Genomic DNA, 72,089 nt, shown 5'->3' on the forward strand with positions numbered 1-72,089 from the left:
GAAAGTACCACGTGTTAATAATGTGTACCCTAAATAGGGATTTATTTTTGGCTCGATCATAGGATCATCTCATTGAAAGAGATGATCCTAATGGGTCACTTGCCTTGAGATCCACTCATCTTAATCTATTTAAAATAAATGAAGAGGAGGGGGATAATAGAAGAGGGAGGAGGAGAAGGTAGAGAGAGAGAGGGGGGATTGCCTTGAACCCACCTTGAAGCTTCAAAATTTTCTTTTCTTTTCTTTTCTTTTTATCATTCTCCTTCTTTGAGTCTTCTTGAGTTCTTAGTAGAATATGAGAGTATAAGAATGGGAAGAGGTGATTATAGAGAGTAGAGATTTTTTTTTTTTTTTTTAGTGAGACTTGTGGAGGATTAGTGAGAGAGAGTTGATAAATTTGGTGAGAATTGGTGATGGTTGTTAGTAGTGAGAGTTGGGGGGAGAATTTTTGTAGTGAAAAAGTTGGGGCAATTTTTGGGAAGAGGATGAGGGTATTTATAGATGTTGAGGACTTATTTTAGGGATATAATGGGGTGAAGTGAAGAAAAAAGATAGAATGGTTATGAGTTTGAGAGAGAAGTGGGTGTAATTTAGAGGAGATTGGAGGGTATTTAGGGAAGGGGGGTTAAATGGGTGAGTTTTGACCCAAATGGTTTGGATCCTACCCAACCCATTTGGGTGGAGTGTTTGGTGAGGTGAGTTTAAGATGGTGGTTGTGATTAAATGGTATTTGATTTAAGAGAATAGAGGATTTAAAGAGATGGTTGATGATATTTTGGGAGGGTGAGGGAGATGATGCCATGTGTCAAAGTGGGTGGAAATGAAGGGTTGAGATAGGTTGATGGGAGAGGTTGAGTGTTTGACTTGAGAGGATGGTGTAGTTTTAGGTTGTAGATGTGGGTTTTGTAGGAAATGATGAGGGTAGATTAGGGGAGGTATAGGTTAGGGGTGTGGGTAGATGTGTTTGATTTGAGAGAAAATGTGATGGGTTGATGTGTGGGTAGATGAGATTTAAATAAAATTAATGGGGTAGGTAGTTGGGTGAGGGAGGTGAGATGGGGTGATGACATGTGTCACCTTTTGATGATAAAAATAGTGATTGGTTGATGTGGGTTGTGGTTTATGGGTTTGGGTTGTGGGTTGGATAATAAATTGGATATGGTTAATGATTTGTGGGCTTTCTAGTGTTGGGCTTAGGTTTTAGAAATGGTTTTGGGTTTTAGGGATTGGTTGAGGGTTATTTTGTAATAGATTTTGAGGGTATAGGTTGGTTTTAGATTTTAGGTGATGTAAGATTGATTTTAGGCTAGGGGTAAGGTGAGAAATTGATTTAGGAAAGTGTTGAGGGCTTTGTGGGCCTATGGTTTTTGCGGATTCGGAGGCGGAGCAGTGGTAGTAGAGAAGGGGTAGGCATCCCAAGTCTAGTTTTTTAATTTTATTTATTTTTTTTTATGATTTTTGAAATCATTGGTTTGATCAAAGATGCTACGTGTTGGCAAATCGAGCTTTTTAGGCCCATGGGAGAATTTTATCGAGCATTTGGGTAGTCTTGGATACAAAGGGGGAGCGGTGAGGGTTGGAAAAGTGGATGATAGGTCAAACCCCTTTGGTGGGTCCTTTGGACCATTGAAAGGTCTCGGGGCCTCGGTTCGATTAAGACATCACTTTTTAGCGATTTAGGCTTTTGAAGCCCGTTGGCCAATTTTGTCGAAAAATCGATGTTTTGAGTGGAGCGGGGTAGATGGGAGTATGCCGAGTCCTTTTGGTGGGCTCCCTAGACCCTTAGGGGGTCTTAAGGGCTTTGATTCGATCAAAATGTCATATTTCCATTGATTTGGGCTTTTGAGGTCTGTTGGCAATTTTTATTGAAAAATCTGTATTTTTGGGCCTTTTCGAGTATTGGCCCGTTCAAATTGGGGTGTCTACACTCCTAAAATCTGATCTTGTCACCCGTGTCCGCTTTGAATCTAATCATTTTCTTGAACTCTTCGCTCACTTTTAAAATCCCCTTCTAAACACTACACCCATATGAGCATTTAGCCTCGTCACTATATCAGCATAGCCTATTTTCCTTGTACTTGGCCATAATAACCCTCCTCCACTGACTATCCCTTTCTTCATCAAGCATCCAAAGTCATTCCCCTAAAAATGCTCTATTAACTAGTCTAAGACTTTTAATCCCCAACCCCCTGTTCTTCTTAGGCATGCATATTACATTCCATTTGACCAGGTGATACTTCCTACCATTCTTGTCATTCCACAAAAAAATTCTCATAAGTCTTTCCAATCTAATTTCAACAGACCAAGGAAACGTGAATATGAAGAGAAAGTAAATCAGGATACTCGTTAAAGTATTTTTTATCAAGGTTACTTTCCCTCATTTAGACATATAATTGACTTTTCACGTGCTCAACCTTTTCTCCAATTTCTCAATCATCCCTTCCCAAATTTTGATATTATTGTAAGGTGCTCCCAACAGTAAGCTTAAATAAGACATGGGTAAAATATCATGCCTACAGCCCAAAGTAACAACCATCAAATGAATATCACTCACATCTCCTACCCTAAAAAGCTTACTCTTCTGCAAATTGACATGTAAACCAGAAATAGCCTCAAAACAACACAATAAAACCTGCAGCATCCTTACCTGGTCCCTCAAATGATCCAAGAAAATCAGTACATCGTCCATAATTTATAAGTGAGAAATCAAAAGACCATCATTCACCCTAAATCCCGAAAGCTTTTTTAATTCGACCGTTCTTCTAAAGAATCTACTCGGAACTTCTGCAACAATAAGGAATAAAAAAAATAGATAGTGGGTCCCCTTACCTCAACCCTCTCAATTCCCTAAAAAGTCAGTCGGACTTCAGTTAACAAGAATCGAATAGGAAACCGTTGTAACACATTTCATGATTCAACTGATCCATTTTACTCCAAAACTCATTCTCCTCATCATATATTCTAAAAAGTCTCAATGCAAGTCTATTTTCCCAATCATCTCCCATTTTTTATCCTTAATCCTTACGTCAAGACATTCATTAACCATAAAAACTCTATCAAGAATTTGTCTTCCCCTAATGAAGGCCCCTTGCTCGTCTTCGATAAGCTTAGGGAGAACTACTTTCAAATGCGAAGCTAGCACTTTGGATATAATTTTGTACATCGAGCTCACTAAGCTAATGGGTCTGAAGTCGCCTAACTTATCTGCCCTGATTCTCTTGGGGATGAATGCCACAAATGTGCTATTAAGGCTACAATCCAGGCACTTCTTATCTTGCAACTCTATGATGACTTTCATGAAGGTAATTGAGACGATTTCCCAATAATATTTGAAGAACTCCATAGTAAATCCATCTGGCCCTGATGCCTTATCCCCAGTCATTGAGAAAAGAATCGATCTAACCTCCTCCTCCCCAATTTGTCTTTCCAACCACACCCTATTTTTTCGACTTAATGAAGTAAACTCTAGATTATCCGATCGAGGTCTTAATGGTTCTTTTTCCTTGTACAGATCTTTAAAGTAGCCTACCACACCTTCCTTAATCTCTTCTTCTCCTACCACTATGATATCCTTGATGGAAAGTTTATCAAGCTGATTACTTCTTCTATGGAAGTTAACAACTTTGTGGAAGAATTTTGTGTTATTATCCCCTTCTTTTATCCATTTGACCATCGATTTTTATTTCCAATTAATCTCCTTCATAAGCGTCATTATTTGGAATTCCAGTTTCAACTCCATTCTTTTACCTCTTTCTTTAACATTTAAATTCCCTTCTCCCTCCTTTTTGTCTAAGATATTGATATGTATCATGACCTCCTTTTTTCACATCAATTCTCCCCAAGACCTCGTTGTTCCACACCTTCAACTTTTCTTTCAAGAACCTAAGCTTATTCTTAAACACACAGCCTAGATTTCTTATTGCAGGGCACTCATTTCACCAATTCCTGACAAGGTCTAAGAAGTTCGGCTGAACTAGTCACATATTTTCAAATTTGAACGGAATGCGGTGTTTTCTAGGGTATCATGCTTCTAGAAAGATATAAATGTGGTCAGAGACTAAGCTAAGGTTGACCGTATGAATAACATTATGAAATTTTATTCCCACACGTTATCAACCAGAAACATGTCTAATCCGAACATCTTTGTGTTAACTTGGTTATTGGACTGCGTGAATCGTCTGCCCAAGAAAGGGAAGTCTATCAGGCAATGTCTATCAATAAAATCATTGAAATTTCTCATGCCCTTAGAGGTATTCGAATCATATTCTTCTTATTGGTAAACCTGGTAACATTGAAATGCCTACCCAACACCCAAAGTTTCTCCCTATAACCCGCTATATCTTCAAACTCCTCCCAAAATTGTGTTCTTTCTCTGTTGATGGTTAGTCCATAAATCCCGGAGAAGACCCACTGAAAATTATCGTTCCTATTCTTACAAAAAATAGAAATAGAGAAGGCCCCTACTAAATTATCTGTCACTTGGATCCAGTCTTTGTTCTACATCATCAGAATCCCACAGCTAATCCTATACCAAGGAGGGCTATCCAATCAATGTTTCTCCCCCAAATTTTCTTAATGATCTTATCACACAATGGCTAGCTTAGATTCTTGCAACGTAACTATGAGAAGATTTTTACTTCTAATAAAAGCTTTCACTACTGTCATTTTTCTCCTATCACCCAACCTTCTCACATTCCAAAATAAAACTTTTAGCGTCATTGGAAATCAAACGAAGATCCAAAACAGCCAAGGGCAACCTACCTCTTCTCCAACGTAACCAATTCCTTATCCACTCGTGGTCTTTGTAAACTCCTAGTCATCTCCCAGGGATGACCACTACCAATTCATTATTCACTCCATCCCTATAACTTCGAATTTCCTGAATATTCTTGGAGTCTAAGTGTTCATTATTCTCCTCAATTCCATACCTTTTATTGATGCGATTAAGTTCCTCCTCTAGAATAGTTCTATCTCTCGAATCCCCAACAACCACTCTCAAAATCAAGGAGAACTCACTATCTTCTATCTTTGAAACTAAACCAAAATCTTCTACCAAATTAAGGGCTTCACTGACTAGCCACTCCACCATTTTCAATTTTGTCCTAACTATCCTTTCCTCACGCATTTCCGTTAGCGACTCACCCATGTCTCTGATGACCTAATTGTTGGGCTTTGTGGAGCCTAGTTATATTTTGATCCGGTTGACGACCCGACCCGACCCGAATAATGTTTGCGTGGTATTTTGATGGGATATTTTCTGAGACTTAATCCATGGAGTGGAGGCTTTGGGGCCTGTTTTGTAACCCATTGTGTATCTTGTGCGCAGTATATAAAAGCTGTGGACACGGGATTTTCAATGTTTTGAAAACATCCCTCCACTTTGGGGTGTTTTGGAGTCGCCACCATTCATTTTCGGAAATGGGTGTGAATGGTCACCCGAATTTGTATTTTTGAAAAAACATGTCATTTTGACATTTTTTGTTGACTCTCGTAGGATAGGGTATATGGTCCAACATTGATTCAAGGTAAGGGGGTCCATTTATGGAGTAGGGAAGGTGTTAGGCACCCTACTCCATCCACATAATGTGGTAACCTCGGATTCGATTTTTTTGAAATAGAGAAAATGAAAATAAAAAAAAAACATTTGATATGTGCCCTCAAGTGTGAGGGGCTTTCGATATAGGTTCAAATCATTGAGGGCACCCTTATGAAGAAGGGGCCCTTTGGTGATTTAGACCATAGTGGTGTGTGCAAAAATGTGGGAAAAGGGGAGAGTAGAGGAGGGGAGTTGAGGGGGATGTTCTTGGTCTAAACCCACCTTGTTCCTTCCTTAACTTCCTTTGACTTTCTTTGATTTCTTTTTCCTTGCTTGACTTGTTTGAGAGAAGGTTGAGAGTTAAGAGTTGAGAGTTGTGAGATGAGTTGAGGGTTAAGAGAGAAAGATTGAGAGAGTGGTTTCTTTTTTATCTTTTGGAAGGTTAGATATGAGATTTTTCATTAGGGCTTGAGAGTTGAGAGTGATGGGGTTTTTATAGAGGTTGTGGGTTATTTTGAGGGGTAGAGTTGGGTGAAAGATTGAGAAGTGATAGAATGGTATAGGGTTTAAGAGAAGGGTGGGTGTAATTTGATGGAGGTTGGAGGGTATTTAGGGAAGGGGGGTTAAATGGGTTGTTTACAACCCAAATGGGTTGGATCCAACCCAACCCATTTAGGTTGAGTGTTTGGTGAGGGGAATTGATGAGAGTGGTTGAGAGGATGAGATTGTTTAAAGGGGGTAATTAATTGGTGGTTGTAATTAAGTGGTGTTTGATTTAAGAGAATGGAGGATTTAAGAGGGTGGTTGATGATATTTTGGGAGGGTGAGGGAGATGATGACATGTGTCAAAGTGGGTGGAAATGAAGGGTGGAGATGAGTTGATGGGAAAGGATGAGTGTTTGATTTGAGAAGATGGGTGTAGGTGTAGGTTGTAGGGATGAGTTTTGTAGGAAATGATGGGAGTAGATTAGGGGAGGGTGATAGGTTATAAGTGTTTGATTTGAGATAATGGATAGGATAGGTTGGGTAGAGTTATGGGTTGAATTAATTTTTGGAGGGAAGTAATGGAGTTGGTTGGTTGGATGAGGGAGGTGGAAGGGGGTGATGACATGTGTCATATTGGGTGATTGGTTGTGATGTGGGCTTAGGTAGAGAATTGGGCTTGGGTAATGTGTTGGGTTGAGTTGAATGGGCTTGGGTAGTGGGTAGGATAAGGATGGGTTTAGGTTGAATGGGTTGAATTGAATGGGCTTGGGTAGTGGGTAGGATAAGGATGGGTTTAGACTTGCATTGGGTTGGATTGATGAATGGGAGGGTGATGAGAGTGTTGGGCCCATGGGCCACGTGAAAGGCCTTGGGCGTTTATTAAAATAAAATGACAAAATTTATTGGATTTTTGGTAGGTTTGGGCTTCGGAGCCCATTCCGATTTTTGCTATTTTTGGGGCACTTTGCGTCAAGGGCCCGCTCAAATTTGGGTGTCTACAAAAGCCATTTTTGGTGATTAGGGTTTTTTAAGGTTTTGGTTGTCGTCTTTGAGACTGGAGCCGCACTTTTGTAATTCTTCTCGAAATAGTGAAATCTCTACAACTCCGTGGACGTAGGCAAATTGTCGAACCACGTAAATACTGTCTTGTGCGTGTGATTGTTTTCTTTTTCGACGTGTGTGTTTTTCTTCTATTTCTTGTTTCTCACAGGTTTGGAATTTCGGGTTGAATTCCTTACAACTGGTATCAGAGCCTAGGGTTAGGTTTGAGTGGGAGCAATGGTAAGGAAGCAGGAAAGGCGTCTGGAATAGAAAAGTTCGATGGCACAGACTTTGCGTATTGGAGGATGCAGATTGAAGATTATCTTTATGGGAAGAAATTGCATCTACCTCTTTTGGGAGAAAAACCTGAGACTATGAAGGCTGATGAATGGGCTCTTCTTGACAGACAGGTACTAGGAGTTATTAGGTTAACTCTGTCTAGGTCTGTTGCACACAATGTTGTAAAGGAGAAAACCACAGCAGATTTGATGAAGGCTTTGTCTGGTATGTATGAAAAGCCGTCAGCAAACAACAAGGTGCATCTGATGAAGAAACTGTTCAATCTGAAGATGGCAGAGAATGCATCAGTAGCACAACATCTGAATGAATTTAACACTATCACAAATCAATTGTCGTCTGTAGAAATTGATTTTGATGATGAGATCCGTGCACTGATCGTTTTGGCTTCTTTACCAAACAGTTGGGAGGCAATGAGGATGGCAGTGAGCAATTCTACAGGAAAAGAAAAGTTGAAGTACAATGACATACGAGATTTAATTTTGGCTGAAGAGATTCGCAGAAGAGATGCAGGCGAAACCTCAGGATCTGGTTCTGCCCTAAACCTTGAGACAAGAGGCAGAGGAAATGATAGAAATTCAAATCGGGGCAGATCAAAATCCAGAAATTTTAATCGGAACCGAAGTAAATCTAGATCAGGCCAACAAGTACAATGCTGGAATTGTGGGAAAACAGGTCACTTTAAGAGGCAATGCAAAAGTCCTAAGAAGAAGAATGAAGATGATTCTGCTAATGCTGTAACAGAAGAGGTACAGGATGCATTACTTCTTGCAGTAGACAGTCCACTTGATGATTGGGTTTTGGACTCAGGAGCTTCGTTTCATACCACTCCACACCGAGAAATCATACAAAATTATGTTGCAGGTGATTTTGGTAAGGTGTATTTGGCTGATGGTTCAGCCTTGGATGTTGTGGGTATGGGAGACGTCCGAATACTGTTGCCCAATGGGTCTGTTTGGCTACTGGAGAAGGTTCGACATATTCCTGACTTAAGGAGGAATCTGATCTCTGTTGGACAACTTGATGATGAAGGGCATGCAATACTATTTGTTGGTGGTACTTGGAAGGTTACAAAGGGAGCTAGAGTATTAGCTCGTGGAAAGAAGACTGGCACTCTATATATGACCTCAAGTCCAAGAGATACAGTTGCAATTGCTGAAGCAAGTACTGACACAAACCTGTGGCATCGCAGGCTTGGGCACATGAGTGAGAAAGGGATGAAGATGCTGTTGTCAAGAGGAAAGCTACCAGAATTAAAGTCCATTGACTTTGACATGTGTGAAAGCTGCATTTTAGGAAAGCAGAAAAGGGTGAGTTTTTTGAAAACTAGCAGAACACCGAAGGCTGAAAAATTGGAGTTAGTACACACTGATTTGTGGGGGCCTTCTCCGGTCGCATCCCTTGGAGGTTCAAGGTACTACATCACCTTCATTGATGACTCAAGCAGAAAGGTATGGGTTTATTTTCTGAAAAATAAATCTGATGTATTTGAAATTTTTAAGAAGTGGAAGGCCATGGTTGAGACAGAAACAGGCTTGAAACTAAAATGTTTGAGATCAGATAATGGAGGAGAGTACATAGATGGAGGATTCAGTGAGTACTGTGCTGCACAGGGAATTAGGATGGAAAAGACCATTCCTGGGACACCACAACAGAATGGTGTGGCTGAGCGCATGAACAGAACTCTCAATGAGCGTGCTAGGAGTATGAGGTTGCATGCTGGACTACCAAAAACTTTCTGGGCTGATGCTGTTAGCACTGCAGCTTATCTGATAAACCGAGGACCATCAGTTCCCATGGAATTCAAACTTCCTGAGGAGGTTTGGAGCGGAAAAGAGGTGAAATTTTCCCATTTAAAAGTTTTTGGTTGTGTTTCTTATGTTCATATTGATTCTGATGCTCGTAGTAAACTTGATGCAAAATCAAAAATATGTTTTTTCATTGGCTATGGTGATGAGAAATTTGGCTATAGGTTTTGGGATGAACAAAACAGGAAAATCATCAGAAGTAGAAATGTGATATTTAATGAACAGGTTATGTATAAGGACAGGTCAAATGTAGTGCCAGATGTTACAGAGATAGATCATAATAAATCTGAGTTTGTCAACTTAGATGAATTGACTGAAAGTACTATTCGAAAAATGGGTGGAGAAGATAAGGAGAATGTAGATTCACAGGTAGATCAGAGTACACCTGTAGTTGAAGTTCGCAGATCTTCCAGGACCACTAGACCTCCACAACGTTATTCACCCGCTCTAAATTATCTCTTGCTGACTGATGGTGGTGAGCCAGAATGTTATGATGAAGCCTTGCAAGATGAGAATTCAAGCAAATGGGAGTTAGCCATGAAGGATGAGATGGATTCCTTGTTGGAGAATCAGACATGGGAACTGACAAAATTGCCAGTAGGAAAGAAGGCTTTGCACAACAAGTGGGTATACAGAATAAAGAATGAGCATGATGGTAGCAAACGTTACAAGGCCAGATTAGTTGTTAAAGGGTTCCAGCAGAAAGAGGGCATTGACTACACAGAAATATTTTCTCCAGTTGTGAAGATGTCAACAATTAGATTGGTGCTGGGAATGGTGGCTGCAGAAAACTTACATCTTGAGCAGTTAGATGTGAAGACGGCATTCCTTCATGGTGACTTGGAGGAAGACATTTATATGATTCAGCCAGAAGGGTTTACTGTTCAGGGACAAGAGAATCTAGTCTGCAAATTGAGAAAGAGCTTGTATGGCCTAAAACAAGCTCCTAGACAGTGGTACAAGAAATTTGACAGCTTCATGCATAGAATTGGGTTCAAGAGATGTGAAGCTGATCACTGTTGCTATGTTAAGTCTTTTGACAATTCTTACATCATTTTACTGTTGTATGTGGATGATATGCTTATTGCAGGGTCTAGCATTAAAGAGATTAATAATCTGAAAAAGGAATTGTCAAAACAATTTGCAATGAAGGATTTGGGAGCTGCAAAGCAAATCCTTGGTATGAGAATCATTAGAGACAAGGCTAATGGTACATTGAAGCTTTCACAGTCAGAGTATGTGAAGAAAATTCTTAGCAGATTTAACATGAATGAAGCTAAACCAGTGAGCACACCTTTGGGCAGTCATTTCAAGCTAAGCAAAGAACAATCACCGAAGACAGAAGAAGAAAGGGGTCAAATGAGCAAGGTGCCTTATGCCTCAGCTATTGGCAGCTTGATGTATGCTATGGTGTGTACAAGACCAGACATCGCACATGCAGTGGGAGTTGTGAGCAGATTCATGAGTAGACCTGGAAAACAGCATTGGGAGGCAGTCAAGTGGATTCTGAGATACCTTAGGGGTTCATCAGATACATGTCTTTGCTTCACAGGTGCAAGTTTGAAACTGCAGGGTTATGTAGATGCTGATTTTGCTGGTGATGTTGATAGCAGAAAGAGTACTACAGGGTTTGTATTTACTCTGGGTGGTACAGCTATATCCTGGGCTTCAAATTTACAAAAGATTGTTACTTTGTCTACTACAGAAGCTGAGTATGTTGCAGCAACTGAAGCTGGGAAGGAGATGATTTGGCTACATGGTTTCTTAGATGAATTGGACAAGAAACAGGAGATGGGTATTCTACACAGTGACAGTCAGAGTGCAATTTTTCTTGCTAAAAATTCGGCTTTTCATTCAAAGTCGAAACATATACAAACAAAATACCACTTTATCCGGTACCTTGTTGAAGATAAGTTGATTATACTCGAGAAGATTTGTGGATCTAAAAACCCGGCAGACATGTTGACTAAGGGTGTCACTATTGAGAAGCTGAAGCTGTGTGCAGCTTCAGTTGGTCTTCTAGCTTGAGGACAGGAGGATGAGTTGTAGGGATGAGGGATTGTGTTTTTGGAAGATTGCAGTTGATGTTGGTGGTTGAACTAGTCTCCAAGTGGGAGATTTGTTGGGCTTTGTGGAGCCTAGTTATATTTTGATCCGGTTGACGACCCGACCCGACCCGAATAATGTTTGCGTGGTATTTTGATGGGATATTTTCTGAGGCTTAATCCATGGAGCCTGTTTTGTAACCCATTGTGTATCTTGTGCGCAGTATATAAAAGCCGTTTTTGGTGATTAGGGTTTTTTAAGGTTTTGATTGTCGTCTTTGAGACTGGAGCCGCACTTTTGTAATTCTTCTTGAAATAGTGAAATCTCTACAACTCCGTGGACGTAGGCAAATTGCCGAACCACGTAAATACTGTCTTGTGTGTGTGATTGTTTTCTTTTTCGACGTGTGTGTTTTTCTTCTATTTCTTGTTTCTCACAGGTTTGTAATTTCAGGTTGAATTCCTTACACTAATTTCCATCGTTATACACCTTTGTCTTATTATCAACTACTACCTCCCCTAGTTTCTGAGTAGGAAGTAATGGTACAAGAGCTAACTGACTGACATCTTTCCTGTTTTCCCTTCTTCTTTCCTCCTCTCCTACATGCTCACCGGAATGATGGAAATCAGTGAAGGCTGTGGGAAATCGATACTTGTTCATAGAGAGAATACCACAAGGAAGAAACATCGAGACATCCAAAAAAGAAAGTAAAGATGCCAGCGTAGAACAAAAATGGACATTAAATAGGAAATTCTCACCAGGATATGAGGAGAGTACCTGCGAAAAAGTGGATGGGCCAATCAAATCTCTTACTGTAAATATTCCCGGGCTAAAGTTCTCTTTGTTGCTACTGTTTGGAGATTCTGCAACTTTAGATCTACCTGGGTGGCACTAAATATCCAATCGAAATATGTCCCAAATTCTAGTAACTGTGATGAGATGATGCTTGGACTGCTCCTATCTACTTTTCTTCTACCTAACAACTTCTGGTATTTTCGCAACCTGTTCTTCTCCCCTCAAAAGTTCTCTTGACAAGACTACCTTCTTGTAGTTTATAACCGGATATACTAGGTCTGTATCGATTTTCTGGGCACCTAGGGCCCCTACAACCTTTTGAGCCTTCACTGTTGGAGAGGAGTCTTTAAAATTTGAGGGTGCTTGTCCCGAACCGTCATGTCCCCATCCTCTACCGAGCAACTGAGTCACATCCTGTGTGCACAGATTTCTACGAGACATCAAACCAGCTGCAGTAACCTCTATGCTACAACCCTCTAATTTCCCACTACCAAGTTGTGATTTAGATTTGAAATGTCCAGCTTCATACTCCTTATCAACTTCCGTAGCGTCATGCGGAGAGATACCTGAAGGTAATATCCACGGATCGCTAAACATCCTTTGTTGGGTGCAAGGATTTAGCAATTCATCTCTACAAACTAGAACGTTGCTTCTCTCTATCTGTTCCTTCAATCCCAGTCCCCCTTCACAGATTAATTTCTGATAGACCAGACCTCAAAACCCATCCAAACCTCAGGATCTTTCATTGGGTCTTTGGATTCTACAGTGGCTTTGTACGTGTCTCTCGCGTTAATGTCCGACTTATGAGAAGATGTCTACTGGATAACATCTATTAACAGTCTCTTAATGGGTAGTCTTTTAAGATGTATAAGCCTGTTAATTATCCCATGGTCTTGCTTTGCTTTAAGCCCAGCCCTTTTATGTATCACGATTGGGCCAACACGAGCCTTAACAATCCTTCTTTTAGATATAGATTTCCTAACTGGGCCTGGATCTAAATACCTCAAGTCTAGGTTTTCTCCCAATGGACCTTCGTTGCCCAACCACACATCAGTCGCGTAATAGGCTTTTATTTCCTCAACTATACATGGCCCACCACCACCATTATGGGCCCTTAAACACCTAGTCCCCAACCCAACTATCTTGGGCTTACTCAACTCCACTATCCCATTCTTACGCAGCCACCTAGTATAAGCCAAGTTCGTAGCTGCCTTAGCTAATAGCTTCCCCGTATAAGCATGTTTACAATCCCATCGACGTGGCTTCAGGCGTGTTCCTATGCTGGCACAAAATTTGAATTTATGCAAACTCATTAGCTTGTTTTGCATGCATCTTCCCCTTGGTTTTGATATTTCCCAGACCAACTCGTTAACTCCAGGTATCTTCTTCTCCAACTGACCCTCCCCTTCCTTCGGCTAAAAACAACCTTCATCCACCTGTGTGCCTCTTTCTGCTGAAATACTGATCACGATTTCTTTTCCTTTCCTCGACTCAACTATAGAATCTTTCCTCTTTAATTCTTCCCCTACCACCTCGATCACTAACATATATCGAAAACCATTCACCCATAGATACAAGCCTCGAGGCATCTTCCATGGAGAGCAGCCAACCTTTAGCCTCGTTCTGTCCATTTTTACACGACATAGGGTGTTCAAATCCACCTCTAAGAGTCCGCCCAGCTGAGCTCCAATTTTTCTGAAAACATGGTTCATCCATGAATGAAAAGGTAGCCCACTAATATAGACCCAGGTTCCACCTTCCTTCCATTCTGGTTTTATTGTGTTGTTGTCTGCAAACCATGGGCGTAAACTGAAGGTATTATTTCCCACCGAAACTAATCTTCTCGAGTTCACCTTCAGGAATTCAAATCTGCTACCCAACATCAACATCCGAGTGGAGGGTTCCCAAGCTAGCAATTTAATCGTTGAAGACTGAGAAAGACCTAGCTTCATTTTCATTTACAAAAAACCTGCCTCCAAAGAGCTCAAACTATAGATAAAAGACCATATCCATTTTCCGAACACTATACCATTATTTTGGGCTTGCTTAACCACAGGATTGGAGCTCACCTCCTCACCTAATGCAGCTGGAAACTCTATCTTTGTCTTTGAGGTTGAAGGTTTATTTACTACCTCAGCCCATGAATTAATCATCCCTCCCTCCTCCATAGGTGCCTTCATCTTCTCGTTTGGAATAAATAGTGTTTTAAAAGCAATACTAACTTCCTCCCCCCCCCCCCCCCAACCATTACCTCTTAGACCTTCCTGGAACATGATCTCTCATGATCGTAGTCTTTCAGAAAACTGTTGCAGCTTTAGAAACCTGCTTTATAAATTATGTTTTTCCTAGATCAGAAAGATTCTGCCATCTATCGAGTACTTGTCCCTGAAGATTTTCGATGAGGTTCTCGCTACATCAAGTTGTTTAGATACCCATATTGCTTCCTCCTCCAGCAGTTGTATAGTCGATTCAAACCTTCTACCCTTTTTCTTAATCTCTAGCCCTCTTCACCGTTGAACCCAAACTTTCTTTTATTCGAAGATCTTACGTTCCACCATCACTTACTTCTCTCCTATTCCTTCCATTTTTTATTAGCTTAGGAACCCAATTTCTTATGGGTAGGTAGAGATGAAGTGTTTACACATATTGAAAACAAATAATCTATAATGATAATTGACGAGGGTAAATGATGCAGGACGATGAGGGAAGAAGGTGAAATATGGGGTTAAGGGAATATGGTTTGGGATTTTGGTGTAAAGATTTGGACTACAATAGGATTACCTTAAAAATTTAGGGTAAACCCTAAAGGTTTAATTACAACATTTTGCAATTACTGTTAGGAGTATATGCTTATAATTTGGTTTCATTTGACAGGGTACCTATAGTATTTGTAACAAATTTATCTCGCCATCTTTCTTTTTTTTCTTTTCCTTTTTTTTTTTTTTTTTTTTTTTTTTGTAGATTTTTGGAGACTTCCTTATCTTTTAAAGTTCATAGATACTACATAAAGTTCTTTATTTTCTTGTAAACTATGCATTTGGGTGAAAAAAATTACCTCATATCTTTAATTACTATAACAAATTACAATTATTTTGTTGATGCTTTTGTAGAGAGTTCGTTGTGTTCGTAAAAGGAAATTTTTTACAGTGATTAATAGTAGCCATTTGATCATATTTATCATATTTTGTGATGAAAAGAAACATGTATGTCAAAAAATATAGAATTTTATTATCACTTGATTTATTTTTTTGCTTGTCTCGTCCTATCATCGAGTATTGAAAATCGATGGGTACCAATAGTTTTTGGTGGTTGTTTTTGAACTTCCACTTTTCAAAAGTCGAATCCAAAATCTACAAGAGCTGAAATTGAAAAAAAAAAATATGATTATCACAGTTTTAGATAATGGGGGCATTCATCGAGATATTAGTACACATGTTCTAGATAGGTTAACTACCTCAACAGGTCAATCACTTTGAAACAAGATGACAACGTCTATTATGTCAAGACGCATGCCCCGGGGTAGGCCAATAACTCAATGTCAGAGTTGTGTACTTGTTACCTATTAACTAGTCCATTCTATTATTTCTATAGATGGGAACTCAAGAGTGCAAATTTGAGCTGAAAACACTACAATTGAGCACCTTAACGCTTGGCTTCGAGTGCAATATTTCTTTGCTCCCACACTTATATTTGGATATTTTATTTTATTTTATTTTTTCTTATTATAGCTTATAAGATGTATTTATATAAATATTAAAGATTAAAATAAATTATTTAAAATTAAAAAAATATAAAACCCAATTCACTCGATCGAGTTTCTATAAACTCGATCAAAGATATCGGACGAGTTATTTCAGATCTTTGACAAGTCAATGTCATAGACATTCACATTGATTACCTCACTTGATCACATTTAAGATCGAGATGACTCGCTTGAGTCATCTTGGTATTGGTCACAATTTTAAACCATTAGATTCACCTTTGATGAGCAATTAGGACTCCCTATTTCCAATAATGTTAGACAAAATATCCAATGAATGACAAAGATGTATAGAGAAGATACAAGTTTTCTATAGATTGGTATTGCTTTATTTATGATCATCAATTAATGAAAAGAAATCTCAAGACACAAGGTTCTATATCTTGGACATTTTATCCGTTTTAACAATCAGTGTCCTAACATCCAAACCTAGAAACTAGTATCATTATAAACCATGCTTTTAAAAATTGTTCGAAACAGAGACGATTCAATGTATCGTTTTTTAATGAGTGGGATATTTAATGTGAATTGTCTTTCACATTGACTTGTTCAAGTTTTTAGATGACTTGTCTATTATTTCAAATATATAAGTCGAGCAATAAAACTCAACTAACTCAATTGAGTTTTTACATTATTAAATAATTTAAAATTTTATTATCTAGATAGAAATGTGATCATGTGACTATTGCATTTTTCTAATCTGAAAAAAAATTATATATAAGAATAAATATATCTTAAAACAACTATAAATCGAGTTAACTTAGAAGTTTTAATATTATAATTGTAATTATAACTTGTGTTACTTGAATTATGTATATGCACAAACAAACCAATCTAGAAAATCAAAGAGAACCAAGAAACGAATTATCTTTACCTATCCTTATGAATCGGGTTCATTCTAGAGTAACAAACCACATACCATAAACTCGAATTCAAACTAAGCGAACAGATGAACCAGGTAACATAGATAAAAACAACTCCCTCTCTTATATTAGTGAGTTGCTATTGGCATCCAAACTTTTACTTAGTACACCCCAATTAAATTTAAAATAGGGTGAGTTATCATTTTGTGTGTTGAATACGACAAAATTCCAATTTTGATATTGTTCATTTTAATTTTCAAAACATGTTTTTCTAGTGAAATCGATCACTTTTATAATCAAAGAATTTGCTATTAAAATACTAATGAACTCGTCGTTACTTATGATCTCGTTAGTAATTTATCTACAAATTCATGGAAAAAACATGTTTTGGGAATTAAAATGAGCAATGTACCGAAATGAGAATTTTGTCATAAGTTGCACACATTTTACGAAATATTTCAAAAAAAAAAAAAAACAAAAACACTAAATGAAAATAAGTAAAAGTTGGAGTGCCAATAGAAACCATTTCTCTCTCTTTCTTTTGAGAGTTTCTACTGCTACACCAACTTTTACTAACACCATCTCAAGATATGTGCTAATTCTTTTGTGATTTATATATGAATTGGAGTAGCATTAACAAAAGTTGGTGTGACAATATAGTCTCTCTCTCTCTCTCTCTCAAGATTTATATTTGTTAGGTTTAGTATTTTACATGAGCCTAGTCATAATCGTAAACAATTGAAATTAATTGAATGTCTTATAATGCTATGTAACGTTGATGTAATAAGTCGAAGCAAATTTTTGTAATGGTTGAATGGTGTGTTTTAATATATAATATTAGAGTATGATATTAAGAAATTGAAGTGTAATAAGTTAAAGTTGGGGTGCCACTAGCAGTTATCTTACATCATCATTAAAACGTAGAGCCACAAAAAAGTACCGCCATTTGCATTTGCATTTCAGGCGGAGAGAGAGAGAGAGAGGGAGAAGAAGCAGAGATGGGGAAAGATCTAACAGAAGATCAAGTTGCTTCAATGAAGGAAGCTTTCACTCTCTTCGACACAGATGGTGATGGTAAGATCGCTGCATCTGAACTAGGAATCTTGATGCGATCTCTTGGTGGAAACCCAACTCAAGCCCAACTCAAAGACATTGTCACCCAAGAAAACCTCACAGCTCCTTTCGATTTCCCTCGATTCCTTGATCTCATGTCCAAACACATGAAACCTGAACCCTTCGATCGTCAACTTCGTGACGCTTTCAAGGTCCTCGACAAGGATTCCACCGGTTTTGTCTCCGTATCTGATCTTCGTCACATTCTTACAAGTATCGGTGAGAAGCTCGATCCAGCAGAATTCGATGAGTGGATCCGTGAAGTTGATGTTGGATCCGATGGTCGGATCCGATACGAAGATTTCATCCTTCGTATGGTCGCCAAGTAATCGATTCATATAAACCCTAACCCTATTTTATGATGCTTATGCCCTTTTAGTTTTTTTGGGGGATTTTAGGGTTTGTTTGATCCTTGATTGCTTTTTTTTTTTTCTCAGTCTGGTTGGTGGAATCTTGATCGAACTTGGTAATTAATTGGGAAATTTGTGTTATTTTGTTCTTTGTTTATTGCTAGGGTTTGCTTGTGTGAATGATATTTATGTATGTGGTTGCGTTCTTACAGAAGAATTTATGTTTTTTTAAATGTAATTTGCGTTTTTCTTGGTATGGTTTGAGACCTTTCTAAAGATCAAGAGCTTTATGGATAGATTGAATGAATGTTGTTAGGATTTTCTTCTTTTTCCGCATGTCTGATAATGATGGTTGAACAGCAAATAATGGTGAATGAGAGGAATGCGTGGATGTATCCTCTTAACTTGATCCCTTTACCTGTTATATATTTAGATTTTTTTAAAAACTACTTTATAGGGTTTCTATGATTTGTCGTTCTCTTTTGGGTCCGCTTTTGGTTTTTTTCCTACATTACATGTGTGAGGATATGTCCTACATATATTTAATTGGACCTTACAACATTTGGGTGAACAGAAGTATTGACCTAAAGTATATCCACTTGGAACAATTTAACCCAAAGTATATCCACTTTATCTTTTTTATTTTTTTGATTGGTAAGCTGGACTTGAAACTACGACCTCAAAGTTGTTTTGCAATGTGTCAAACTAACTGAGGTCTAAGCCCAATTTGCAAGCAAGGGGTTAGTAGTTAATAGAGGTGAAAGTGGGTTCAACAAGGTTTGATCCTAGGTCATGGGATCAACTCTCCTCAAGCCTTTAGCTAAGTGGCACCTTCAAAGTGGGAGGGGTGCAACATGAGGACTTCCTAAGAGGTCACCCATCCTAATACTACTCTTGCTCAAGTACGCTTAACTGCGGAGTTTTAATGGAATATGGTATCCACTTTTATCTTTGCACCTTTGTGAGGCTTATCTCTACTTTATCTATCTTATTTATTATTTTTGAATGTTGTTTAACAATTAACTTCTTTTTAAAGGACTTTAATGTATGAGATGCAACACTTTTCGTTTGGTCTGAAATGATGTGTCTTAAACATGAACAAACACTGGGTTTCCTATATAATTATTTGATTTTGAATTCTAAAACACTAACAATCAATCTCTTCTATTTATCTGTTCTACTTATGTTTGTACGCTCTATTTTTAGTATTTTGAAAGTTTACTCATATTTGGAGAGCCATATTTTATTGTTTTATTCATTTCATCTTGAGACTAGGAGTGGTACTTTCTCAAGGTTGGGCTATTCGAATTCTTGGACACTGAAACCTTGACATCCATATTTGTGAGTTGGAAATTTGTATTTGCAAACCTATCGAGTAGTATGTTTTGGAGTTGGGTGTGTAGGGAGCAATGTCAAAGCTAGTCATTGAATAGATAGGGGAATCCTTCTCCCCATAGTAGACTTCCCCCACCTCGGCAAGATGATAGACTTCCCCCACCTCCGTGTGGGAATGGTAAGTGTGTTTCTGCGCACATAGGGAAGAACAACCTGCTGTCAACACTAGAACTACGGGTGAATACTACCTTTATGACTGATTACTGGGGATCCGATGGGCAACCTGTAATGCCCTGCTCCGGGGTTGAACCGTGTGAACCCCTTTTTCTCTGATTGGCAGATCTTTTATAAAGTCATTTCTTAGAAGTTATTGTCTTGGTGACAATGTGTACAAAACTGCATTGAAAATCTGCACATCCTTCCCATTCACAATAGTTTCCCATTAGAATAACATGCCTTTGCACTCATAAGATTTGGTCCAAAAACATTAGATATTTGATGTTGATTCTCCTCCTTGTCCTCAAACGTTTGTCCATTACAGTTCTTTGGAAGCCCCAATACAACATGAAAGAAAGAAGAATCCAAATGAGCCAATCCATAATTGATAATGCACAAATGGACAAACTGCAAAAAAGATCTTTAACACCCAAATGTAGGATTTTCGTTACACATCAAAGAAAAACAAAAACTCCAGATATCCTTAACTAGAGTAAAATGCCTGAATAGATGGTTAATAGATTTCCATTCAATTTGCATATTCGGGAAAATTTCACTATCAGAATTCTACAAGTAATTAGATGGTCAATATCAAGAATTCTATCAAGGGATGTAAATCAAATATAGAACTCCATTTAGAAGGAACTATAAAAACCCCTATAAATGTAGAAGAAGAATTAGAAGAAATGACTAAGGGAGATTTCGTTTCATTTCGAAGGGATGATGAGAATTTTTTATTGAGAAAGGATCATCACAACTAATTGTCCAAACTCTCGTTTCTGTAGAACCTAGTGATACTACTAATAGTTTCCAATAAGCTGTCTGCATGCACTACTTCCCAATCGTTGAGGATCCTTCTGATACCAAAATTCCACAAGGTTATTTTGCTCAATTCCGACTTAAATTTGCTATTAAGTATTTTTTATTTATCTGAAAGTAATGTGTAGAAAGTGATGAACCACACCACAGATTCACGTTTTGAAAGGGATGAGCCACACCACAAAATCTCTAGAAGCCTGACCATTCTTTGATTCACTTGATAAATTCAAAGTCAACGTTCTTGACACCTTTCCAAGTATATAACCATAAGATTGTCTGATTGCTTTAGTTTCCCAACCAAAGTTATTAATACCATGCTTACCTTGAATTGATAGCTTCCTGAACAATGAAGGTTTCTCCCTGTATCTCCACATCCATTTTTCGGAAAAAATCTTAATTTGTCAACCTAGTTCTCCTAATCCTTCTAGTTTTTTTGGACAACTGAAATCGGTGCTCATGCTCTGTTGTGATTGCTTTCTTTTGTTGGTTTGATTGGCTCTAGTGTGTTGGTGCACTTTGTCTTTCATGTTCCCCTATTGTGACGAGTTGGCTGGTTATGAGACCTGTTTGTGCATTTTTTAATCAAACTTGGTTCGGAGGTGTGGAAAAAGTGGCTGAAAAATCATTAACGATTAGACTTGTTGTTGAGAAGAAAATATGGGCAGGCTCAGTGAGTCTCGTTGTGGAGGAAGCATGGTTTGAGAGAGAAGCTGCAAATGAGCCTTTGGAGAAATCTTTGTGTACAAAATCAATAGCTCATGGTCTTTTAAAAATAGTTGAGAGATGTGTTAATGTCTGGGGGAGTTAGGGTGTATCATGCTTTAGGTACTTGTTTCAAGTTTTAACCGTTACTTTCCAGACAGTTTTGTCATCCCTGTTTTTCACGCTTGAAAACTGTTGGTACTCTATATCCAAGAGCAACCTTTCGGAAAAACATATTTAACGTCCATATGATATATTTTCCTTTTACATGCGACGAAACCAATCACCTTACAAAAGATTCAAGTAGTGTAGTCTACCCCCCCCCCCCCCCCCCCCACTTTTTTTTATTATTATTATTTCTATAATGTAGGTAATTTTGAACACTCAATTGGCGCTTATTGATTTTTTTTTTCCTTGATGAAGAGAGTTGGTTTACAACAAAAAATTTCAAGTTTAATTTTTTATTGACCCAAGTTTTCTATCCTTGGGTTGAATGTTCTTCATCATTATTATTACATTGTCGTCTTGAAATTCATTTTTATTTTTATTTTTTATGAGGGAATTTATTCAGTTTTGGATTTTTGATGACAAGTCGTTCATTATCAATGTTTATAACCTTATGTGCCTTCAATTCAATTGTCCTGATCCAAATATTATCTTCATCAAACTTTGTCCATGGACTCGATAATTTTGACGAGTTACTGCCTAGTTTTATAATTTTGGTGATGATGGGTTCAATTACGACCTCAGGAGTTACTGTCCTCGTTTAAAACAGGTTTATTCATCTCAACAGAAGAGAAAAAAGGAAAATTACTTAAGGGCCTTGGTGGATGGATTTCTTTCTAATTAGCCCCCAAGTTGTAGGGTTTCTCTTAATAGTCATGTAGTAAAAAAAAAAAAAAAAAAATTCTAATCAGTCCCTGAAAAAATATTTTTCAATGTATTTTAGTTAAAAAAAAAAACGTGAAAAATGAAGATGGGTGGATTTTACTAGTATTGAATAACTTGGATTTTACTGCCAATTGCAGTGCACCTTCCAATCTTGAGAGGAGAATTGAATCGAAAGCCACCGATTATAGCAGTCAATCGATTTTCTAAGATTGATTTAGACGTACCCTCCGTAATTTCGTCATTAGGTTGGAGTGTTGGACCAGCAGGTGGCATGTGTGCAAACACACGTGCATTACATGCAATTTTAATTATTAATTACTATGATGCCGAAGTGATGTTAAAGATTGACCTCATTTTGCAATTTCTCGACGTAGAGGTGTGTAATAATCACACACATATTTACAACGTGTTTTGTCCCATGCGGATTAAATTTTTTTAGATTTAACTGATTTTTGTTGAGGATGATCACTATGATGAGGAGATCATCTCATCAAAAATCAACTACTTTTAAAACTTCTAATCCCATATTTATGAGTTGAAGAATCGTGGATCGTCTATTTTATATAGATAATTTTTTATGAGGTTAAAAGTTTTAGAATTAGATCATTTTTGGTAAAGATGATTTTCTCGTCATAGAGATCATCTTCACCAAAATTTAACTCAATTTGAAATTTTTAACCTACATAGGACAAAATATGTTGTAGATATATGTGTACATGAATGATCCATATATATATATATGTATAGAGGGAAATATTCAACACCCTAAGCTTTACCCTACACTTTAACAAACGTGTTTTGTCCTACATGAGTTAGAAGTTTTGGCATAGGCCAATTTTTGGTGAGGATGATCTCTATGATTAGAAGATCATCCTCATCAAAAATCAGCCCATTCCAAAATTTTTAGCCCCATGTTTACAAATTGAAAAATCGTGGATTGTCCATTTTTTGTAAACCATTTTTGATGGGGTTAGAAGTTTTGCAATGAGCTGATTTTTGGTGAAGATGATCTCCTCACCATAGAGATCATCCTCACTAAAAATCAGCCCATTCCAAAACTTCTAACTCATGTAGGACAAAACACGTTTGTTAAAGTGTAGGGTAAAGCTTAGGGTGGGGAACGGGACCCATATATATATATATATATATATAGAGAAGCATTTGACATCAGTAAAAAAATCTCATGTTTCACCCTAAGAAATTCAATCGTTGGATCTTAATCAATCGGACGGTCAGGATATAAGTTTCATAGTTGTAGATCACTTACGTAGGACGCACAGTCTTTTGTTAGGTTTATTTAATTATTTTCAAATAAATCTCTTCTAATTTTATGATTTATTTACAATCACCTCCTCACCACATATTATTTAACCCCTTTTGTACTCTCTCTCTTTCTCTCTCTACATATATATATATAGGGTCGTGTTCCGTATACCCCTATTACGACTCACATTGCGACACACCGTTTTGTCTTATATGGGCAAAAATGTTTGGAATGGGCTGATTTTTTGTGAGGATGATCTCTATGGTGAGGAGATCATCCTTGCCAAAAATCAGCTCATTATGAAACTTCTAGCCCCATGTTTACAAGTTGAAAAATTTTAGACCGTCCAATTTTTGTAAATCAATTTTGATGGGGTTAGAAGTTTTGGAATGGGATGATTTTTTGCCAGGATGATCCCCTCATCACAGAGATCATCCTCACAAAAAATCAGCCCATTCCAAACATTTTTGCCGATATAACACAAACGGATGGCGTTATTACGACCCACCGTTTGTGTTATATCGGCAAAAATGTTTGGAATGGGCTGATTTTTTGTGAGGATGATCTCTGTGATGAGGGGATCATCCTGGCAAAAAATCATCCCATTCCAAAACTTCTAACCCCATCAAAATTGATTTACAAAAATTGGACGGTCTAAAATTTTTCAACTTGTAAACATGGGGCTAGAAGTTTCATAATGAGCTGATTTTTGGCAAGGATGATCTCCTCACAAAAAATCAGCCCATTCCAAACATTTTTACCCATATAAGACAAAATGGTGTGTCACAATGGGGGTCGTAATGGGGGTCTACGGAACCCGACCCATATATATATATAATTTGTTTTTCATTTAGCCTCAACTGAACTCCTTTACTTGAAACTCATCCATTCATTCTCAATCGAAATCCCTCCTCCTTCTCTTTCCCTCTCTCTCTCTCTCGACATCTGATTTCTCTGCAAGTCCGCCATTAATATAGAGAAGTAAGAGAAATAGGAGAGCTTTGAATCTTGTTTGGTATAAGCATATGTAATAGGTAGACATGTCAAAGCTTCATTCACATTTAAACAAAAGAACCACCTCTCAATATTAATCAGGAACAAAATGAAGGATCGAACAAGTGAAAATATTCCTTTTCTATAAAACAAAAAATTATATCCTAATCCTTAAAATAAATAGAAATATAAATTCTTCCCAATTTAATCTTTTTTATTCTTCGTCACAAACGTACATCAATTAAATTCTAATTCATTAAAACCGCATAAAACTCTCCATCAATCATCTCTTTCTTTATTTCAAAATTTTCATTAAAAAAATGAAGAGAGAAAGATTGAAACAATGCTGAAGAACCCCTTCCATTCTTGTAATATTATTAGGTGTACGTTAATGGTTCAATTTCTTATTTGCTAATGATTCAATTTCTTACCAATTCTTCCATAACTATGATAAAAAAAAGGATTAGAAGGTCTATAAAGATGCAATATGTGATCCAATGTAAATCCTAATCACCCTCTACCTTGGTTTTAAAATATGATCATCTCATTTCAGATGAATCAAATCATTCTTATTTACAATGGTTGATCGTTTGATTCCGTCGAATTTGCAATCGAGCAATTTCTTCAACGTTCAATGAAGGAGCATTGATGAAGAAGACAAATGATGAGGAAGGTAATCGAATAAAAATAGAATAACTAAATTATTTGATTTTTAGAGTGGGGAGGGAGGTAATTGTAAAATGTGTAGAGTTAATTGTAAAATAACATAAGAAGGGATTTATTTGAAAATAAGTAAAAAAGTCTAACAAAAGGCTGAAAATTATATTATGACCGTCCGATTGGTTAAGATATATATAACATCTTTTGTTTTTTGCAAACCTCCACGTCAAAAAAGTGCCAAATGAGGTCAATCCAGCACAATTCTATTAATCATGAAAAAAAACCAAATTTTTAAAAAAACTTACAAAACATACTCCTAATTGAAAACATAGTCCATTTAAGGTATTTTTAAAATATTGGATTTTTATGCATCTTTTGAAATATTTTTTTAATAAAATGTTAGAATTTTCCTTTTAAAAGTCATTCAAAAGTCAAAACATATTTGAAGGAATTGTCTCATATCTTCTCTCTAAAATTGATGACATGCCCTTGACATTGGTCTTCTCTTATAGGTAGATAAAAGATGTTCTAATTTTTTTTTTCTTTCTAAAACAAACATCTTCAATTTCTTGGACGATGGTGGTGATGAAGATGATGATTATAGCGACAATAATGTGATGGTGTAGGTGATGATGATGATCATAATGTTGGTCATGATGATCATAAAACCCTCGTCATCATCATTGATAGTAGAGGTAGAAATTTTAAAGTGGGTCTTCAATGGTCTATATTTTTATTAGGGGATTGTTTAGTACAAATTCTCAAAAATTAGACTTATTCCACCATTTCCCCTTTTAATCATCCCTTACTACTATTTTGGAGATACCTACTCAATTATCACATAGAAAATCAAGGAAAAGTGGTACTAAGATTTATGTGGTTTGGCAATGATGTCTAAGTCCACGGAAAAATCCGATCATTTTTCACTATAATTCAATCTTTTCAATATGTGAATCAAAAGAGAATAATACAAGAAAAATATTCAAGGTCAATCTTAAATCCAAGTTACAGAACCCGTCTTCTCTGTAAATATCTAAAAGATTAAAAAGGAAAAATTAACAAAAGAGGGTTAAATCTTTACAATATATATATATATATATAAAAAAATTAACAAAAATGAATTAAGGCATTGGACTATCCAATGTTTTAGTAATTGGCTGGACTGTCCAACGTTTTAATGTGTTAAAATTCATTGCTTTATCAAAAATACCCTTACAATAGTTAAAACCGTGGGCTGTCTAGCGTTTTAATAGCTTGCTTTAACGGGTAATTATAAAAACACCCCTTGAATTAATAGACACCCTGGCCGATTTTTTTTGTCTTATATAACATAAAAGTTTTGGAATGAGCTAATTTTTTGGTGATGATGATCTTTATGTTAAGGAGATCCTCCTCACCAAAAATCAGCCCATTACGAAATTTCTAATCCCATCAAAACAAGTTCAAGAACAGTAATTCATCCTTTTTTTTTTTTTTTTTTCTGTGAATGGGATTAGAAGTTTTGTTATAGACTGGTTTTTGGTGAGGATGATCTCAACATAGAGATCATCCTCATAAAAAATTAGCTCGTTCTGAAACTTTTAACCTATATAAGACAAAAAAAAATCCAACTATGGTGTGGGTTGCCTTTATTAATTTGTGGGGAGCTTTGATAAGAGAGTTGTTATTGCCACTGTGGACACAGGATTTTCAACATTTTTGAAACATCCCTCCACTTTGGGGTGTTTTGGAGTCGCCACCATTCATTTTCGGAAATGGGTGTGAATGGTCACCCGAATTTGTATTTTTTGAAAAACATGTCATTTAGACATTTGATGACTCACATATGGATAGAGCATATTTGGTCCAACCTTGATTCAAGGTAAGGGGGTCCATTTATGGAGTAGGGAAGGTGTTAGGCACCCTACTCCATCCACGTAATGTGGTAACCTCGGATTCGGTTTTTTTTTAAATAAAGAAAATAAAAATAAAAAATAAAAAACATTTGATGTGTGCCCTCAAGTGTGAGGGGCTTTCGATATAGATCCAAATCATTGAGGGCACCCTTATGAAGAAGGGGCCCTTTGGTGATTTAGACCATAGTGGTGTGTGCAAATGTGTGGAGAAAGGGAAAGTAGAAGAGGGGGGTTGAGGGGGGTGTTCCTTTTGTCAACCCACCTTGACTTCCTTTGACCTTCCTTGACTTCTTCTTCCTTGCTTGATTTGTTTGAGAGAAGGTTGAGAGTTGAGAGTTGAGAGTTGGGTGTTGAGAGTAGAGTAGGAGTAGAGAGTTGAGGTGAGTTGTGATTTTTTAGAGATTTTTTTGTCGAATTTTCATTAGTTGTAGTGAGGGGAGAATGGAGGGGTTTTTATAGAGGTTGGAGAGGTATTTTGAGGGTATAATGGGGTGAATGAAGAGAATAGTGGTTAATGGCATGGGTTGAGAGGAAAAAGGTATGAAATTGAGATGAAAATGAGGGTGTTTTTGTAATGATGGAAATGGGTTGTGTTTTTAACCCAAAATGGTTTGGATCTTACCCAAATCCATTTGGGTAGAGTAGAGTGTTTGGTGGGATGAGATGAGTGATGGTTGATGGGAGGAGTGGTGGTGTAAGGGAGTTGTTTGGAGAAGAGTGTTGAGATGGTTGAAGCGTATGGTGTTGATTTGGAGAGATGAGTGGTGATTGGTTTGATTTTGAGAGGATTGAAGGGATGATGACATGTGGCAAATGGAGAGATGGAGAGATGGTTGATTGGTGATGGTGGTTAGATGATTAGAGATACGAGTGGGAGGTATGGGTTGAGGTGATTTTATGGGAGTGTTTTAAGGGAAAGTGATGGATTAGATATGGTGTGTGATGTGGGTTGGTAAAGAATGAGGGATAGGTTAGGGTGTATAGGGTATGGGTTGAGTTGTGGGTTGTTGATGATGAGAGGATGTGGAATAGGTTAGGTTAGGGTAGGGTTAGGGTTGAGTTGTGGGTTGTTGATGATGAGAGGAGGGGAATAGGTTAGGTTAGGGTAGGGTTAGGGTTGAGTTGTGGGTTGTTGATGATGAGAGGATGGGGAATAGTTTAGGTTAGGTAGGGTTATGGGTTGAGTGATTAGATGAGGGAGGTGGAAGGGATGATGACATGTGTCATCTCTTGGTGATTGGTTTGATGTGATGATGATGGGTTGGATTGGATTTGGGTAGTGAAGTAGGCTTTGGGCTTTAGTGGTAGATTGGGTAGGGTTTTGGGCTTAGGTGATGGATTTGGGTTGGGTTGTAGAATAGTGTTGAGTTGGGTTTTATGTTGGATTGGACTTAAGTTGGATTGGATTGGGGTTGATTTTAAAGATGTATGAGAGTGGTGAGGTGTGCGGGTCCATGGGCCACGTGGGGTGACCCCGGACACTTATTAATTGAAAATGCATTGTATTTTTCGTAGGTTTGGCTTTGGGGCCCATCCCAATTTTCGATTTTTGGGGGCATCTTACGTCGAGGGCCCGCTCAAATTCGGGTGTCTACAGCCACACCAACTTTTACTAATACTACACCAATCCTATGTAATCCCCAAAGAATTGTACACGATAAGTGTGGTATTAGTAAAAGTTGGTGAGGCAATAGTAACTCTCTTTTATAATTTCAATTAAAACGCTGGACAGTCCAACAAGTTACTAAAAAGCTTGACAATCAAATGACTTAATTCGTTTTTGGTAATTTTTGAAAAAGTACATTATTTTTTGTAAATATTAAAACATGTAACTCTCTTTTAGTATTTTTCCTGATTTAAAAAATGTCTCGGCATTATTATTTACATGATTATAAAAGATAAATTTCCCTTGACTATTGATTAAAATCAAACCTAACGGTTGGGATGAAAAATACATAAAAATTATTCACCAAAAAACTTGAGGGATACATATAAATTAGGGGTGCAAGTTGGTTTGGTTTGATTCAATTCAAGGAAAATTTGGAATTAAACCAAACTAAATTGTCATTAGAACTGAACCAACACTAAGGTCGGTTTGGTTCGGTTCAATTCTATTGCCAATATCTAAAAATTGCTTTGAAGCAATATATTTTTAATGAAAATAAATAAGTAAACAATAAAAATGAAATTTCATTATTCATATAACTAGCCAATAATCTATTCATAAAAAACATCATTAATTTATGTCCTAACTCCTAAAGTAATTCATAATAAATCAATATGTATATATAGTGGCATGTTCTACACCCTACTATTTACCCTACATTTGGCCCTATGTGTTTTGTCCTACATGGGTTAGAAGTTTTAGAATGGGCTGATTTTTGTTGAGGACGATCTCTATGGTAAGGAGATCACCCTCGCCAAAAATCAACCCATTTCGAAACTTCTAACCCCATCAAAAATGGTTTACAAAAAATGGACGGTCCATGATTCTTCAACTTGTAAATATGGGGCTAGAAGTTTTGGAATAGGCTGATTTTTTGTGAGGATGATCTACTCACCATTGTAGACACCTCATTTTTGCACTTACCTGATTAATCAACTTGTCAATCCAATTGCGACGGTTCCCAATGATAGATGAATATTCCAATGCTCTATTTTGTTACTAGATATATTTTAGAATTTCGGATAAGGTATCTCAAATTAACAAAACTGTAGAAACCATACTATGCTAGGAAAACATGACCCAAAAACGTATAAATCATCATTTTCAGACAAAAAAAAACTTTACGAAAAAAATCATTAAAAATAATCAAATTACCAAAATACCCCTAACATCAAAACATCCTTAGAGCCTACATTATGTTTACGAAAACCCTTTCGAACACATAAAACAATAAAGTGAAACAAAATAAATCATTTCGCTAATTTTCATCAAATTTGACAAAATTATGAAAATACCCTCATAGGGTTCACAATCGTTTTATGTAAAAAATTCGTAAATGATACAAACCTGTAATCCCATTGAATTTCTTACGAAAAATCGATTCCAAAACATCCCGGAACATCGAAAAACGACTTGAAACGCAAAAGTTCTCTTCGAGAGCAAAATAGTAAATTTTCAATTTTAACAATTTAAAATTCTAAAATTAATAATTAAAATATTAATTAACATAAAGTGAAATCTTAATAAAATTAATTTAAAAATTTGAACTAAAAAAATTAATCAATCAAGCCTTCAGGCAAAATTGTTGATGGTTGCCCACTTATTTAAATAGAGTATCCTGATATTTATTAAAAGACCTCTCTATCTGCGGGCCTAAATAATTAAAATATAATTAAAGGGGTTATCTAAAAATCAAAAATATATTATTTCATTGTACGTAAGAATTAAAATCCTAATCTAAAGAAACCTAGTCGATCAAATAAGACTTAAGTTAAAACTATAATTAAAACCTAATCTAAATAACCCTAGTAAAAAACAGATCTAATAACTGAAACAAAACAAATAATCTCATAGGAGGAGTCTCTCCGCCAACTCTGAGGGAACAAATCGTTACGATTATCTAGGTATACTTCTTATTTTATTTATTTATTTATTTATTGATTTTAGGTCTTTTAGCAATGTAATCTTTTTTGAGAAATATCAGAGACCGGCGTTTGCTGGACGGGGTTGGTGCTTAACACCTTCCAACCCCGTAACGTGATCTCCGGACCATAATTTTCTTTTTATTCGTAGATTAGTTGTTTTTATCTATTTATAGTCAATGTTCGGTTCCTAGGCCGTAATAACTAGGTGGCGACTTCCAAACCTCAAAAATCAAAAGCAGATCTGCACACCCCGTGAATCGAGGGCGCTTTCAATTATAGAGATCATCCTCACTAAAAATTAGTAAATACGTAAGACAAATAGTAAGGTGCCGAACATTTTTCATATATATTTATTATATAGAGGTTCAATTCCCGATTTGATTTGATTCTATACAAGCCTTAAACCAAGAACCAGATCAAATTGATTGATTCTCCATTTTCTTAACTTAGAACTGAATCCAGACTCATTCCAAATTGAATCAAATCAACCCAAAACTATCAATTTGATTATGTTCTCGATTTGAAATTTGAACCGACCCAAGCTGTACCCCTAATATAAAATTGCTTCTTTTTCTTCTTTCCTATCTTGCCATTTATGACTATAGTCATAATTATCCACATGGGTTCAAGGAAATCTTCTTCAAATTTTTATGTTTTTTTCTAAATATTTCTTCTTTAAAAGTTGGATACATTTAATATATGTAAAATGCCATAATGCCCAATGTTGCACCCAGTAACGTCCGTGCCCCACCACGTATCATAAACAGCCTGGCTGCGCGCAGGACATCAATTTAGTAATTTACACGCACCCTCCCCGCATTTTGCTGAATTTTTCAAAAACACTTCTTAATTTATTACATGGGCCCCTGGTTCTTAATTTATTACATGGGACCTTTCAATGTCTGTCACTAAACATAAAACGATTGATGTACCCATGTCTCGACCTTAATGGATTCTTGGGAGGAAAAAAAAGGAAAAAGAGAACTGCTATTGGCATTCCAATTTTTACTGAATACACCCAATTTCTTAAATTATTTATTACATCTCAATCAAAGATTAAAACACATTTCAAACATTACTAAGGTTCGGCTCAAATTATAATCTCAAAGTTACCAAACATTATCACATTCGTTCAGACAATTTCAGTAATTATTTACAATTATGATTAGCTCATAAAATCCTAAAAATCCACAAAAAAAAAAAAAAACAAAACAAAAAAAAGGAGAAAAAAGGACTGCTATTGGCACCTCAACTTTTACTTTTTCTCAACCCTTTACTCGTTTTCTTTATTTTTAATTGGATGTAATAAGTAAAAATAAATGGTAGCTTTTTTCCAATAGATTGAAGAAGAGGTAGAACACCAATGTATTATTGGGAAGAAGACAAAGAGTTATTTTTCTAATGGAAATTGAGGGTATTAATGTTAAATGTTTGGTAATGCAAGGGTATCTGAAATATTGATAAAAACCCATCACAATTACCCAACTATTAATGTTAATATGGTAATGTATTTTCTAATTGAGTGCACATTTGCAATTCTAGGAATGATTTGAGTTAGGGACCCACTAGTTGCACACCAACCTAAAAAAATCCTTTATTTTTTTATTTAACTTTTTTGTAATCTCTATTTTAAACTACTACTTGCACTCCAATACATAATCTTTTAGGGTATAACATTTATTTTTTACTTGTAGCTTTGTATTCTTTCCTTGTACACTACTTTGTTTGTCCTTTGTGATTGATGTTACTCATGTTCTCTTTAATTCCAACTTAAGGTACTAATTTTTTCATTTTTGTTTAAATTTTAAATCAAACGCATATATTTGAAGGGAATGCAATTTTGTAAATATGGTTCCGAAACAACAAAGTATTTCTTGCAAAAATGACTAAACCAACAATAATTTATGTGGGCCTATTTGAGAAAGAAGAAAAAAAAATTAAAAAAAGGAGTGCAACACTTTCTAAAATTATTTTGAAGTGTAATCATCCAAATGGAGTGCAAATGGGTAATTTTTTAGTGATGGAGTGCAATAGATAATAGGTGGTGTGCAACTAATTGGTCCCTCTAAATTATTCTCAAAGTCTTATCCCAAATATTTGAGGTCGGGTAAGTAAATATTATTCCCCTATTTCATTTTGTTTTTAAAGCTGTAACACCATGAAATTTATTGCGTATATCGAGAAATTAAATTAACTAAATTGACATATTTTATTATGAGAAAATAAATAAATAAATTATTAAAAATAAATCATGAAATTATCAATCTAAAATAATAATTTTTAGAAGGAGAATTTGCTAAATGAAATGTACAATCCGGAGAACCTTATCATAATTATAATCGAAGAGTTAAAACATTTAATCAAAATAGATAAAACTCAAAATTTTATAGAAAGCTCTTTTAGTTAAACGAACATTACTGTTAAATTCAAAGTATCAAAAAATATACTTTAGACTGTCAACGTGGTTAAATCCGAGTTTAATATAATAAGTTATGAAAATATTAATTTTATCAAAAAAAAAAAAAACTTAGGGCTTAAAGGATATTTAGTCAATAGAGAAAAATTAGGGAGAAATTTCAAAAATCCAAGAAACACCATTTGAATTGGTCTAATGTAACGGACATAATGGAGAAAAGAAAAATACATGAAAAAGAATAATAATATTTAATTATTTTTATATTATTAAATATTAAAATAAATTATTTTTATTAAAATTAGGTTTGATTATATTATTTATATAAAAAAATATTAGATTTGAAATTATGAAAATGTTAAAGGGTTAGAATGTAATTAAAATAAAAATAAAAAATATTATATTATATTATATGTTATTATATTATATAATATATTATTATAATATACTATCAATTAGAAGGTGTGAGACTTTGTGAATGACAGTTGTACTCATTTATATATAATAATATAAATTATTATATTATTATAAGGTTAAAAACATATGGATATTCATTTTAACTGAGACATTGAAATCGAAACAACGATTGATTGAGTTTGAAATTGGATTCGTGCACGTTGTGTTTAATCAAGATTTAAAATCATTTAGAATATGAATTAAGATCCGACACTGAATAAGAAAATATTTATGACTTCGAGATCTACCTAGTCACTGGATTACTTGATCGAATCATGGAGGAGATAAGCTAGAAAAATCATTTTTTGATGTAGGGACGCGTAAAACCCAGTTGCAAAGGTAGGAAACTTATAATTTCAAATTCATATTATAATTTTTAATAAATTTATTTTATTTTAATTTTTATTAGTTTCAAATTTATTATGATTTAAATTCAAAATTTATGCATCGAATTATAGAATAATTTGTTTTATATCTTTTCACTGATATTTAAATATCATGAAATAAAAATAAATGAATTTGGGTGGCTGTAATTAGAGAATCAATTTGTTTAACAAATTGATTTTCATAATAATTCTCGTAAAGTGTTCATTTAAATTAAAATATATATATATATTAAGACGCCTTGTTTTGAAAATGTATTTTCATTGGGTAATTATCTATTAAAAGGAAAAAAGTGAAATGTTTAAGTTTAAATTTGAAATCGAGAATGAAAGTCTCGATTGTTTATAATCAAGAATGAGATTCTCGATTATATATGTTTGTGTTAAAGAGTTTACATGTTTAGAGTGCTTTTGAGCACTGTGTAATAAATAATGAGATGCAATTATGATAGTAACAGTGGGACAATGTACCTGCATATTTTTATCTCGCGAGATGATGGGAATGTTGAGACACAATGTATATATGTATCGTTGCTGAACAAGATCTAGACAACTTGGACAAGTTGTCTCAAGCTCGAATGAGATCATGATTGCAAAAGCATATAAAATCCTCATATATATTTTTTTTTGAACCCACATTTTTTCTAATTGAATACTGATCTAGACAGACTCCTTCACGGTTTGGTCAATGTTAGTGGTGCCTTATATAGTGAAGTATTTTTAACATATAAAACATCGTCTTCAATCTATTATTTATTATAGAAAATCCTCAATTTTTTCTACCATAACAATTCATACTTCTCTAACTCCAAAATTCCTATTTTATTCTTGAGGTTTTAAGATTGAAGTAGATAAGATTTGAAGGTGGAAAACAAGGGTTAAAAACCTTCATCTTCAACCCATCAGTCTCTAAGGTAAACTTTTTTTAATCTATTCAATCCATCGTTTTCTATGTCTTTTTGAAATCCTTGATTTTTATTATCCAAATATCCCATCTTTTCCTTGAGGTTTAAAGGTTGAAGAAGATAGAATCTTAATGTTGACTATGTTGCTAAAAGACTTTACCATTACATAAAAGAATATTGGTTTAGAAAGAAAATTAAGGGTAGTAGAGGATGAAGTCGAGATCATTTAGGTCATTTATGTTACTATCTCAGAAAAGACCTAGGTCAAAGGGGCATGTCGTCAATTTGAAAACATAAGAGGTATCTGTAATATTGATCAAAACATGAAAAGGCATGTCTAAATCACTCTTTCTACTTCTATTAGAGATATTCTATTGCCACACTAATTTTAGTGAGAACGCTCCATATGAACAAATGTTTTCTGGTGAGTTTGTCACTTCTATACTCAACAAACTCATTGATAAATTACTAGTGAGATTGTAAGTTATTTTAAAGTAACTTTTGTAATCAATGAACTAGTTAATAAATTACCAGCGAGATCGTTGATTGTAAAAATGATGAATTCATTGAAAAAATATGTTTTGAGAATTAAAATAAACAGTGAATTAGACTCAAAACTTCGTCATATTCAGCTCACGAAATGGAGATTCGCCCTATGATTTTAATGAAGAATTAGCTTCACAAATGTTGGGGTGCTCTTAGTAGAAGTTGGCGTGGCAATAGAATCTCTCTTCCATTATTAGTTAGAGAAAGAAATGCTCATTCGTCTAGAGTGCGCCTTAGTCGTGTCGATCTAACAATCCTCCGCGCTCAGAATATTCGATAGTTCTTCTTCCTTGACAAGCTGTTGAAGAGCGATCATCTCGACTGGATTCCTGTGTACGGACAAGTGTGCCTCGTGTCTTCTCCTCAATTCTCAAATCAAATTAAGAAAAAAAAAATACCAAAAATTGCAGATAGATCAGACGTCAGAGTCGAATAAATCACAATTTTAATGGACGAATTGGGGCAGAAACAGCAGCAATGAAAGGTGTCTTTTCGGCGCCCGGTGATTACATCCACTTCAAGTCTCAGGTCCCCCTCCACAAGATCTCTGTACGTCTCTCTTTCCACCAATCTCAAGTTTTTCGTTTTAATTATTGATTCTGGGTTTTGTTCCTTATTTTCACCTTCAAATAGGGTATCTCTCTGTTTTCTGATTCGTCTATTAAACTGTGAATGGGTCTTCGATTTGGTGACTTTTGATCATTTATGTATTTGGGTTTCCAATTCCTTTTTCTCTAATTTCCATTAATTATGAAATGTTTAATTTCATGATATTTGAGACCATATTTTGAATTTTGAGCTTCTTAATGTAATTGGGTAACCTTTTTAGTTTAAGATCACTTTCCTTTTTTGTGTTAATATGTTGTTGAACATATTGTTATTGGATCCTTGATCTGGTGTTTTTAATTGAGTTTCACTTGCTTCATAGTTCATACTATTAAGTCCATGGGTTTTGAGGTGTGTATGTTTATTGCAAGTTTTTTTTAGTCATATTTGAATATTGACCTTCATCTAGTAACTAATTGCTCCATTCTTGTCAGCTCCTTTGGGACTTCGTTAGCTATTTGTTGAAATACTATTGTTACAAGATGATATGTACCCGACCAATTAGCCAAAAGCACCTAGGTCTTCGTGGTGCGAAAGTTAAGCCCTTATTGTCTCTCTGGAGTTGTTTCACCAACATACTCTGTGGCCTACTTTCGTGGTGGCTTACTATGTGGCGATTTTCACTCTGGTACCCTTCTTTTGCCCGCTAGGTAGTCCTTTTATTAGGTATCGTTAACCCTATCTGTATGTTGTCCCTTTCACCGACGCTCTTGATATCCACTCTATAGCGGCGTTCACTCTGGTAACGTTCATTTTGGAGGTTTGAACCTTAGATGTGATGCTGGTTTTGATACCAAATGATATGAATCCAACCAATACACCAAAGGTGCTTAGGTGCTAATGGTTTGGAAAGTTATGCCCTTATCTATTTGGGTTCCACGTTTTTTTTTCTTTTGAAGTCCATGAATTTTGACATGGGTATGTTTGAATGTACTCCTTTAAACCATATTTGAACGTGTTTAGTCTACCTCTACATTTTCATCTTCATTTGAATTTGAAATTTGTCAATTAATAATTTATCTTTGTCAAAAATAATGATGTTTGGTCCTTGATTCAAAGCCCATGAGCCATCTTTTGATTTTTTAGTTTGTAAATTATGAGTTTCATTTTGTAATTTTATAACTTGGTGTTTCTGCCTCATCTTAATTTATAAGCTAATATTTTTGTTGAGAAATACTGTTGGGAAATCTTATAATTGGACAACTCTTGGTAACACATGATTTTTGTACCTTATTTTAATTTGAGCTTCATTTTATAAGTTAGCAATTTTTTATTCATTTTTAATATTTGTTGCCAAATCATTCAGAAAGGACACTCCTGCTAGGACCATTCTGATGCCTAGGAATGTCTCTCATCCACTTAATTCAAATTTCTTGTAGATTGGATCAAAACAGTGGCGATATTATGACTTTGGTCCAAAGGTGGTGCCTCCGCTTATCTGTCTCCCCGCGATGACTGGAACAGCTGACGTATACTACAAACAGATCATGGCATTGTCCATGAAGGTACAAAGTTTGAGATCTTGATCTTTTTATTATTGTTGCTACTTGAAAAGGTGTTTAAGTTGTGTGATCTTTTGTAATTGAGGAACTCTTGGGGCTTAATTCTTGGGTGCTCAATTGTTGGAAGTTTGTAAAAAATTGACTCCAATTAAAATATCAAATGTTGTTTTAAAATGCACAGAAGTATTCCCCCAAGGAAGCTTTTTGTTTTTGGTAGGTGGTTAGATGTCTTAGAAAAATTGAACTTGAATCTAGTAATGTACTCAGTGAGTGGTGGTTTTTATTTTTATTTTTTTACATGGGCTTATTACACTCCAATTGGCTGTAATACCTGAATGGATCATCGATCTTGATGTTTATTGTGCTTATCTCATGAGATGGATTTCATTCTTGTTGGCTTTGCTGTTGGGCAAGTTTCGAGGCAAGCCTAAGGGAGACAAGTTGGTATTCTAGCAATACTCTTGTTACTTGTGGCTGCCGTTTTTTGGCCAATATATATATAAACACAACGGTGGACCCCATTCTCTTTATCCCCCCCACATAAAGAAGGGTTTGGATTTAACTCCCTACAAATCTCAAGGACAACGTTTGACTTTATTGTCATTCGTCTCCTCATCCTTTCCAATAATACCCTTCAACCTTTATTGCATCTCCTCTGCTACTCCTTTCCAAAAATATCCCCTACAACTTTATATATTACCTTCATCTTCCCCCTTTTTCAATGATACCCCTCCAACTTATTGTTTTTCCCCCTTTTACCCCCTTAACCCTAAACGGCATGGGAAAACTCTAGTGTATATATATCTTAGGTAGGGAGAGAGGTAGCTACTGACTTAGTTTTCTATAACACATGACAAGGAAATTCCAGGTATAAAATTATAAAGCTTGGAGTTAGAATATTTACCATGATTGTACATAGAACAAGGTCTATGCTTTTAGTTGATAGCAGTTATTCGTAGACTTGTTATTGCATGTACCCTTTTTATGGTATGGTTTTATTGTAGCTCATACCTTGATATGTGAAATTGGTTTTCAGGGTTACCGAGTGATTTCTGTTGACATTCCACGTGTTTGGAATCATCATGAGTGGATTCAAGCATTTGAAAAGTTTTTGGATGCTATTGATGTTCACCATGTAAGCAATCAAACTGCTTGTTGTTATTCATTTTGAAATTTGTTTTTGTTCTATGGAAGTTCCAGTTTTTCATAATGTTGTTGACCTATTTGTTGATTTGTACACTAATTCTTCTCGTCCAAAATCATGATAAAAGAAGTATAATGGGATTGGTCTTATGAACACAAGTACACAACCATGATGTTCAAGGAATGATTCTGTAGAATTGAAGGATTTCTCTTTCACAAGGAGGATTTAAGCAATGAAATTGAATCCAATAGCTGTATTTTATTTTCTTGATAAGGTGAGTATGGTGTGTATTAATAGTAAGAGCATGGTTTAAATATTCATTTCGTTTCGTAATGTTTCATACAAAATGTTTTGGGATTTACCTTGTCGAGATGAAACCACAATGAAATCGAAACATTTCAAGTTTTGATCCTTTTCTTTCAAATTTTTTCCGATATGCAGATCTTCAAGAGAGATCTAAGGGAGAAAGATTTGTGAGAGAGATCTGATAGAGGGATCTTTGAGAGGAAAGAGATTGCGAGAGAGAAATAAATCTAGGGAGAGAGATTTGCAAGAGAAAGAGATCTGCATGAGGAGATTTCTTTGTGTGTGAGAGAGAGAGAGAGGTACTTGTGTGGTGCTGGCGTGCTGTATCGTCTTTTGTCTCTCGAAACCATTATAGGTTTTGAATGAAATTCCCTTGACTTTGGTCTTCTTAAGAAGAATGGATCATTTAGACTAGTCCCCCATTTTTGTTGTTGTAAATATTGGATACACCATCGTGTTTTTAAACTGGTGACATGCATCTTTGACCATGGTCTCTTGAGAAATACTTTAAAAAAAAAATGTTATGAGTGATTCGAATGTTTCAGGAATGTTTAGGTATTGTTTCGGTTTTTGAAAAAATCGAAACATTGGAACGAAACGAATTTTTAAACCATGAGTAAGAGAACCCCAAAAACAAAAATATATACGTATGAAAACACTAATGAGAGTTTGCTAAGAAGAAGCAAGCAAAAAAGTGACACAAATCACTCTCTCTAGAATTCTCTCCCTGAACAAAAAACCTCTCAAACTGAAGGAAAGTACTTGTAAGTCTCTGGAATTCTTTTTGAAATAGATCCAAAGAAACAAATTTGAATTGATTTTCTATATTACTTGATCTCAACTTCTGTACTTCTCATAATAGACCTGTTGTTTCTTTCTTTCCATACTTGTTTTGGTACTCGAAAGTTGTTAATAGTTTATCCTTGAATTAGATCAGCCAATCTCTTTGGTGTAATGTACCTGATATCAAAGGTTTCAAAGAAATAAGACCAAACTTAGGAGGAGAAAGCACAGTAAAGGAGTAGGTGATCGACTATCTCCTCCCTTTGTCTGTGTAGAAAAATGTTGGGCATTATCTTGGGCCTACTCATGAGATGTTCAATCATTAAATTTTTTTCAAGGCTCACCTGCTAAAAGGAATGTTGCTTCTTTTGAAGGTATCGGATTCCACTACGAAAATTGTGTTAGAAAAGAATTGTTTGCTTCCATCATAGCAAAAATGAAGGAGACCGAGGAAAATTTTCCTTTCTGCTTCTCATTTCCCTGTATGGCTACCCTCCACATTTATTAATGTAGTAACCCTCTTAAGTATGCAATTAGCGCAGTCAAGATATCCATCTTCCTTTCATGCAAGTACCTCCTAAAATGTGGGATCCTAACAACTCGATCCCCAACTCTCTCAAAACAATTAGAAACAACAATCCAAGTTTGACCTTCTATGGGACAAAAAGGTACCGCAAGGGTATTGAAGGGCCTTGTGATGCCTTTCCAAATACAATCATCAAAAGAGAAATACACCATTTTGATTGTGAGTGGGTGATTATTCAGTCATCAGGTTAATAAAGAATGGCTTTGAACCAGATCGTGATACCAATCTGTTAATCAACCAACTACTCCAAAAGACCAATCTGTTGGAGAGGGGGAGAACTATGAATATAAGAGGGTCACGGGGCTTAATTGGGCTATGACACACCCGAGTGGAGGGAAATATACACTCAACAATCCCGCTCACCCATAAGGGTGGAAAGAATCGAACCCGTGACATATACGAACCTAGCGCTCTGATACCATGTTAACCAACCAACTACTCCAAAAGACCATCTGTTGGAGAGGGGGAGAACTATGAATATAGAAGGTCATGGGGCTTAACTGGGGTATGACACACCCAAGAGTGGGGGAAAATATACGCTCAACGACATCTATATTTCTAACATGGCACTTCCTTTAGTCTTGCTAAGTTTTGTTTTGTCCCACAAAGGTTTCATTGTAGGCGATCCATTTGCACCTATTTTGGCCTCACTCACTGACAGCTTATATGGTTTTTGAGAGACTGACCAATCTTTATTTAATAGGTACATCTTTATGGGACATCTCTTGGAGGCTTCTTGGCACAACTTTTTTCACAGCATCGTCCGAGGCGTGTTAGATCGTTGATACTTTCAAATTCTTTTTTGGATACACGAAGTTTCTCAGATGCAATGCCGTGGTCTCCCATGTATGTTTTCTAATATTTTACTCTCATGCATATAACTTGGAGCTGAAAAAATTTCTTGTACCACATTATTTTATAATTTTTGACTATATTTTTTAGCACTCAAATTCTTAATCTAACTTGAGATATAAACTATTACTATAGCTATAGGAACTATTAAAGTTATCTAATTGAGGATAGAAGCAGAGACTAGAAATAAATAGAAACTAAAGTTCAAGAAAGAAAAAAAGAAAAAAAGAAATGATGAATGAGAATGGATATGAATCTTACAAGTTACAAAAATGAATGTGTTGCTTTGGTTAGGGTTTTGGAGAAATTACTAAATGTATTCGGTTCAAACCGCATACCCACGGGTACCCGGCTTGCTTTTTCTTGGATTTACGTTATATCTTAACGCTTAGTTCTTTTGTGCCTTTTTGCCTTTTGTTGCAGCGTTAGCTGGACTCCTTCCTTTTTGCTCAAGCGGTACGTCTTAATAGGAATTCGTGATGGTCCACATGAACCATTTATTGCTGACTCTGTTGATTTTGTTGTTTCCCAGGTAAAAGTCTAGTATTAGCTACAACTATATGCTATCAAAAGACGTGTGTGTATTTAGAAGTTCCATTTCACTACCTGAATCAATCTACTATGAAGCATTTTACACTTCTCAGTTTTATGTACAATGTAAAAACACTCTGTTATTAGATTTCCTTTTTATAAAATTTTATGGATTTCCTATCTGCTTAGACAATTAATATTCTTTTTCAGAAAACTAAATTATAATACTAATAAAATAGAGAGCTGCTATTGGCACCCCAAGTTTTACTTATTACACCCCAATTTATTAAATTATTTATGACACCCAAATTAAGATTAAAACAAACTCTTCAAACATGACAAAGGTTTGGCTCAAATTATAATCTCAACATTATAACACTCTGTTCAAACAGTTTCAGTAGTTGTTTACAATTATGATAGGCTCATATAAAATCCTATACTCAAAAAATAGAAATATTGCAACAAAAAAAAAAAAAAAAGAGAAAAAAAAAATCAAGAGAGCTTCTATTGGCACTCCAACTTTTACTTATTCTCAAATATTCAATTATCTTCTTTATTTTTTATTGGGGTGTAATAAGTAAAAGTTGGGGTGCCAATAGCATCTCTCATAATTCATCCATCTTTACACTTTAGAATTCAATTCATACCTGTGCATCTTTGATTTGCAACATTAATGTCTTGCACTTCCATATATTTATTTTTCTGGTATAAGTAGAGTGGATGTGAACCTCAGGCATAGGGTTTTTCTTGTGCTCTATTTGCAGGAAAACAAAGTTGTAATGTTTTGTTCACTGTGACGTTAGATGCGAAATCCATTTATGCCCGAGATAAACATTCTTTAATCTTTATGTGCCATAATCTTTGAATTCCATACAGGTTGAGACACTATCAAGGGAGGACTTGGCGTCAAGGTTAACTTTGACATTCGATGCTGCTTCAGTTGGATCTCTCTTGCTTTCAGATTCATGCATCACTATAATAGATGTACGTAGCCTGAGCCTCGTGGTGATATGTGAATGACAATTTTATATGTGCACGTCCCTGTCTGAAATCACTGCTCACTTTTCACATTTGTGAATGAGTCCGACTAGCCTTACTAAGTTAGGAAGGATTCCACCCTTACTAAGGGTCTTTGGGCTCACCTTGTGGCATCCAAAAACATGATCTGATGCTTCAGGGCTGTAGAGGACAAAATTCTATGAACTTTGAAAAAAATCCAAACAAAACTTTTTTGAACTGTTGAATTTTAAATTGAGGAGTTAGGTGGAAGTTCGGTAGCCACTTTCAAAACCTTGGATTAAGCCTAAAAGAAATTGTTTTCTTCTTTCTTTTTTTGGATACGAGTATTTCGATGAAATTTAGAGGGCTGTGGTGTTGATTGCTAATGCTGTAATCCATTTGAGCAAAACGACCTTAAGTAAGGCTTACAATCTTATCATGCTAGTAAGGAAAGTGTTTTTCATTGTGAATATGCTCCACTAAAACAATGGGAAACCTTCAAAGTTCCCCATTGCAACACCAACAAGTGATGATGAGATAATATTTTAAGTGCTGAATTATCCAAGTAAATAATGCCTTTATACTTATCTAAGACATACAGATTACCGCTAGGCTTCTTGGAGAACAACTTAAGCAAAAACGTAGTTCTCCCAACTCTTTAAGTGAAGCAAAAAATAATAATCATCCTCTCACTTAATTTTTCCCATGTTTTCATTGTGTCTGCTTCCTCAAATTAAAAACCCTTTGTGGTCCATTCAGTGTGCCTTGCATCATTGTCTGGATTAGAGATGGTTAGAGTAGCTGGATAATTTTCAGAATGATTCACTGGTGAACATGGTTTCAAATCTTGTCCGAGACCAAGATGACTCAGGACGATACAGATATTCAACATGTATCATCTTGCATGTTGTCTCGTTTGACGACCGAGATGACTCGGATGATATTTTGAAAATCTTGGCTGAGTCAGTAAAAGTCGGCCGAGTCAACTGGGATTATGTATTTTTTGATAAAAATATTTATTATCTAAATAAAATATGATTTTGTGACTAAGCATCTTCTAATCTACCTTATTTTATGAAAAAAATATTATTATTTTCATATCTATATAATAAAATACAATGGTAGAGCCCCACTTGTGTGGGATAAATGGCCCATCATCTACTGTGAACTCACCTTACTTATTTCCTCCCCCCTCAACTTTATTGTCTTTTATCTCATTCTCCCCCCACACTTTTCCCTTTTCAAATATTGCCCCTCTAACTTTACTATCTTTCCTCTTTTACCCTTTCATCCTCAAAGATTTTTTAACGATACCTCGTCCATTTTATTGTTTTTCCTCTTTTACCCCCTTAACCCCTAAAGAGGATGCCTGTGTTGTAGGCACAGGCGAACTCTAGTATATATATATCTATATATATATATATATATGAACAAATAATCATAAATCAAGTTAAATGGTTTCTCTGGTTTGAAACAAGTTGACCCCGTCCGAGACTACTCAATCTCGTTCATGAACGAAACAAAACGTCTAAAAGAGATTTGAAACCATGCTGGTGAAATTTCACCAAGGTTTTGGATAGTCCTAAGAGCATTAGGAGCTTCTTCCCATTAGAAGCGACCCTTAGGGATTTATCCCATAAATAACCTGGTGTGGGTGTTTTTGTGTGGGGAAGGGGAAGGGGGGTCCTAAGGGTATTTTCGTAATTTCCTTAGTATTATGTAAAACCCTTTTATGTTTTCCCCTAGGGTACATATTTCTATTTTTTGGTGGAAGGGGATAATTTGTAACTGCGAGTTTTCTTTTCATAGTGTATTTGTGTGATCTATGGACGTACCTCAATCTTGAGGGGAACCACTTAAAATCTTTGCGTTTCTGTGTGTGATTGCATCTTGTTTCTTTATTTTTCATTCTTACACGTGCCCCAAGGATTAGTCAGGTGCTCTAAGTGGCCCGTTTGGATTATTACAAGTATTTGTTTCTTTTGATTTAGAATCACATTTTCAAAGGTATTTATTTTCTTTGGGAGTTAACTAAAATTGAAAAAAAGGGAAATAGAAACATATACTAAAGAGAATATTCCTATTGGTTGTTTGGATTGCGGATTCATTCCCCTTGCTACCAATTGTAGACAAATGATTATTGTGCTGTTCCTCAACGACTGAAAGATCAACTAAGCGAAAGGTATCCCGGGGCACGACAAGCATACCTGAAGACAGGTGGTGATTTTCCATTTCTTTCACGCCCAGATGAAGTTAACCTTCATCTCCAGGTACTATATAAACTTGCTACCACCACTTATATCGTTTGTTCATATTTGATACTCTCGTGTTTCTGAAACCCCAAATGAAATGTGGCACAGCTGCATTTGAGACGAGTTGGAGTTGAACCAAGGCCAGACTTGGTTCCGGGTATCTCAAAGGATGGTAGCAGTGGTGGTAGTCCTAGTGAAAAAAATGATGGAAGAGACGATGATCGTGATGACCCATCGAAGGATGACTATGGAAGAGATGGTAGTGCCGGGAGTCCTAGTGGAAAAAATGATGAAAGAGAAAATGTTGATGACCCTTCGAAAGATGACGGAGGAGGCTCTGCAAGCTCTAGCACCGATGATCATTTACCGGCTTCGGATAATCCTGATTCTGATCATTTGGGTAACTTGTTTCTCAACAGTGCAAAAAATTTCTTAATGAGTTCTGGGCATTCCATGCCTGTAGTTGTGGAGCAACAAAATGTTGTAGCCATAGACATAGTTCAACTTACACACGCATTTTCAATTCTCTATATGCTGCATTTCTTTGTGGGGGTACTCTGCACTACTGGGAAGCATTGTTGGAAACTTGGACAATTCGTTTGATATGAACTGGTGCACTTTTCATTGTTTGTGTTTGTTTATAAACCAATCAAACAATTGTACTTTTTTTTAATTATAAAAAAAAATATTGTTATTAAAAGTAATATCTGTTGGACTGGTATGTTTGGCTGCATGGATGATACAAAAAGTCTTGTCTTTGGGGAGGATGGGATGAGTTTTATAGGAGAAGGTACAATCCATCAAATTTTATTTGGGCTTGGGAGGGGCAATGTGGCATAAAGAAACCACATATGAAGCCCTGCATTGTATGTTGTTATAAAGTATGCCCTTTCCCTATTTGTTTCTTTTCTGATTCTTCTCATGGTGATGGTTGAAGTTTGTTGATTTAAAACCACTTCTGATTTGTAAAGAAACAAAGCATTTAGAAATATTCAACCTATCTTCAATCAATCATTGTCAATTGTCGTAAAAAATGACTAGAATACCTCTTAATTTTCAATCTAAAATTTCATTATTTATTCTTCTCAAAAAATATACGGAAGGATTAAATGTTTAAACAGATTGAATCTTAAGGTTGAAGATGATTGGTTTTGAAAATAAAAAATTTATATGAAGATGACTGATTTTGAAGAAAAAAATAAAAAAATTGATAGGTGTCTTTAATATTAGTTGTAGGCTAGAACGGGGGCACGGGCATACGTGACTTCACATTTCTGAAAGACTTAATTACCCTTAAAAACTAAAATGTTTAAAGATTTTTCAGGCATATCTATCTGTTGCATTTTTATTACAATAACTCTTTTAATTTATTAAGTTTGTTATTCAACAAACCTTGGAGTAGGACCCACATCTTTTAATAAGATTAAATACATGTAATACATTCAGTTCTTTAGATTAATACCTGTTATATCGTCTCTCCTCAAACCATCTATTCTCAACGAACACATTGAGGAGGATATAATGGATATTTGATTAAAGACTTGAGGGTATTATAAGTATTCAATCATTTACAATGATGTGGTCCCAATCTAAGGTTTATTCGATAAAAAAAATTACTTTTCTTACTTTGGATAACGATTTTGTCCTATGAAGATATGTGCCACCTCGAGATAATACAAATTCGTGAGAAACATGTGCTTCAAGATCAAAACAGGGGCAATCAGGCAATTTAGTTGGGTAGGTCTTTGCGAGTTACCAAAAATTCATATATGATAAATAATAAAATGGGCACCCTGTTCAAAAGTTATGTCATATCTAAATTAACATCTTGCACAACATCGATAGAGCTCGGCCTAACCTCACTAAGGTAAGCTAAACAAATATATATCACCTAGGGAATATTCATTTTCCCAGGCACATCTATAAACCCAAGTACATTTGTTAAGCAATATCATGACTAGGCAAAACCACCAAACTCCATTCTCCTTAGCACATCTCTTATGGCTGTCAATGGGTTGGATCAAACATGAAATCCGATCTGTTTTGATCTGATAACTTCGGGACGAGATCGATATTTTAGATTCCGTGAAGGATTCAATTTCATAAGGTTTCTAACCGATATCTTATTGGATCAGATCTAGATCAACCATGTCCCAATCTGATGAGGACTCAATCGAATAAAATGTTAGAATGTGTATTAATTATATTATATATTTGTTGATAAATACAAAACTTATATAGATTTTGTATATAAATCAGGTTTGGCTTGAATCCTATCCGATTGTTAATGGATCGGGTCTAGATCTTAATATTGAGATTCTATAAAAATATGAGCTGATAGAAGTTTGATCCAATACTTATTGGACTAATCTCGTATTTGGTTCGATCCTTATTGGATTGGTACCGAATCGACCCCAATTCGATTCGGACCCGATCCATTGAAACCCTAACATCTATAAACCCGAGCACATCTTTTGAGCAATACCGTAACTAGGCAATAACACCTAGCTCCATTCTCCCAAGCACGTCTGTAATCTAAACACATCTACATTTATATATTATAAGCAATATCATGTCAAAGTTGTAACATCTCGAAATGTCCATCTTCCCGAGCACATCTATAACCCATTTTCTTGAGCACATTGGTTTGTGCATATGACATAAACCCTCCAAATAATAGCATTAAATGAGAAGAAGGCTAGATCTTATCAGATAAGCAAAAGATGATATACTATTTGGGAGATCCAACTTTCTATACTTTACACCTTAATGATTTGAAGTCCTTACACTTCAAACTCAAGTGGTTATATTAAATGTGATGGACAGATATTCCAAAGCCCTCAAGTACTTCTTGACTACCCATTTTCCTAGTTCATCATCTAGCTTATTATATACCACCTGGGCCATTCATGTGGTAATATTTGTCCTCTAATTTTGCCTATAAAAACACACCGAGAGGTTGAAGGAGAGTTTTTTCTTTATATCTATCTGAGCATTGTTCATCTTCTTATTTATTTATCTTTTCTTATTTGAGGTCTTCCAATTTTGTTTATCAAAACATATTCGAGAGATTGAAGAAGGAGAGTTTTTTCTTTCCATCTCTCTGAGCACTGGTCATCTTCTTATTCATTTATCTTTTCTTATTTGAGTACTAACTTATCGTCGGAGCTTCCTTGACAAACATCACATTGTTGTCCTAGCTCGTTAGAGAAGAATATTAGAATCTCATTGTTTCGTTGAATGAGAAGATTGAAATCAAATTACTTTGCTTGAGAAGAAGATCAGAGTCCGATTGTCTCTTGGGATAGAAAATAACAATCTAATCAACTTTTGACACATATCTCAAGAAAAGATATTCATCATCAATGTTAAAACATAAATCTCAAGGAGTAGAAGCCCAAAAAAATCTCTATACTTACAAGTTAGTAAGGAAAGTTTCCTTATCGTATCAACTTGTGATATCCAAAAACGTGACTTGATGTCACAGGGTTGTTGTAGAGGACAAAATTCTAAGAAATTTAAATGTTTCTTTTTTTTTTCAAAAAAAGTTAATTTTCACCGTTGAATTTTAATTTTAATTTTTTAGATCAATTCAAAAAAAGTTCTTTTTTTTTTTTTAAATTTTTTTAAATTTTTTTAAATGAGTTGTTCCATGAAATCTACAAGGTTGTGATGTTGGATTGCCAATGTGATAATCCATGTGGGCTAATGACTTTCAGTAAGATTTGAAATCATACTAATTTAGTCAAGCTAGCTTGGTTCATAATGTAAGGTTTGTGGAGTAACAAACTTGATAAAGTAAGGGGGTTTTGTAATAAAATAACAAATTAGGGTTGCAAGTTAATTAAATTCAAACAAAAAACTGAACCAAACTGAGAAGTTTGGTATGGTTTGAGGTGATTATTGATTTGGGTTTGGGTTACGAAAAGCTAGAACCAATTGATTTGGTTTGGTTCTTGGTTCAAGGGGTGTAAAGAACCAAACCAACCCGAAAACCAAATCTATATAAGATATATATATTCGAATTTTTTTGTTGTTGTTGACGTGGTTCTGGATCCGTAGGCTCAGCCAACAAGGGCGAGTCAACTGGCCTCTTAGAGTTAATAAACACATTGTAATATAAGGATAGGAATGGTGTCTACGTGGTAAGTTTTGGTTAGTGTTTAAAACACATTGGATTCTTAAACAAGTTGTGCACATAGCTTATGTGTTTTGAATCTAACCAAAACGTGCCACATAGACATCGTATGTATCTATAGGAATGGAGCACCTTTCTAGATCATGACTCATTGGGATAAAACTCTTCCTATCTCTTACGTCTCTCTCCATCTCTGGTATGTCTCTCTGCAAGCCCTAGCTTCTCTACAAATATTGCGAAGATCGTCCCTCAACTCAAGCAAATTTAGCTCACTTTTCTCTTTCTCTCTGCAAGCCCTAGTTTCTCTACAAATCTGGTTGCGACCGCCTCCTTAACTCCGACAGACTCAGGTTAGTCAATTCTCTCTCTCTTCGCTTGATTGAGTTTCCTCTCTTGTAAACCCTTTGTTGATTTTGATTTTTCTCTCTTAAACATTATTTCAAGCAGGCTTATGACAACTCATAGAATCGAACCGAACCAAACCAAACTAAGATTGATTTGGGTTGGTTCGGGCTCTATGTCAATTTGGTTCGGTTCGAATCATTTAGTGGAACTGACCTAAGTTAGTTCGGTTCTAATTTGACTCCAAACCGACCAGCAGATAGGTCTACCCGATAAATCTCTCACGTTTTAAAGCCCTTAAAGGGTATTTCACGTCAACAACTAATGTAATAAAAACCCTGCTTTTCAGTTCTAGGGTTTCTGTTCGTCCGAGTTAGGGTTAGAGAACGCGAAAGCAGAGATAGCCGCAACTTCATCGCAACCATGGGACGAATGCACTCTAGAGGGTACCTCCAGTCTTTGGTTTTTTTGTTCTTGATTAGGTTTATTGGCTTTTCTTCTTCTTTCGATCGTTTTGAATCCCTAATTCTCTGTTTCGCTCTGTTCTTCTGTTTTACAGTAAGGGTATTTCCTCTTCGGCTTTGCCGTACAAGAGGACTCCACCTAGTTGGCTCAAGATCTCAAATCAAGATGTGAGAAAAAACCCAATTCCTATCTCACTTCGATTCCGATCTATCAATCGTTTAATCGATAATTGTTTTGTTTCTGATTTTCTCAGGTTGAGGAAAACATCTGCAAATTTGCGAAGAAGGGTTTAACTCCGTCCCAAATCGGTGTAATCCTTCGTGATTCTCATGGAATCGCTCAGGTCAAGAGTGTTACAGGAAGCAAGATTTTGCGTATTCTTAAGGCTCATGGTTTGTTTCTTTCTATCTTGGATTTTAATTTCCAATTAAAAAAAAAAAAAGCTTTTTTGGGTGTATTTTATTGTTTGTGTTTGATTGCTAGGGCTTGCACCCGAGATTCCTGAGGATCTGTACCATCTGATTAAGAAGGCTGTTGCGATCCGAAAGCATCTCGAGAGGAACAGAAAGGATAAGGATTCAAAGTTTAGGTTGATTCTTGTTGAGAGCAGGATTCACCGTCTCGCTCGCTACTACAAGAGGACTAAGAGACTCCCACCCGTCTGGAAATAGTGAGTCCTCACTTCATCTTTCATACTTAGTTTCTTGGTTTGTAGTTGTTGTGGATGTATGTTACGTGTGTCATTCCTTTGTATCGTCTCTGATCTTTAAGGATGTAGTTGTAGTGAGTTTCTTGATTGTGGACAATTTTTTTACTGCAATTTGTTTCATTACTGGATACTTTCTGGTGTGATGGAATTATATATTATAACTGGATCTCGAGTTTTATTGCAAAAAAATATTTTTGGGTAAATTACTGAATCTGATTATTTGTGGAAAATGTGATATGTTCTGTTTTTTTAAATGGGTATTTATAGATGTCAAGGGATTGTTGTTCTTACTATTTGTTAGCCTAGACACCATTTGATTACACATCTAAGAAAAATTTGGTCTTGTCAGTAACTTGGTGGTGTAAAGTTATCTTTGGGTCAAATTGGAAATTTTAGTGCGAAGAAGCTTTTTCTTCAGATGGTTCACGAGTAAAGATCTATTGGGGGTTGGATGAAGCCTATGCTTTGTAGTTTATAGTATGTCACAGTGTAGACGGATATTTATAACCTTGTCAATGTGCCAAAAATTATTGTTGCATGCTTTATGTTATGGGGTTTTCCATATTGCATGAACAGTGGGGTTTGCACATGAAATAATTGTGAAAGAATGAAATATTTTGTAGGAATTTGGTAGTTTTAGTTTACTTATTTTAGTTCACCGGTAATGGGGGATGCAAATCAAGCCAACAGTCGTGGGTTCCAGTGGGGATTTTGTAATTATTTGCTTATCAAAATTTGTTTTTTTATTTTTATTTTTTTTTATAGTTATTTAGGTTGTTTTTTGGGTGAAGAGGTTTTTTTTTAATCACTTTTATTTTGTTGGGATTAGCTTTAGATTAATTAGATTTATGATTTTATAGTTTTGAGTTTTGTTTTTGGTTATTTTAGGAATTTGATTTGATTTCAAATACTATATTGCCACATATTCCAACAGTCCATCCACATCAGCCGATCTGACCTAGAACCCTAAATCCCTTTTCTAAACCCTTCTATCCTCCCAAAAGGCTAAAAGCAGCTTTAAATACATTTATAGCCTCCTTCAGCCCAGGCACACCTTTCTATTAGCCTCCTTATCCCAGCTGAACCTCAATTTAACCTATATTTCTCGTCATAATTGATCCCGCATCTAACCGCAACCAAATCCACTCTTAAACCCATTGCAGTCCATTCCATCCACAACTGAACTTCCATTAGGGCCCTGCTGAAATTATTATCTAATTTTCCTAAACTATCCTATCTTCCAATTCTCTAACCTTCACCATAAATCAGTCCCGATCCCAGAATTCAATCTGGTTCTATTTACTTTTATGCTTGACTCTTAGAGTTACTGAATTTTGCCCCTAATTTGGACCTTGGAAATGAAATTGGAAGTGCCAGCCGTTGTCAGATCGGACCCTAAGCTAGAGGAAGACCATTCTTTCATTGGTATCCTTTGTTCATTTCTTGAAGAATTAGAATCATTTTTGAACTTCTATTAGATTTTTCTTAGTTACCATTGATTACTTATGTTCATAATTGAAGTTTTCACTCCTTGTGGTTGTTAAGTGTGATCTCAGAACATTCATCTTAGGTTAGTCATCAATGTCCTACATTAACTTGGCTTTATGCTTTTATTGTTCTGTTTCGAGGACTGTGATTTTGAGTTGAATGCATTTTATATGCTCTCTGTACAACATGGTTGGTACTTGATTTCGGTGGATTTTTCCAGAAATGTTAAAAGCTTATCCATTTAACACCAGGCTAGATAATTAAATTTTAAACACCCATTTATATTTATTTATTTTGCATGCTTATATAGGTAGTCCTATGGTTTACCCACTTGTGCAAATTATGTACTTTTCTATTTATTATTATTGCTTCTGAGGTTTGCTTATTCAAACCATCTACGGTTTACCTACTGGTGTAAATTATGTAATTTTCTATTTATTGTTATTGCTTCTGGGGGTTTGCTTATTCAAACCATCTATAGTGTTATATTTATCACAAAGAAAATTTTACCAGTAAAGGGTAGAACTCGATCTATATAAATATTAATCAATGTCTTGTAACAAGGAAAGATTAGAAATGTAAGTGTTGCACAAGGGTCCAAGGAGTATTGGAATCTGAATTCTGAAAATAATGTAAAATAATTAATCATTCGTATGTTTTACGATGTTATGCTGTTTTACCACCTTGCCCTTAAATCTGAACCAATGCTTGTTTTTCGTATAAAGGATAGTACAGATTATAAGTTATATCATTTTTGTCTCATTGTCTGTGCCAATGATTCTACTATGTAGTGAATCTTAGAGTCGAGAAATAAAAGTGAGCTGTTTCTGAAGAGTGACAATGATAAATACAATGTTTAAAAATCAGCTTTTGCTATTTCTGCTTAGTTTCCAATTTTATCACACAAGTCCCATTTATTTATGAAGCAAAGGTTTAATGATTCCAATTTTTCATTCCGTTTTGCTGCAACTTGCACGAGTTAAATCTCCACCATCTATGTCTGATCTATGAACATTTTTCCTTGAAAGAAATTTCTACTGTTTTGGAATTTCAACATTTGAAATATCTCTGAGGAAAATAATTCCTAGTATTTTTTTCGGAAGTCACATTTGGTAAGGGAAATAATTCCATATTTTTTTCTTTCTTTGAAGTTTCATTCAGGGTCTTAGTGTATTCCTATCCTAGAATTATAAATAATTGTTTTGAGTTTTATCTCTGTGATGTTAAGAGTGATAAATGATTTCTTTCAGCAACCCAGGGTGCCATTAAATTTATCAGAACACTAAAATTTCCTCCATCTACTGAGCCATCCATATATTGTATTAATGTTTTTTTTTTCTTTGTGCAGCGAGTCCACCACTGCCAGCACCCTTGTGGCGTAGGTTAAATTCGTATTTTCGGATGGCATTGGCACTCAAGAAGCGGCTCTCTTTTTTGTTTGTTTGTTTGTTTTTCGTCGTACTTTAGATGAACTGCTGCTCTAGGGTTTTACCTTATTTAATTGAAGACCATAGTTTTATTTTTGTTAAGCTATGCAGGAGGGAAGAAACAAACATTTTTGATAATTTGAACTAAATTTCTTTTATGGGTTTGAGTTAAATGCTGGAAATTATATGATTTTGCTGTTGCTGAAACTGTTTTCAGTTGGAAGTATTAGCTTCTTCTCACTCTGGAGATATAATTATGCACAGGTGGAAGCAACACAAGTGTGTATACTTATAATTATAATAAAAACAAATATGACAATTTATGGAAATTACTAATAGAGAACTGTATCACCGTTGTTGCCCCAATTGGTGCGTGGCAGTGTGGATTGAGCTGACCCAATTGAGTTGAGCCATTTTTTCATCGTTCATCCTTTTGTCATCTTGGGCATATATAATCAAACAACTTGATTCCTATATTTTCTCTCTTGTCCATCCTTTCCCCTCTTTGACAGTGCTTGCTGTGTTGGCCTAACCTGCTGCTGGTTCGGTTGGAAAGGAGTTTGAAAGGGCGCTTGGAATGGGGTTTGATCGGGACTTGGAGAGGAATTTGGAATGTGATCTGTTGAACCCGAGTGCCTCAATGGGAGTGATCAAAGGTTGATTAGGTTGGATGTTGTTGGCTCAGCTGCCCTCGCTCTCTCTCTCTCTCTCTCTCTCTTTTCACCATTCCTGGTCTTCCTTTGACCTGGCCCTATTGTCGGTGTCCCCAGGCTGGGGAAGTTAGTTGTTTGAGCTGGTCGTTGTTTACTATTAATCCCCTATAGTAGTTGTTTACCATTTATCTGCTAATATGGCTTTATCATCGACTCTAATGTCTTTATTTTTAATACCCGCCTTACCTCTGAAAAGAATAAATTGTGTAGTGTAAAAGAGGGAATGAAACGACCCTTGTCTTCCACTTCTCGCCACAAACTTTTGATTTTCCTCTTAAAAAAAAAAAAAAAAAAACTTTCATCAATGAAGTCTTATGTCATATTGATTTTCCTCTTAAAAAAAAAAAAAAAAAAAACTATCATCAATGAAGTATTATGTCATAAATGATTGATGGGAGAATTATACTTACTCTGAGGTCCATTGATGATGTACCCAAAATTCTATGGTCTTCAACTTTCGAAAATAACCTACAAAATGTGTGTTTTGTTTTTGGTTTTTGGTTTTTGGTTTTTCTGAAGGTTGAAAATGACCACCCATTTCAAATCAGCAAGTGATGGGAGAATTTGAGCCCAGGTCCGATGTATCTCACCACTTAGTTATCACTTGGAATATCTCATAATTTACAAGGGGCGAGCTGTATGCGCCCACTTTCATGCTCTTTTTCTAATAAATTGCCAAATTACTTGTTACACCCACTCAAAAAAGGTTAATTCTTTATTCGGTAAGAAGATTTTGTTTAGTAGGAAGCTGCTTAAAATTTACATTACAACTCAGTAGGATTCTATCGAATGTCCATTTGAAAGAACTTATCGATTGGTGAATTCAATATCAACCTACTAAATGAAGTTTTGTTTGGTTTTTTTTTTCACCTATTAAAATTTTCTAACAAATAATAGATTAGGAGTTGAGATTTTCACAATTATTGCTAATCTATTGGGTATACTCTAAGGATATTGTTTCCTGTAGCACGAAATCTTAGTTGAAATTTATGTAAGTTCAAAGAATAAGAAGAAGAATGAAAAAGAGGGAGATGGAATCTCATTTCGTAGAGAATGATGGATGAGAGCAGAAAAGTGGGTGAAAATAATGCACTCCTTTATAAAACTATGGAGGTGTCGTTAAAAAAAAAAGTTTACCAAATAAATCAAAGCTATTATCGCTAAAGATTTAACAGGTTAAAAACAACAATGGTTCTTAGAAATTGCAAGAGCCTGAAGATTAGGGTAGTCATTTCTTGTCAGTCTTTACAGAAGAAAACGGTCAAGGGGTATATCATCAGTTTGAAAATGCAGTGGGTACATAGAATATTCACTAAAACCCCAAGGGGTATGTCTAAAATTACCTATTTTGTTACACAGACAGAACAGCTTCCGCTTCGAGTTTTAAACCTGTTTCTTTCTGCACTAGTTTGACACTCTTTTGGCGCCCACCCCAAAAACCAAAGTGAAAAAAAAAAAAAAACCTAGAAAGCAAAAAAGCAAGATCAAACACTGAGGGAGAGAGAGGAGAGAAGAAATAAAATTAGGGTTTCAGAAATGGTTGTAGGTTTACAGAACTTCGCAGAGAGAACTGGAGATGGTGCAGGACAACCAGTTCTCGACGCAGAGAACGGCGAGGAATTGATGCACGTTCAGCCTTCTGTTGCCATTGTTCTTGGAAACCGAGCTCCTGAGTCTCCTGGAACCCTATACATCTCTACCAAGTTCGTCCTTCAACATCATCATCTCTCTATCTCTATCTCTATCTTTGTTTCTGTAACTGTTCTTAGTGTTTTGGTGTGATTTTGCAGGAGAGTACTGTGGTTGAGCGACGTGGAGAAGGAGAGAGGTTACGCTGTCGATTTCTTATCGGTGTCTCTTCATGCGATTTCTAGGGATCCGGAGTCTTACAGATCCCCTTGTATTTACGCTCAGGTACTCAATTTCTAGGGTTTTGTTTTGTGATACTTGTAAAATTGTTTTGTTGGTTGAAATTAGGGTTAAGGTTTAATAATGGGTTTTGTGTTTCTATATATAAATATCATAGCAAATCTTTGGAGCTCACTACCCAAAATCCTAGGTGGCACCCATGATGCTTCAGATGGAAGTTCTTTGTTTACTTGATACACCCGACGGTCTATGTGCTCAACATTACAATATAAGTTGGCATTCCTTGAATGGGCCACAAAATTTGGATTGATGAGTTTGTAAAACATTATATAATGTGGTATATATCTATTTATCATTTATTTGCATCAGTGCACAGAGAGGTGATAGCTCATATCTCATATCTCATGGTGTATTGTTTCCCTTTTTTCATAATCTTACACAGCGCACCTGTTAGGATGTGTGTGTCATCATCTACGTGTTATCCCACATTAGAGTTGACAGTCTAATGATTCCCCAACTACTCTCCCCTTCCACTGAAATTCTTACACCATATCAATAAGGTAGAGTTTCCTGGATTCTGATTGATTGCTTTAAAGACAAAGTTTAGTGAGAGTTTCGATTCAAGCTTTTTCCATTAACCCTCACTGAATCATTTATAAGTGAAAATCATTTTCGATTCAAAGTTCAGTGGACTCAAAAGATGTGACATCCATATAGACAAAATTTCCGTGAAGGAGGATGAAAACATTTGTATCCCTTTTTATTAGAAGCGTACCCAAGAAAGAGACACTTAAGAGCTTTTGGGTCAAGCTTAGTTCGACTAGAATGAGGCACATGAACAAAACAAATACATCCAAAGATTTTTGGAGGTAAGGAAAATAAATGGTTAGGGGAACATAGAACATCAATAGGAGATTCATATAGTAAAGTTTGCGATGACATGTGATTTATAAATTAAGTAGTTAAAAGAGCATCAGACCAAAAAACTTTAAGAACATTCATTGAAAATGAAAGAGAACAAGTAACCTCCAAGAAATGACAATTTTTTCTCTACTAATTCATTATGTTGAGGAGTATCTACACAACTGGTTTGATGGATAGCCCTGTAATCATCAAAATAAGATGCAAAGTGACCATCAATGTATTCCCCCCCATTATCAGATCTAAGAATTTTTATTTAGGCATCAAATTGGGTTTTAATCATTTTGTGGAAGATTTTAAAAATAGAACACCCATCACGTTTGGCCTTAACTAAGTAAACCCATGTAACAAGAGAGAAATCATCAACAAAAGTAATAAAATATCGAAAACCACAAAAAGAAAAAGCAGGGGAGGGTCCCCACATATCAGAATGAATAAGATTAAAAAGGAAGTGTTTTTGTGACCACTATCAGGATAAGAAGTTCTAGTAAGTTTGGAATATCCACAAACTTCACACTTAAGTTCAAAAACAATAATTGGATGAAAAAACTGAGGAAACATTCACTTTAACAAGAAAAAAAACAGGTGACCCATACGATGATGCCACAATAACAACTTTTTAAAACTACTACTCCCAACTGCAGAAGGTATATACTGGACCGGTGAATCAACATGTGATGGAAGGCCCAATAAGTAGAGTCCATCCTCCTCATGACCTACCAATTGTCTTCCTCTTCACTGAGTCCTAAAAAACACAATGAGATTGAAAGAATGTGACTATAATTCAAGGATTTGGTGACGTGAGTAATAGATAAGAGATTTAAATTAAAGTTGGACACATGAAAAACAAAAGATAATGACAAGATATTACCATTTCCAACAATGGAAGAGTAAGATTCATTAGTAATTTTTATTTATTTTTACTTTATCTTTACCAGAACAAGCATTATAGACTGTAAAAATGAGGACATACCAGTAATATGATTGGAGGCTTTTGAATCAATAATCTAGGAGCGACTGAGAGTGGAAACAGAGGCACTAAGAGTTGAAGCAGATGTATCTGAATGTGCAAATGACGTGAAAGAAATACTGGGTGACTCCAATTGAGCCATAAAACGTCTTGAGAGCCTTAATCTTGTTACAGGAGAATCTAGTATTGTCTGCAGAAGGAGCTTGCGTAGATGTAGTATCCGACAATGAACAAGAATTCTAACCTTGTGTTAGCACCTCCGGGTCAAGGGACAATCTCAACCTTAGGTAGATAGTTTCTATGGTGCTTATGCCTCCGAAAAGGTAACGGAGGCTTGCAAAGGTTTCCTCGGGCCTGGCGGATATTGGCCCTCGAGTGCAAAGGCAGAAGGGAGCTTGACTGCAAGACCTACCCGTCGAGTAGGGACGAAAGTCGGCCTTAGTGATCCTACGGTGCCGAGTGGAAGGGCCATCGCACTGAAATATTTCTTTTTCATTAAAGGAAAATCAATCTGATTATATTATAGGTTGTGAAATGAAAATAAAGGGATGTGGATAAATGGAAGGGTGAAAGAAAGAGAAAGAGAATATCAATTATATAGGATTCCAATACCCGGTAGAGACAACAAAATTAGCACTTGAGCGATTTCCTCCTTGTCCACCACTAGAGATAACTCATCTTTGTTGAGAATGAAGAGTAGAGAATAGGTGTATAGGGGCTTGTCCCCCCTGTCTCATTTGCTAGATATGTTGTCGCAACTCATAAACACGAGCATAATTCCCACCTTCAGAATATGTTGCAATCACTGTATTCCACATCTGTTTTGCAGTGGATAAGAACAAATATTGATTACTAATATCAGGCTGCATAGAATGAAGAAGCCAAGACATCACAGTGATATTCTCTTGATCCCATTTAGCATGCATAGGGTCTAAAAGGCTAGGGGCAATAATGGTACCAGCCAAGTCTCCGGCGTTTCCTTTTTGTTTAACATAAAGCATAGCAGATTGAGACCAAGGAAGAAAATTCGCTCCATTAAACGTCATAGTAGTAATATGAAGGTTGGGAACTTCATTAGACCCATAGTTCAATTGGTTTGATACATTGCAAAACAATTTTGAGGTCGTGGGTTCAAGTCCAGCTTACCCGTCAAAAAAAAAAAAACACTAATGCTCCCTTCACCATTCAAATGAACATTAGAGGATTGAGTAAGCTCATACATTGAAACAAAACAACTGATCTACACAAATTAGATCTCATCACTTCACTTTTGTTCTCCACAGATCAAATAATAAATTAATCAAGGACTACACAGTCCAAAATCTCCAAAACATGCTCTTCACATTACCCGGAGTCGCCCCACAACCACATAGATGTCGATTTCGATATAAAAAAAAAAAAAAAACATTGTTAAATCCTAATAACACAAACAATTATTTCTCCCAATTTCATAGCTATAATCCATGAAAATTGAAAGAATAATTGGAAAGTATAAAAAAAGACCTAAAATCATCAAATATAGGTTGAAAAACACCTCATGGAGTTTTCAATCTTGATTCAAATCATGCAAGACCACTTCCATGAGCGTTATTACAAAAAATGATCTGCCCTCTTGTGATCAACGTCATAAAAAACTAGCTTAATAGATTTGGAATTTTTGATTTTTTTTTTTTTTGTTGGTATTTTTCACTAAAACCTTTAGAAGTCACTCAAATCTTCTCCAAATAACTTGAAACCAATACCAAAAATTCCCTAAAATCAATACCTTTAAAAACATTTATCAAACTCGAGTTTCGATGACTTGGTAGATGAGATTAACAATTGTACGCGTTGACGTCATCAAACATGGCAACTGATTATCCTCCCTCTGCTCTTTTCTCTTTCCCTAGATTCTTTTGGTGATGTTTGAGATGCAAATGTAACTCTGATGCCAAGTTGTTTGTTGTTGTTTTAGTCTTTTTGGGTTAAGGTTTGAAGAAGATGAAGAAGAGTCAGAAAAAGTGAGTTAAGAGAGATTACTACCTCTCTACCTCTATTATATTATATATCTACCAAAAATATGGAGTAATTACAATAATACCTCAATTTCCCAGAATACTTCAATACCCTTATAACATGAGGTATTCTACAAAATTGTGGACCGTCAATTATTTGTAAACCACTTTTGATGAGGTTTGGATTTTCGAAATGTGCTGATTTTTTGTGAGGATGATCTCCTTACCATAGAGATCATCCTTAAAAAATCATTCCATTCCGAAACTTCTAACCCATATATAGTATGTAAAAACCATTATCACAATGTTTGTCCCTTGAACCATCCCCTATATATATATATATGCATGCCTGTGGGGGTGGGGGGAGGAATCACTGCCCCCAGCCGCCCTGAATGCTGCCAACCCCCAACCAGAATTTTGGAAATTTCAAGGACCCTCTCTTGCAACATGCACTGATAGAGTTTTTGCCTCCGGACGAGCCCTTATCGATAGTCCTACCTCTAGACTGAAAGGTCATTAAGCCTATTGGCTTGTCTACAGAGACCCCCTCTATGGACTATTAAGAACCTGCCATTTTGCTGTCCAAAAGTCTCAATAAAATAAATAAGTGCAGTCTACTCCCTTCGCATATCATTGATGGCCTATACTTATGTCTTAGCTCATTTGGGAACTAAATTCGCCTCAATTGCTTGTTTATTGCTTGCCTTTTGTTCATACTCGCTGCTTGTCTTCTCTCCTTATCCATGACCAGTGGTTCACTGAGGACTGGGGGAAGCTTCCCTGTCTCTTTCATCTCCTCTCTTGGTGGGGTAGTGTGTGTGTTGGCACCAATATTTGGAAGACCAGAAATGCCCCCACCTTTTCATCTATCCTTACTATTATCAAGGTCATTTTCGTCAAAAAACCAATAGAATTACAAATTTACAATTGCACAACCCTATAATCATCTTAGTTTTTAACTTTCTAAAACTATAGAAATATCCTTTTAATTCTGTTATCACAAATCACCTTTTTTAATATTTTAAATTAGAAAAAGACCCTTATAATATGTTAATGTTTGAATACAATACAAAATTTTATTGTCTATATAAAATTACAAAAAGTTAAATCATGCATATATATATATATTTTGTGGCAACTTAAGTGTTTGATTCCATACTTCTCTTTGTAGATTGAGACTGAAGCTGGTGAAGATGAGGAGTCAGATGGCTCGGATTCAGAATGTAGTGAGGCCCTAGATGTGTTAAAGATCACTGAGATGAGGCTTGTTCCATCGGATCCCAGCCAATGTAATACTTTAGGGTCTGTTTGGCCTCATTAAAAATTGTTTATATATCTCGAATTGGATTTTCCTTGATCTTGTTGTGGAAAGCTAAGCCAGATTAACTTCCATACTGTTTGTCTGACATTTTTCTTGACATAGGGTAATCTACATGTTTTTCAGTATGTATTACAAAATACAATCTTAAATACTAATTAAAAATAATAAATATCTTATTGTCATAATTTTTCAATATCATATTTCATTGTCATAATAAATATTTTTCATAATTTTAAAAACAATAAATATCCTTAAGGGTCGTGAGTTAACATCATGGCATCCAAAAACATGATCTGATGCCACTGAGATGTAGAGGAAGAAATTTGAAGGACTTTGAAAAAAAATTCAGAAAAAGTTATTTTTTCACTGTTGAATTTTATTTTTAAATTTGAGAGTTCGGTTGCCGTCCATTTTTCAACACCTTTGATGATACTCAAAACAGATTTTTTTTTTCCTTCTCTTTTGAATCTATGTTTTTCCATGAAATCTAAAAGGCTGTGGTATTGGATTTCCAATGTAGTAAGCCATGTGGGCCCAATATATAATAGAGACGTGGGAGAGAGGAATCCCAGTCTTTTGGTGGGATTCCGCTTTCCTGGTTTTCTTAGCAATGATGTTCATGTGTGGGACCCGCTAAACTAGTTAAATGCTCATTGTGTGTGACACAAACACTGAATGCTAGGATAGGTTATCTTTCATGGTGATTTAGATATTACAGCGAGGGAAACAAACAGGGCCTTAATCTTTTGCTTCTTGTTTCATGTTCGAACAACTATTTTAAACTTTATATGCATTGTTTGTTGTTGTCCTGCATTCCTGTTGTTATGATGCTATCCATTATGGGTACTAATTTTTCTCTTTGGGACCTTCACTTTCTTACTGTATAGTGGATGATCTCTTTAACATATTCTGTCAATGCGCTGAGCTAAATCCCGACCCTCATGAAGGTAAGAGCTATTTTCCTGTTATGGTATGCTATGTGCTCTTCTTGTCATTCTCACCATTTATTTTCCTTCTGGCTATGATTTTTCCAGAACAAGAAGAGGAACACAATTGGATTTTTAGTGCTGATCAGTTGGTAGATAATGGTAATTTCACAGGTTAATCCTACTAATTCCTATCTCTCTTGAATATTGATCTTTTTGCAGCTTGTCATGAATGGGGAAATTTGAGTAATTTATATATTTGTTGGCCTTTTCCAGAGGAAGGGGGTTTGGAATGGCAGCTTTCTGAAAATCCTGGAAACCCCATTGGTTATTCAAATGGGGATCATGATCTAGCTCGTTCAGTGCTTGAGGTATGCATTCTATGACCGTCTTATAATGTTTTTTAATTTTTTTTTGACTTCCATGTTTTTAAGTCACGGGGACAGACGGAGAATTGTTGATAGGGGTGATACAGTTCTTCACATATTGTTTGATTGATTCTAAGCTTTTGATATAGTTGCTCTTTCATTTCATTACAACATTGCTTCATTGCAATTTCAGTTGAAATACTATATGATCTTTTAATGTTTCTATTGGGGTCCATATTGACAAGTCCCTTTTGTCATTAGAGGATAATGCACGTTAGTTGGTTTTTGAGGGTTCACCTTGTTCAAGAATTTCTCTCACATTCTTTGCGGTTTGCATAATAACCAACTACTGTTTCAAACTTTCAAATAATCAAAGCGGTTGGCATTTCTATTGGGAAGCGATTTTTTCCGGTAATTGTATTGTTCTTCTTAGTACTCTTCTTGAATAAGATTTTTAATTATATATATATATATATATATATATATATATATATATAACTTTAAGCACTCATGCCATATTTTCATAAAAAAGTTCTTTGTTATACTCGACTTGGTGACTGTGGTATACCTAGTGCATGGGCTATGGAGAAGACCTACATTATTACCAAAATTATAGGTGCATATTATTTATAAAATTACTTGACCTCCAACAATGATATCTTGGAGTTATGCCAGATTGGATCTTGGATGGTCTGTCTATGAGCAAACTTGTTTGGGATTTGGGGTTGTGCTATTTGGTTACTTGATATTATTTTTGGTTTGCAGACTTTTTAGTCTGTGAGGTGTTTCTTTTACTATTCAATTTGCTAGTGCCAAAAAGAGGAGCATTAAACATCTTCTAGAGTAGATCTTGAATCTTGATTTCATTTAGTTGATGCTAGGGTGTCTCCTGGAGTAGGTGTGTTATAGTGAAGCCTGGTTGAAATAGCTAGGAAATAGGCGAAGGTTGGACAAAGCATCCTCTAGAAACATTACGCTGCAATGGTGTCCAATTGCAGTAAAAAGTAGGCTAGGGTTCTCACACTAGGCTGTACTAGTGCTCATAAAGAAGTTCTTCCAAGAATGTAAAATTTGTCTGTCTCTTTAGGGTGGTTGTTTTATTGGTTTGAGGTGAATGTTGCTTTCAAAAGGGGTTTGTGTTTAAATGTGAGTCCCTTGGTTCCTTGTAAGGTTTATGTTGCCTTTGTACTTGTGGTTGGTCACCTTAACCACCTTCTTTTAATATAATTGTTTTGCCTATAAAAAAAAAAAAAAAACTGTAAAATTTATCTCTTCACTTGAAATATGGGTCTTTACCAAAAACAAGAAAGATCAAACAAAGCTTGTTTGCAAAAGGCAAGGTGAAAATGGATAAAAGCTAAGGATACTTTTTTTTTGCCTTTTTGCTGGTAAACAGCCTAGGAACTTGATTTATACAAACTCTGCTATATGAGAATAGGTAGAAGTAAAATATGGTTTAAGCAAGGTTTTAAATTTTGATTTTAGTCAATTATTTTGGTCGTCTTATAAATGGAAATATTTTGATTGTGTGAAAATATTTAAAATTTCAGAAAAAAATAGCTGGAAATTTAGGGTTCTTCTCATTATCACGAGTTGAACCATTGCAAAATGGGAGGCTGAAAGAGAGGAGACCGAGAGACGGTCTAAGGAAAGGGGAGATTTAGGGTTTTCTGATTTTATATAACTTGCAGTACAGTTTTTTGTTGTTGTTGAAAATATAGTGATTTAATCACGATTTATTTGATGAAGGAAAAAAGATCAAATGTGACTTTTTAAATAAGTCATTAAATTTGGTGACTATGCTCTTTGATTATTCCAAGTATTCGTATGATCTTTATTGATGGACACTTTAGCAAAAAGCACATCATCCATTTCTTCTAGTGAGGGATGGTCCCCCCCGCCCCCCCCCTTAAAAAAAAAAAAAAAAAACCCCAACCCGGTCTTTTTGTGTGTTTGCGGACCCCAATATTTTAGTAAGGCGTAGATTGTTAGATACTGCATTGCTTCGTACAAGGTATGTAGTGATCCTTTTTTTTAAGCTTCAATTATTCTTCCCTTCTTTCAATTATTGTTCTTTCGTTTTCTTTCACATTTCAGCTTCAAATTAGCGATCAGCGGTTTGATGATGCCGAGGAAATGGAGCGTGAGCCACACAGCGATCACCAGTGAGCTTTCCATTGTTTACAAGTTTCGTCTCCATTTGCTATTACTGCCGCTTAGTTTCTTTGTGTGATACATGAGAGTTTTGGGGGCCGTTGTAAGCAGTAATTGTCCAGAGTTCTCTGTAGTTTTTAACAGCTTGATTTTACAGCAGCTTGGCATTTTAACCATTTATTATCTTGTTCATGCCCTGACCCAATATGGAAATGTCCATATGGATCATGGTAAGGTAATGGGATGAGTTGGTTTAGCTTAAAATTCCCAATCTATCAAATATCTTTTTTTATTTTTGTCAAATTTATTGCTGCCATCCTTTTCAGTCATATAAAATAGAGGTTATATTAAATGAAGTTTACAGATTGAGTTTTTCGTTTCGCATGGTTGTGCTGGCTAAAGTTTAAAAAAGCTGTGAAGCCAGACTCTGGATCAAAAACATTGTGACAAAGTTGGGGTACTTGCCAGGCAAGGGAATAATTAATTTTTATTTATTTATGGGTAGAAGTCAAGGAAAATTTTTGGGAAAAATAAAAATGATTATTGTTATTACGTATGGATATATAGTGATGTATATTTCATATATTAATCTAAATTCCATATTAATCTAGAAAGGTATCTTTCAAATTAAGCAAATAAGTGGGGACTGAAAATCTTTAATTAATCTCGACTTAAAAAAATAAAAAAAATAAAAAAAATAATACTTTTGAAAATTGAAGCAATCAAAACCTTACCTTCGCATCTAAATAATAATAATTATAATAATAAAAAACTTCTGGTACTGCTCCAGTAGCATCAAGTTGGTTGCTGGACCGTCAGTATGTAAAAATCACAACTGACCATAGGTACTAAAATGCTAGTATTTGAAAAATATATAGGAATAACACCAATGGACGATAAGGATTTGGTCTCCTTCAGGTACCTACTAGTGGATTTATTTACTTATAAATTATGTGAACACTAAGTGGTCTAAATGAATATTAATCAAGGAGTATGTGGTTTAGCTAAAATTAGAATATAAAAAAAATGAGAAATGTGGGATGCAAATCAAGTCAATGGTTATGAATTTCAATGATAATTTTGTAATTATATTGTTTTTAGGTCATTTGACAGGTTATTCAATTACCTTTTTATTTTGTCTTGTGAAGACATTTTTTATATTACTTAAATCCAAATAAAATATAAATAATATAATTAGAAATATGACATAAGAAAAAATAAATTTTATTTAGTACTAATATTAATATCAATTATATAAACACTTCAAAGTAATTTATTTCATATACATAAAAGATTTCCTTAAAAGTTTCATCCTGATAACATGTTCTCTGTAAACTTTTGGTGATAACCCCTTTGTCAATGAATTATTTATCATTTGGGTGGTATTAATATTTTCTAATGACATTAACTGTTTTTAAACTTTTTCTCTAACTACCAAATACTTAACGTCCATGTATTTCACACCATTCGAATACTTTCCATTCTTAGAGAAAAACACAGTTGCAGTATTATCACAATATATCTTCAGTGACCTGGTTATATAGTCGACAACCCAAGTCTTAAGATAAAATTCTATAACCAAAGTGCATAATTCGTGGCCTCAAAGCATACCATGATATTTGCCTCTATAGTGGATGAAGTAGTAATGATCTGCCTTAACTTTTCAATAAGATAATTCCTCCTGCTAGTAGAAATACGAAATTCGATGTAGACTTTTTGCTATCAGAGCATCTGGTAAAATCTGAATCCAAGTACTTGATCATCTCTGATGATCTGATTTCTTGTAAGTGAATATATAGTCCTTTGTCTCTTATACATACCTCATAATCTTCTTTGTAGCTTTTAACTGATTTATTCCTGGGTAATTTTGAAATCTTTCTAATAATCCAACTACAAAATTAATATCTGATCTGTTATAAGTCTAAACATACATCAAACTCCCAATAGCTGAAGTGTATGAAATATCTTTCATTTGCTTTCTTTTTAAATCATTATACGAACATTGCATTAAGTTGAACTTGTCTCATTTCCCGATAGGCACGTCACCATTTTAACAACATTGTATATTATATCTCTCTAAGACTCTGGTGAGATAACTTTTCTGAGACAATCCTAATAATTCTTGAGATTAATTCATAAGGATTTTTATGCCAATGACATATGTTGCCTTACTCATATCAACCATCTTAAAATTCTTAGTCAGATAATTCTTAGTTTCGTGCAACAAGCCAAGATTACTACTAAGTAACAGAATATCATCCACATACAGAACCAACATAATAAACTTGCTCCCACTGATCTTCAGATATATACACTGGTTAATAATATTTTCTTTTAATCCGAAAGAGGTAATGATATCATTAAACTTTATGTACCATTGTCTTGAAGCTTGTTTAAGTTCGTAAATATATTTTTTAAATCTGTAGGTTAAATTTCTTTTTCCTTTTTTGTGAATCTTTCATATTGTTCCATGTAGATTTCTTTATATAAGCTCCCATTTAAGAAAGTCATTTTCACATCCATCTGGTGTAAATCCAAATCATAATGAGTCACCAATGCCATAATAATTGTAAGTGAGTTTTTCTTTGAAATTAGAGAGAAAGTCTCAATGCAATCAATGCCTTCCTTTTGAGTAAAATCTTTGGCCACAAGTTTGATTTTAAATCGCTTACATTATCTTTTGTGTCGCATTTAGTCTTGAAAACCCACTTACAGTCGACTTTTTTACATTTAAGATGTAATTTGATGAGATCCCAAACATAGTTCTGGTTCATAGATTTTAACTATTTAATCTCGGCATCCATCCACTTGATAGAATCATTACTTTCAATTGCTTATAAAAACATAACCGGATTTTTATTTATCCCAGTATCAAAGTTCAATTTTTGTAGATACACCACGTAGTCATTTGAAATGGTAGGTTTTCTTACTTTAAGAGATCTTCTTACAACTACCGGTGGTGAATCTTCAATTACAATGGTTGAGTTTTGATGGAGTACTGAATCAACTTGTTTAAACCGTTGTCTATCCTTCTCAAGTTGTTGAACATCTTGAGGATTAATAGTTTAATGAAGATTAAGAAATGGTAAGATATCTACTCTTATTTTTTCGAGAGTTATTTTACGTGGTTCGACACTTCCACTAATTTCATAATTTTTCAAGAATTTTGCGTTTTCGATTTCAACTATTCTTGTAGTGTGGTTAGGACAGTAGAACTTGTATCCTTTAGACTTTTCTAAATAACCAATGAAATATCCAAATATAGCCTTGGGATCCAATTTTTTTTCTGTGAGTTATGAATCCTTGCTTTCGATGCGTAGCCCTAAATATGTAAATATCTTAAATTGGGTTTCCTACCAGTCTATAACTCAAATGGAGTTTTAAGAACTGTTTTACTGGGAACTCTGTTTAATATGTACGTTGTGGTCTTTAATACTTCTCTTCACAAGAATTCTGAAATTGTTGAATGACTCAACATACTCCTAATCATGTCCATAAATATACGATTATGCCTTTCAGTTATACCATTTTGTTGAGGTGTTCTAAACATTGTATACTGTGCACAAATACCTAGCTTTTCTAAGAGTTAAGCAAAAGGGATAGGATTCTGATTTAATTCATTAAATCTACCATAGTGTTCACATCTTTTATCTGACCTAACTATTTTAACAATTCTGTCTAATTGTCTTTTTACCTTAATTATAAATATCTGGAGGATATCCACAAACTGAGATTTTTCATGAATTAAATAGATATAATCAAACCTAGAGAAGTCATCTATAAAGGTGATGAAATATCTTTCTCCACTTAAATGTAGTGGGAAAATGTCCACAAATATCAGTGTGTATGATCTAAAAAAGTTATTTACTTCTTGTGATTTTTTCTTAATATGTTTGGTTTGCTTTCATTTAATGCAATCCACGCATATCGAAATATCTGTGAAGTCCAAATTGTCTACGATTTTATCCTTTACCAATATCTTTGTCCTAACTCTATAGATGTGTCCTAGACGTTTATGCCATAAGATTGAGGAATTTTTATTTATCAAATTACATTTCAAATTATTATTCGAATGCAAGGAAATTAAAAATTGGGCACAATCATAATTTAAATTTATTTGATATAAACCATCAATTAAAATCCAGATCCAACTAAAATTGAGCAAAAAAATAATTTTAATTGTCCAGATTTAAAAGATATCGAATAACCCAAACTATTCAATCTAGATAAAGAAATTAAATTCTTAGATATGGTAAGAACATAGAAAGTGCTATTCAGATCCATCTAATGACCAATCTCCAATATCAAGCGATAAGTCCATACAACTAATACTTGCACTTCGAGACGATTTCCTATGAATATAGATTTTTCACTTTGCATTGATTTCCTGTTTGAAAGGAATTCCTATATCGAATTTATAATGTGAGCTGTGGTTCTAGAATCAATCCATTAGGTATTAGAAGGTATTTCAACTAAATTTGATTCATAACATACAAAAAAAGAAACATACATTTCTTTTTGAACCAACTTTTGTATTTTGCAGTATTTCTTTATGTGTCCCGTCTTGCCACAGAAGGAGCACTTGACACTATTGCCGTTCTTCCCTTCAGTCTGATTTGTATTCTTAGACGTTTTTCCTTTTCCTAATGAATTATTTTTCCATTTCCTTGATATTCCTCCTTTCTTTCTTACTCCTTAAGTCATCACAGAAGCAGATTATTTTCCTTTTTGTTTCAATCTCGTTTCCTCTTGAATGTATATATGTTAGTCAGTTTGTTAGCACGCTACTTAGTTTTATTAATGTTATAGTGATTTTAAAAGGTCTGAACTGAGCTAGCAGAGAATTGAGGGTGAATTGAACTAGGAAAGAATCATCTTCGCTAATTCTTAATGCTCTTAACTTTACTGTCTTGTTTGTTATGTTGAGGATGTGGTCTTGTATTCATCGCATCCCATTGTATTTCATAGTTGTCAACTCAGCTATTAGTGTGCTTGTAAGTGATTTATTAGTAGATTTAAAATTTTCTTCCACGTTCTTCAAGTACTCCTAGGCATTGTCAGTTAGAGGTAGGGAGGTCTTGATGTTTTTAGTGATAGTCATTGGCATGAACATCAAACTAAGCCTTTTAGATCTTTCCCAAGCGAGAAACAAGTTTTCTTGCTCTATCGTATAGTTATCAGTTAAGTCTATAGGTCTTGTAAAGATGAAAAGTAGATCAAGATTCTGAACTCTTATAGTGAATTGGATGTGCTCATACCATTATGAAAAGTTCGATCTAATAAGGATTGGGATGGTGGATGCATGAGAATGCAACAAATCGGGAATTGAAATTTTATAAGGACAATACTTTAATTAGTACTTTTTATATTAAATAATGATGAACTTGTGGACACGGGATTTTGAATGTTTTTCAAACATCCCTCCACTTTGGGGTGTTTTGGAGTCGCCACCATTCAAATTGAAAATGGGGTGTGAATGGTCACCCGGATTTGTATTTTTGAAAAATCATATCATTTTTCCATTTTTTTGTTGACTCTCGTAAGATAAGGTGTATGTGGTCCAACCTCGATTCAAGGTAAGGGGGTCCATTTATGGAGTAGGGAAGGTGTTAGGCACCCTACTCCATCCACGTAATGTGGTAACCTCGGATTCGGTTTTCTTCAAATAAAAATAAAATAAAATCAAAAAAAATTCGATGTGTGCCCTCAAGCATGAGGGACTTTCAATATTGGCTTCAATCATTAAGGGCACCCTTATGTAGAAGGGGCCCTTTGGTGATTTAACCCATGGAGTGTGTGCAAGTGTGTAGGAGAGGGGGAAAGTAGAAGAGGGGATGTGGAGGGGGTATTCCTTTTGTTGAACCCACCTTGTCCTCGAGTTGATCTTCAAATGTGCTTCCCTTGAGTTGACTTGGACTTGCTTGAAGTTGTGGAAGATTGAGTGGAGTTGAGAGTGAGGTGTTGAGAGTAGAGTGTTGAGATGAGATGAGAGAGGGTTGAGTGTAGTGAAGAAAGTAAAGTAGAGAGTTGTAATCTTTTGAGGATTTTTTTTTCTCAAATTCTCATTCGGTGTGGTGAGGGGAGAATGGAGGGGTTTTTATAGAGGTTGGAGAGATATTTTGAGGGTATAATGGGGTGAATGAAGAGAATAGTGGTTAATGGCATGGGTTTGAGAGGAAAAGGGTATGAAATTTAAGATGGAAATAAGGGTAGTTTTGTAATGAGGGAAATGGGTTATGTTTTAACCCAAATGGTTTGGATCTTACCCAAATCCATTTGGGTAGAGTGTTTGGTGGGGTGAGATGAGTGATGGTTGATGGGTGTAAGAGAGTTGTTTGGAGAATGAGTGTAGAGATGGTTGAAGAGTAAGGTGTTAGATTTGAGATGATGTGTAGTGTAAGAGGTTGATTGGTTGGATTTTGGGAGAGGTGAAGGGATGAAGACATGTGGCAAATGGGGAGATGATGAGATTGGTTGATTGGTGATGGTGGTTAGATGATTAGAGAGAGAGGAAGTATGGGAGGTATGGGTTGAGGTATGGGTTGAGGTGTGGGTGGTTGATAGTGTTAGAGAAGGGGAATAGGTTAGGTTAGGGTAGGGTATGGGTTATGATGTTGGTGGTGATGATGAGAGGATGGGGAGGGGAATAGGTTAGGTTAGGGTAGGGTTATGGGTTATGATGTTGGTGGTTGATGATGAGAGGATGGGGAATAGGTTAGGTTCGGTAGGGTAGGGTTATGGGTTGAGTTGATTTTTGGAGGGAAGTGATGGAGTTGGTTAATGATGATGAGAGGATGGGTAATAGGTTAGGTTAGGGTAGGATTATGGGTTGAGTTGATTTTTGGAGGGAAGTGATGGAGTTGGTTAATGATGAGGGAGAGGAAAGGGTGTGATGACATGTGTCATTTTTTGTATTGAGTTGGTGATTGGTTTGATGTGATGATGATGGTTTGGATTGGGTTTGGGTAGTGAGTTGGGCTTTGGTTGGGTTGGGTTTAGGAAAGTAGTTTGGATTTTATGTGATGGGCTTGGGTTTAGATTGAATTGGGTTTATGATGGATTGGGTTTTAGATTGAATTGGGTTTATGTTGGATTGGGTTTAGGAGAATAGTTTGGGTTTTATGTGATGGGCTTAGCTTAGGTTGGGTTTGTGTTGGATTGGATTGTAGAATAGGATGGGCTTGGCTTAGGTTGGGTTTCGATGTGGGTAATTGGATGGGCTTGGGTTTAATGAGAGTGATTGGGCTTGGGTAGAATAGTAGTGGGTTGAATTTAAGGATGTAGGAGGGTGGTGAGGTGTGCGGGTCCATGGGCTACGTAAATCGCCTCGAACATTTATTAATGGAAAATGTGATGGGTTTTGTGTTTGGGCTCAGGGCCCATTCCAATTTTAATTTTTGGGGGCATCTTACGTCGAGGGCCCGCTCAAAATTCGGGTGTCTACAGAACTCATTAATATCACCTAAATTTATTTTTTGGGTTAAACTAGATATATTCATTGTTCACTCATCTAAGGGGTAAATACTAATTTTATTCACCCTATAAGACTAACATTATTT

The 72,089-nt window shown here is 35.5% G+C and overlaps 4 protein-coding genes across 8 annotated transcripts; all 4 read left to right on the forward strand.

Annotated features, from left to right (window-relative positions):
• Positions 1-17,563: 17,563 nt before the first annotated feature.
• Positions 17,564-18,333, forward strand: LOC147393492 (putative calcium-binding protein CML13). The gene has a single exon (XM_086456743.1). It carries the CDS (start codon positions 17,631-17,633, stop codon positions 18,072-18,074), a length of 444 nt encoding a protein of 147 aa, XP_086312869.1. The 5' UTR covers positions 17,564-17,630; the 3' UTR covers positions 18,075-18,333.
• A 17,042-nt stretch (positions 18,334-35,375) lies between these two features.
• LOC147393493 (alpha/beta-Hydrolases superfamily protein) lies at positions 35,376-45,425 on the forward strand. Of its 2 annotated transcripts, XM_086455460.1 has the most exons (9): positions 35,376-35,713; positions 36,205-36,398; positions 37,150-37,275; positions 38,309-38,407; positions 40,795-40,937; positions 41,367-41,475; positions 42,351-42,458; positions 44,603-44,743; positions 44,834-45,425. In XM_086455460.1, the coding sequence occupies exons 3-9, from the start codon at positions 37,222-37,224 to the stop codon at positions 45,326-45,328; spliced, it is 1,149 nt and encodes a 382-aa protein (XP_086311586.1). In that variant the 5' UTR covers positions 35,376-35,713; positions 36,205-36,398; positions 37,150-37,221; the 3' UTR covers positions 45,329-45,425. The 2 variants fall into 2 exon arrangements, with proteins under 2 accessions (XP_086311586.1, XP_086311585.1); XM_086455459.1 differs by lacking the exon at positions 36,205-36,398.
• A 4,112-nt stretch (positions 45,426-49,537) lies between these two features.
• LOC147393494 (small ribosomal subunit protein uS15-like) lies at positions 49,538-53,452 on the forward strand. The gene is made up of 5 exons (XM_086455215.1): positions 49,538-49,651; positions 49,765-49,837; positions 49,924-50,062; positions 50,154-50,340; positions 53,216-53,452. The coding sequence occupies exons 1-5, from the start codon at positions 49,629-49,631 to the stop codon at positions 53,247-53,249; spliced, it is 456 nt and encodes a 151-aa protein (XP_086311341.1). The 5' UTR covers positions 49,538-49,628; the 3' UTR covers positions 53,250-53,452.
• A 1,950-nt stretch (positions 53,453-55,402) lies between these two features.
• LOC147393495 (nucleotide-sensitive chloride conductance regulator (ICln) family protein) lies at positions 55,403-64,833 on the forward strand. Of its 4 annotated transcripts, none has more exons than XM_086455213.1 (7): positions 55,403-55,710; positions 55,798-55,921; positions 60,933-61,050; positions 61,970-62,029; positions 62,117-62,170; positions 62,285-62,379; positions 62,638-64,275. In XM_086455213.1, the coding sequence occupies exons 1-7, from the start codon at positions 55,544-55,546 to the stop codon at positions 62,713-62,715; spliced, it is 696 nt and encodes a 231-aa protein (XP_086311339.1). In that variant the 5' UTR covers positions 55,403-55,543; the 3' UTR covers positions 62,716-64,275. The 4 variants fall into 4 exon arrangements, with proteins under 4 accessions (XP_086311339.1, XP_086311337.1, XP_086311340.1 ...); XM_086455211.1 differs by having other exon boundaries at positions 55,405-55,710; positions 62,117-62,182; XM_086455214.1 differs by lacking the exon at positions 62,638-64,275 and adding an exon at positions 64,474-64,833 and having other exon boundaries at positions 55,407-55,710.
• Positions 64,834-72,089: the final 7,256 nt, after the last annotated feature.

This window comes from Akebia trifoliata, chromosome 10, assembly GCF_017979445.1.
Source record: "Akebia trifoliata isolate Shusen 1 chromosome 10, ASM1797944v1, whole genome shotgun sequence".
NCBI classification, from domain to species: Eukaryota; Viridiplantae; Streptophyta; class Magnoliopsida; order Ranunculales; family Lardizabalaceae; genus Akebia; species Akebia trifoliata.

Bases quoted from the DNA above. Each gene is read 5' to 3' on its own strand.
- LOC147393492 (XM_086456743.1), top strand. From the start codon at position 17,631: ATGGGGAAAGATCTAACAGAAGATCAAGTTGCTTCAATGAAGGAAGCT.
- LOC147393493 (XM_086455459.1), top strand. From the start codon at position 35,642: ATGAAAGGTGTCTTTTCGGCGCCCGGTGATTACATCCACTTCAAGTCT. The intron at 38,408-40,794 runs GTAAGCAATCAA...TTTATTTAATAG, and splicing joins ATGCTATTGATGTTCACCAT to GTACATCTTTATGGGACATC. The intron at 42,459-44,602 runs GTACGTAGCCTG...TACCAATTGTAG, and splicing joins CATGCATCACTATAATAGAT to ACAAATGATTATTGTGCTGT.
- LOC147393495 (XM_086455211.1), top strand. From the start codon at position 55,544: ATGGTTGTAGGTTTACAGAACTTCGCAGAGAGAACTGGAGATGGTGCA. The intron at 55,711-55,797 runs GTTCGTCCTTCA...GTGATTTTGCAG, and splicing joins ACCCTATACATCTCTACCAA to GAGAGTACTGTGGTTGAGCG. The intron at 61,051-61,969 runs GTAATACTTTAG...CTTACTGTATAG, and splicing joins TCCATCGGATCCCAGCCAAT to TGGATGATCTCTTTAACATA.
- LOC147393494 (XM_086455215.1), top strand. From the start codon at position 49,629: ATGGGACGAATGCACTCTAGAGG. The intron at 49,652-49,764 runs GTACCTCCAGTC...TCTGTTTTACAG, and splicing joins GGACGAATGCACTCTAGAGG to TAAGGGTATTTCCTCTTCGG. The intron at 50,063-50,153 runs GTTTGTTTCTTT...TTTGATTGCTAG, and splicing joins GCGTATTCTTAAGGCTCATG to GGCTTGCACCCGAGATTCCT.